The 70750-nt window shown below is 47.7% G+C and overlaps 1 protein-coding gene and 3 long non-coding RNA genes across 5 annotated transcripts; 3 read left to right on the top strand and 1 right to left on the bottom strand.

Annotated features, from left to right (window-relative positions):
* Window positions 1-5290: 5290 nt before the first annotated feature.
* Window positions 5291-11484, top strand: LOC135309402 (uncharacterized). Of its 2 annotated transcripts, XR_010369672.1 has the most exons (4): window positions 5291-5397; window positions 6729-6888; window positions 9547-11098; window positions 11205-11484. It is a non-coding gene; the product is annotated as an uncharacterized LOC135309402 (long non-coding RNA). The 2 variants fall into 2 exon arrangements; XR_010369671.1 differs by lacking the exon at window positions 5291-5397 and having other exon boundaries at window positions 6168-6888.
* Window positions 11485-23290: 11806 nt separating this feature from the next.
* LOC135308509 (uncharacterized) lies at window positions 23291-32024 on the bottom strand. Its single transcript, XR_010368923.1, has 4 exons — window positions 31939-32024; window positions 31652-31807; window positions 26985-31044; window positions 23291-26691 (listed from the first exon to the last, which is right to left on the bottom strand). It is a non-coding gene; the product is annotated as an uncharacterized LOC135308509 (long non-coding RNA).
* Window positions 32025-39072: 7048 nt separating this feature from the next.
* LOC135309361 (uncharacterized) lies at window positions 39073-43903 on the top strand. Its single transcript, XM_064435512.1, has 14 exons — window positions 39073-39430; window positions 39684-39748; window positions 39855-40004; window positions 40353-40501; window positions 40759-40906; window positions 41115-41305; window positions 41388-41525; window positions 41807-41921; window positions 42093-42230; window positions 42462-42638; window positions 42764-42919; window positions 43078-43179; window positions 43542-43644; window positions 43896-43903. The coding sequence occupies exons 1-14, from the start codon at window positions 39313-39315 to the stop codon at window positions 43901-43903; spliced, it is 1758 nt and encodes a 585-aa protein (XP_064291582.1). The 5' UTR covers window positions 39073-39312.
* An 11-nt stretch (window positions 43904-43914) lies between these two features.
* Window positions 43915-44743, top strand: LOC135309422 (uncharacterized). The gene is made up of 2 exons (XR_010369696.1): window positions 43915-43978; window positions 44252-44743. It is a non-coding gene; the product is annotated as an uncharacterized LOC135309422 (long non-coding RNA).
* Window positions 44744-70750: the final 26007 nt, after the last annotated feature.

A 70750-nucleotide genomic window follows, 5' to 3' on the forward strand; every position in this document is an offset into this window, starting at 1 on the left:
GGCTGCTGGCCTGGGGCCAATACAGCCTGTGTAGGTGCCAGTTGATTTGGAGATTATTGCAAAGTGGCTGAGCACTATTTGCTAGGAAACATGGCCTTCGATCAGAGGAGATGTCTAAAGGCACTCTGGACCAGGGCATTAGGTTGTTTAACCAAATGTTGACAACTTCTTTAGCTTTATTTGTTTGGGTTGGGAATGCTTCAGGTGACGCTGAGAAGGAATCAGTGAAAGGTAAAAGGTATTTATCGCCCCCTTTCCTTGGCAATTGAGAAAAGTCAACTTGCCAGTACTGTCCAGGATATTGTCCCTTGTCTACTGTGCCAAGCTCAACTCTAGTCCTAGTTTGTGGATTGGTTCTAAGGCATTATTTCACACCCTTGGTTTACCAGCTTTACACTAGTGTACAGGTTGCATCTTTCTGTTGTCCCTCTCAAATAATTATGTAAGGCATCCCCTTCCCAGTGTATACAATCATGTTCGTCTGTAATTAATTTTCACAATGCTCTTTCAGGCATAACTGTCTATCCCTGAGGAGTTGCAAAAACATGATGTTTTTGTTCTGCTCACAAATTCTTTGCTAATTCTAGATCTTTCTGATTATATGACATACATCACTGTCATATTGTCCCTTACCTTTGGGAATTAGTGAATCTCAGCCATGCTAACTCTCAGCATGGCTTTTTTTCTGCTGTTATTTTTGGAACCTGTTACCCCTTTTGAGGTCTGTTTCTCCTTTCTGATGTCCTTTGCAGTGCATCATTACAACCTCTTGAGGTACTAGTACTGCCTCCAGCAATTTTAAGATTTCTTCTGAATGCTTAATCTGCTTGCCTTGAGTTGTCAATAGTCCTTTTCTTTCCAAACTGCTTCATGGCATGTATTCCTCTGAAGGCATACTTGGAATCTGTTCATGTATTGATCCTTTTTCCTCAGGCTGGTCAGAGGCTACGGGTTTAAGTGATTATCTCTGCCTTCTGAGCTGACTTGTCTAGGGCTTCCATTCCATAGTGCTAATTGTATATCCCGATTTTCACTGATCTGCTCTTACAAAGCCACTCCCATCTGTGTACTGAGATTCTGCTCCTGGAATTGGGCTTTCTTTAAGATCTGGGCAGCTGGAATAAAGTGCATGTCATGGTTTTGATACAGTCATGCTACAAAGGTTCCCTGCCTGTCTGGTGAGTGGCCAGGAATGCTGCTGGATCAACTAGAGAAGTGATTAGTTTGGTAATACCACATTGTTCCACCAAAACTGCCTGATGTTTCAGCAGTCTGGAGGGTGACACCCAACACCCACCCTTTTGCTCATGAGTTGCTGCTACTGAATGTGAGAGAAACACAATTATTTGTTGACCTAGACTGAATGCCCAGGCTTCTTGGACATTTGAAACAAGAGCAGCAATTGCTCACAGTCAGGCTGTCCCCTACTTACTTCATCCAGTTGTTTTGAAAAGTAGGCTACTGCTCTCTTCTATGGGCCAATTGTTTGAGCCACTGCACCTAATGCCATCCCTTGCCCCTCACAAGAGAAAAGCTGCAACGGTTCCATGACATCTGGCAAGCCCTGAGCAGGTGCTCTTTTCAATTCCTCCTTCCACTTTGAAAGGCTTTCTCACTTGTGGATGCCCATTTCATGTCTCTGGGATTGTCTTCTAACAGCTGTTACAGTGCCTTAACCAGCAGTCCACAGTTAACACCGTAATTAATAGAGCATCCAGTCATTCCTAAAAAGGTTCTCAGTTCCCCGCCACTAGTAGGGAGGGGGTTCGGTGCATGGTCCCTCTGCATTCCTGTCTTAGTTCCTGCTGTGCTTGGGATATTTCGTATCCTAGGTAAATGATTTCTTGTTTGATTCTTTGAGCTTGATTTCTGGATTCCTTGTGTCCGCTTAGTCCCAGGTCATTTCATAAGCTTCCTCTCCATTCCAGTCTTTTTTTGTTTCCATGGCTATAAGTAGATTATCTACCAATTGTAGCACAATTCCATTTATGGAAGACCTTACCCAACTTTCAAGATCCTCAGTAAACTATTTTCTAAATATGGTTGGACTATTCTTGAATCCTTGTGGTCCTACAGTCCAGGTAAATTGACTTCTCCTTCCAGTCTCTGGGTTTCCCCATTCAAAGGCAAACAGGTTTAGGCTGCCAGGGTCCAAGGGTATACAGAAGAAAGCATCCTTGAGATCTGAAATGGTAAACCATCCAGATTCATCTTTTTGTTTGCTTAGCAAAGCATATGGATTTGCAACCACTGGGTGGAGATCTCCAGCTATTTTGTTAATAGCCTGTAGCTATTGAACCAGAGTGTAGTTCAAGCCATCAGGCTTTTGTATGGGTAAGATGGGGGTATTCTATTCCGAGTCACATTCCAGTAACAACCCAAAGTTTAGAAAATTGTCTATGATAGGCTTAACAATTTTTATGTTTTCCACCTGAAGTGGATATTGTTTAATTCTTATTGGGGGTGTTCCAGGTTTATTGTCTTATTGGAGGTGTTCCAGGTTTAAGTTCAATGATTACAGGTTGTGCTGCTTTGGCCTTACCAGGGGTCCCATCTACTCAGACATTAAGACAAACCTGACTAAGAATAACTTCTGTGTCTCTTCTCTATTGGACAATTCTGTAATGACAGCTAGACTAAGAACATGATTATTTGTTCATCATTGACTTTGATCTGAACTCCTCCAGGGGTAAACTACATCTCAGCCTGTCATTTTTCTAACAAATCCCTTCCTAGGAGGCGTTTTCGGGGGCGTAGGCATATATAGGAACTGATGCATTCCTACTGCTTTTCCCAGTTTATGAGGTTGTGGTTTTAAAAAGGATACCTTCTGCTGTTGACTTTTGTATCCTACAACCTTCACAACTTTACCAGGATCAATATCTTCCAACTTTATATTTAATACAGAATGTGTTGCACCCGCAGTCACCAGACATTTCATTTTCCCCATCTTTTTCCCCAGTTCTCCTTTGACCAGAGGGTTTTCTGGGGGGATGCCCTCCAGCCAGCCCTTGCATTGATTCAGTTCTGCAACCACCTTGGGTTTGAGTTGCAGCCAGTCTCTCTTCCAATGCCTTTCTTTCTCACAATAGGCACATTGAGTGGTCCAGAGTTCAGGGAGAGGTCTCTGCCCACCCCAGCCATGTCTTTGTCCTGAGGAGGGGCCTTTGCGTGGTGCAGCCCCTCTAAGGGCTGCAATAGTCGTGTTAGTCATTCCATTCTCCAATTGCTCATGCTCTACCTGACTACGATTTATATGAACTCTCCATGTTCCTTCTTGCAGATTTTCCATACCCGGTCTTCTGTTTTAAATTTCTCATTTCTGCCTAATATCATTAGAGGATTGGCCCAGGAAAAGGGAAATGAGTTGGTTTTTGCCATATTCATCAGATGGGTGTGGAGCAGTGTATTTATGCATGGCTTCCTGAAATGGTTCAAAAATTCAGTCGGGGTTTTGAGAGGCCTTTGTTTTACTTCCTGTAGTGCACTCCAAATGACAGCCTTAAGGATACCATTTTCCAAAAGTGACCCATTCCCAATACCTCTGCAGGAGTTGATAGTGACCAGAATTATTACAGTCCCAGGGAGGTTTGGTGAGAGGGCATGTTTCTTCTCTATTGCCTCCTGCCCATGGTATGGCTCTTCCATAATTCCGTGCAGTTTTTACTAGCAGCTCTTTCCTTGTGTCTGCTAAAGCATCTAGCATAGGATCTATATCCTCCCAGTCTGGGTCCAGGGCTTTAACAAATGCCCTGAATCTTTTAGCTGTTCCTGATGGATCATGCCAGTATTGTCTACCCAGAAATTTCCAGGTTCATAAATCAACTAATGAAAGGGGTACCTTGATTTTCATCAGACTCAAAGGTCCCCTTGCCTCCCATAAGAGTGACTGAACGATCACCTCCTGAAAAGATGGTGATCTTCCTCCCAGCCCTTGCAAACAAGTCCAAGGGGGGCTGTTGTGGTGTGTTTTCTCTTCAGTGGTTTGTTCTGTTATCCCCTATGTTAATGGCTCTGTCTGTACCTTCCTATCTTAGCTGTCTGTCTTGCCTTAAGCCTGCTCCTTCATCTGGAATGTTCCCTCATCCTCTTCCCATTCAGCTGTCAATCCCACTTTGTACCAACCCTTTAGTCTAGAAACTTCCCTGTCAATTCCCTATGGTTGTGTTTGAGGGTGCCAGGACATGGGAAGAGATGAGAATCTTGACTCCTTGATTCAGAAGGCTGATTTATTTTATTAGGGTATATATTATATTAAAAATGCTATACTAAAACTATAATAAATATATACTAAAAAACTATAATAAATATATACTAAATACTATCATAAATACTAGAGAAAAAAGGATCCATCAGAAGGCTAGAATGGGCAGGAATGAAAACAAAAGCTCGTGACTCTCAGAGTCCATGCAGCTGCATCTTTGATTGGTTATTAAGTAGAAACAAGTCACATGCACCAATCACAGATGCACCTGTTGGTAAACAATGTCCAGACCACATTCCACAGCCTTCAGATAGTAAATTGTTTACATTTCTTTTCTGAGACTTCTCAGCTAGGATAGGAGAAAAATCCTAGCAAAGGATTTTTCATAAAATATCGTGGCTACAATTCCCTGTTCCTTGAAGCCCTATTGGTGTATGTCAACCCTCCCCCTGTTCCTCCTCATTGGTTCAAACATTGTAACACCCGCCTTGTGCTCCTCCCCAGTCCTTCTCCTATTGGTTGATAATTTGTACCCGCCCCTGAGCCCTCCCATATAAAAGTCCCCGCACTCCTGTTTTCTGTGTGTTTTGGCCCTGGACTGTCCATGGAATAAGGCTTTCCTTGGAACCCATACAGAAGGCCTCCTCCTCGTCCGTATCTCCACCGTGCGCCTGACCACCGGCTGGTGCCGTAGAGCGTTTGCTCTGAGCCTCACCTGGGATCATCCTGCTTCTGAGCTGTGTCCCACACTCGGCGTGGTGCCGGTTGTTCCTCTTCCACCAGTTAACTTCCCATCGACTGACCAATCCATTGTCTCCTAAGAGTCAAATTCCCCCGAGTTCAACCATAAGGTTTCCTTCACTGTCTGTTCTTCATTATCTTGCTGACATGCACAACAGCAGATCAAATGTGGCAGGGCCTCAGACACGACTTCACTCCTGACACCCAGGCTCCTTGTGCCACTGCTGGCCTTCCGTGTGCTCAGCAAGATCTGTAACCGCACAGGGTTGTGGAACTGCAGCTTCAGCACAGGGACCGTGCCAGCCTGACCTGCCCTCGTTCCTGTGCACAAAACACGGCGTGGCAGAGAACGGCAGCAGGGGCCTGTGTGTCCCAGGGCCCCGGATTTGCGGGGCTTCAGCTCCACAGGGATGCAGGCAAAGTGAAGAAGCCAAACCGTTTATTAATGGCAGGTGAAGCAAAGGCGTGAGATGGGAAGGAGAAAGTGGGGATGGGCAGGGTCTGAGGGCAGGAGGGTTGGAGCCGTCAACATGGAGGGAGAAGGCAGAAGCTATGGGAGCTTCTCACAGGCTCAGCTGTGCCAATCATCGGCTGTGCCTGGAGCTCCGGCTGGTCTCCTCTGGTCTCTCCAGGTGGTCTCCTCTTCTATGGTGTTTTTAGGATTTTTAGGAACAATGGTTCTTCTGAGCCACCAGACGAACGTAGTTCTGCAGATCTCTCAGTGATTCTCTGCTGAACTACTATGTTAATTTGGGAAGGGCTGTCATCACTTCTCAGGCCTTGCAGGACTGGGGAGGGTGGGACAGGGTGGGGCTGGGTGTGGCAGGGTGGGGCAGGATGTGGCAGGGTGGAGTGGGGTGGGCCAAAGGTGGGTGGAGCTGGGCAGGGAGGAGCATGATGGGGTTGGACATGGCAGGAGGGGGCCAAGTCAATTGGGGTGGGGTGGGGTAAAGGGGGCGTGACATAGTGGGGAAGGGTGTGGTGAGACAGCGCTGGGTTGGGCGAAGCAGGAGAGGGTACAGCATGATGGGGTTGGGCAGGGTAGGGCAGGGCAAATATGGGCGGGGCAGGCTGGGGTGGGGTAGGGCAGGGAGGGGTGGAGCAGGGTCGGGCAGGGTGTGGTAGGGCGGGGCCAGGTTGGGTGAAGCAGTACAGAGCAGAGCACATATATGTTAGGCAGGGCAGAGAGAGTAATGGCAGGGTGGGGCAGGGTGGGGCTGGGCTCGGCAAAGAAGGACAGGGCAGAGCATAAAAGGTATGCCTATTGAAACAATGGAAGAAGATAAGAGAGGCCCCAGGGGGGCACAGAGACTAAGAAAACCCTCAATAAATATTGTGAACAATACTGGCCACTTTATATATTTGAAGACAAGGAGAAACCAGTACTTGGAACCCTGAGTTATTCTACCTTGTTCTGGTTACTATTATTCTTGTGAAGAGAAAGAAAATGAAATGAGGCTGTGTAGCTGAATATGCTTTGTTTGTCTGAAGGATCACCCTGGATTGAAGCACAATGTGGTTTAAATTTGGCCCCAAGGGATCCTTCTGTGTTGGCTACAAAAAAATATTGCAAAATGAAAGGAAAGGGAGGACTGAGAACATGTTGTTCTGCATGTTCCCTAGAAAGAAGAAAGGTGTTTAAAATAGAAAGTGAATGAGGAAAAGATGGAGGGTGTGGTTGCTCCTTTTGAGTCATGAGAAGTGGGAGGACAGGGAATGCAGTTGAAATCCCTGGTAAATACTGCTGAGAAAACTTTGCCTTTGAGCCTCCCTTCCTCTCTAGAGCTTGAAAAAGGAAAAACTCACAGTACAGAACCAAAGGCAGAAAGGAAGCTGTGGCATTGTCACCATTCAGCATCCCCCGACGCAGTGCTGGAATTCCGCTAGCTGCCCCCGGCACCACGCCGAGTGTGGGACACAGCTCAGAAGCAGGATGATCCCAGGTGAGGCTCAGAGCAAACGCTCTACGGCACCAGCCGGTGGTCAGGCGCACGGTGGAGATACGGACGAGGAGGAGGCCTTCTGTATGGGTTCCAAGGAAAGCCTTATTCCATGGACAGTCCAGGGCCAAAACACACAGAAAACAGGAGTGCGGGGACTTTTATATGGGAGGGCTCAGGGGCGGGTACAAATTATCAACCAATAGGAGAAGGACTGGGGAGGAGCACAAGGCGGGTGTTACAATGTTTGAACCAATGAGGAGGAACAGGGGGAGGGTTGACATACACCAATAGGGCTTCCAGGAACAGGGAATTGTAGCCATGATATTTTATGAAAAATCCGTTGCTAGGATTTTTCTCCTATTCTAGCAGAGAAGTCTCAGAAAAGAAATGTAAACAATTTACTGTCTGAAGGCTGTGGAATGTGCTCTGGACATTGTTTACCAACAGGTGCATCTGTAATTGTCCATGTGACTTGTTTCTACTTAATAACCAATCAAAGATGCAGCTGCATGGGACTCTGAGAGTCACGAGATTTTGTTCCCATTCCTACTCCTTCTAGCCCTCTGATGGATCCTTTTCTCTCTGTTATTTATTATAGTTTTAGTATAGCATTTTTAATATAATATATATCATAATAAAATAAATTAGCCTTCTGAAACAAGGAGTCAAGTTTCTCGTCTCTTCCCATGTCCTGGCACCCTCAAACACAACCAGAGGGAATTGACAGGGAAGTTTCTAGACTAAAGGGTTGGTACAAAGTGGGATTGACAGCTGAATGGGAGGAGAATGAGGGAACATTCCAGATGAAGGAGCAGGCTTAAGGCAAGACAGACAGCTAAGATAGGAAGGTACAGACAGAGCCATTAACATAGGGGATAACAGAACAAACCACTGAAGAGAAAACACACCACAACAGCCCCCCTTGGACTTGTTTGCAAGGGCTGGGAGGAAGATCACCATCTTTTCAGGAGGTGATCATTCAGTCACTCTTATGGGAGGCAAGGGGACCTTTGAGTCTGATGAAAATCAAGGTACCCCTTTCATTAGTTGATTTATGAACCTGGAAATTTCTGGCTAGACAACACTGGCATGATCCATCAGGAATAGCTAAAAGATTCAGGGCATTTGTTAAAGCCCTGGACCCAGACTGGGAAGATATAGATTCTATGCTAGATGCTTTAGCAGACACAAGGAAAGAGCTGCTATTAAAAATTGCATGGAATTATGGAAGACTCGGGCAATGGGCAGGAGACAATAGAGAAGAAACATGCCCTCTCACCAAACCTCCCTGGGACTGTAATAATTCTGGTCACTATCAACTCCTGCAGAGGTATTGGGAATGGGTCAGTTTTGGAAAATGGTATCCCTAAGGCTGTCATTTGGAGTGCACCACAGGAAGTAAAACAAAGGTCTTTCAAAACCCCAACAGAATTTTTGAACCATTTCAGGAAGCCGTGCATAAATACACTGATTTACCCATCTGATGAATATGGCAAAAACCAACTCATTTCCCTTTTCCTGGGCCAATCCTCTAATGATATTAGGCAGAAATGAGAAATTTAAAACAGAAGACCGGGTATGGAAAATCTGCAAGAAGGAACATGGAGAGTTCATATAAATCGTAGTCAGGTAGAGCATAAGCAACTGGAGAAAGGAATGACTAACACGACTATTGCAGCCCTTAGAGGGGCTGCACCATGCAAAGGCCCCTCCTCAGGACAAAGAAATGGCTGGGGTGGGCAGAGAGCTCTCCCTAAACTCTGGACCACTCAATGTGCCTATTGTGAGAAAGAAAGGCATTGGAAGAGAGACTACCTGCAACTCAAACCCAAGGTGGTTGCAGAACTGAATCAATGCAAGGGCTGGCTGGAGGGCATCCCCCCAGAAAACCCTCTGGTCAAAGGAGAACTGGGGAAAAAGATGAGGAAAATGAAATGTCTGGTGAATGTGGGTGCAACACATTCTGTATTAAATATAAAGTTGGAAGATATTGATCCTGGTAAAGTTGTGAAGGTTGTAGGATACAAAAGTCAACAGCAGAAGGTATCCTTTTTAAAACCATGAACTCATAAACTGGGAAAAGCAGTAGGAATGCATCAGTTCCTATATATGCCTACGCCCCCGAAAACGCCTCCTAGGAAGGGATTTGTTGGAAAAATGACAGGCTGAAATGTAGTTTACCCCTGGAGGAGTTCAGATCAAAGTCAATGATGCACAAATAATCATGTTCTTAGTCTAGCTATCATTACAGAATTGTCCAAAACAGAAGGGACACAAAAGTTGTCCTTAGTCAGGTTTGTCTTGAAGTCAGGGTGGATGGGAACCCTGGTAAGGCCAAAGCAGCACAACCTGTAATCATTGAACTTAAACCTGGAACACCACCAATAAGAATTAAACAATATCTACTTCAGGTGGAAAACATAAAAAGTATTAAGCCTATCATAGACAATTTTCTAAACTTTGGGTTGTTACTGGAATGTGACTCGGAATAGAATACCCCCATCTTACCCATACAAAAGCCTGATGGCTTGAACTACGCTCTGGTTCAATAGCTACAGGCTATTAACAAAATAGCTGGAGATCTCCACCCAGTGGTTGCAAATCCATATGCTTTGCTAAGCAAACAAAAAGATGAATCTGGATGGTTTACCATTTCAGACCTCAAGGATGCTTTCTTCTGTATACCCTTGGACCCTGGCAGCCTAAACCTGTTTGCCTTTGAATGGGGAAACCCAGAGACTGGAAGGAGAAGTCAATTTACCTGGACTGTAGGACCACAAGAATTCAAGAATAGTCCAACCATATTTGGAAAACAGTTTACTGAGGATCTTGAAAGTTGGGTAAGCTGATCCACAGATGGAATTGTGCTACAATAAGTAGATTATCTACTTATAGCCACAGAAACAAAAAAGACTGGAATGGAGAGGAAGCTTATGAAATGACCTGGGACTAAGCGGATACAAGGAATCCAGAAATCAAGCTCAAATAATCAAACAAGAAATCATTTACCTAGGATACAAAATATCCCAAGCACAGCAGGAACTAAGACAGGAATGCAGAGGGACCATGCACCGAACCCCACTCCCTACTAATGCTGGAGAAATGAGAACCTTTCTAGGAATGACTGGATGCTCTATTAACTACGGTGTTAACTGTGGACTGCTGGTTAAGCCACTGTAACAGCTGTTAGAAGGCAATCCCAGAGACCTGAAATGGACATCCACAAGTGAGAAAGCCTTTCAAAGCGGAAGGAGGAATTGAAAAGAGTACCTGCTCAGGGCTTGCCAGATGTCTTGGAACCGTTGCAGCTTTTCTCTTGTGAGGGGCAAGGGATGGCATTAGGTGCAGTGGCTCAAACAATTGGCCCATAGAAGAGAGCAGTAGCCTACTTTTCAAAACAACTGGATGAAGTAAGTAGGGGACAGCCTCACTGTGAGCAGTTGCTGATCTTGCTTCCAAACGTCCAAGAAGCCTGGGCATTCAGTCTAGGTCAACAAATAATTGTGTTTATCTCACATTCAGTAGGAGGAACTCTTGAGCAAAAGGGTGGGCATTGGCTGTCAACCTCCATATTCCTTAAACATCAGGCAATTTTGGTGGAACAATGTGGTATTACCAAACTAATCTCTTCTCTAGTTGATCCAGCAGCATTCCTGGCCACTCACCAGACAGACAAGGAACCTTTGTAGCATGACTGTATCAAAACCATGACATGCACTTTATTCCAGCTGCCCAGATCTTAAAGAAAGCCCAATTCCAGGAGCAGAATCTCAGTACACAGATGGGAGTGGCTTTGTAAGAGCAGATCAGTGAAAATCGGGATATACAATTAGCACTATGGAATAGAAGCCCTAGACAAGTCAGCTCAGAAGGCAGAGATAATCATTTTAACCCGTAGCCTCTGACCAGCCTGAGGAAAAAGGATCAATATATGAACAGATTCCAAGTATGCCTTCAGAGGAATACATGCCATGAAGCAGTTTGGAAAGAAAAGGACTATTGACAACTCAAGGCAAGCAGATTAAGCATTCAGAAGAAATCTTAAAATTGCTGGAGGCAGTACTAGTACCTCAAGAGGTTGCAATGATGCACTGCAAAGGACATCAGAAAGGAGAAAAAGACCTCAAAAGAGGTAACAGGTTCCAAAAATAACAGCAGAAAAAAAGCCATGCTGAGATTTAGCATGGCTGAGATGCACTAATTCCTGAAGGTAAGGAAGAATATGACAGTCATGTATGTCATATATTCAGAATGATCTAGAATTATCAAAGAATTTGTGAACAGAACAAAAACATCATGTTTTTGCAGCTCCTCAGGGATAGACAGTTATGCCTGAAAGAGCATTGTGAAAATTAATTACAGACGAACATAATTGTATACACTGGGAAGGGGATGCCTTACATAATTATTTGAGAGGGACAACAGAAAGATTCAACCTGTACACTAGTGTAAAGCAGGTAAGCCAAGGGTGTGAAATAATGCCTTAGAACCAATCCACAAACTAGGACTAGAGTTGAGCTTGGCACAGTAGACAAGGGACAATATCCTGGACAGTACTGGCAAGTTGACTTTTCTCAATTGCCAAGGAAAGGGGGCTATAAATGCCTTTTACCTTTCACTGATTCCTTCTCAGCGTCACCTGAAGCATTCCCAACCCAAACAAATAAATCTAAAGAAGTTGTCAATATTTTGTTAAACAGCCTAATGCCCTGGTTAAGAGTGCCTTTAGACATCTCCTCTGATCGAAGGCCATGTTTCCTAGCAAATAGTGCTCAGCCACTTTGCAATAATCTCCAAATCAACTGGCACCTACACAGGCTGTATTGGCCCCAGGCCAGCAGCCAGGTGGAAAAGAGGAATTATTTGCTAAAACAACAACTAGTCAAAAGTGGACAAGAGGTCAACATACTGTGGCCCCAGGCACTCCCTTTGGCCTTATTACAGATTTGAGAAGGTCAAAAACAAAAGAAAATTTGAATCCCTTTGAATCACTGTACAGAAGACCATATGAGCACAACTATCAAGGGGAAGATACTGTACAGGTTGGGGAGGGGTAACTGCAGAACCATGTTGTGCAACTGACACAACAGCTGCAGAAAATAAATCAACACATTTTGAGCACGTGAGCAAGAGGATGCTCCTCTCCACAAATCCAGCCTGGGGACCAGGTATATGTCAAATCCCCTGGGGGAAAGCCTCTTATCACAAAATGGAAAGGACTCTAATTAGTACTTTTAATCACTTATACAGCCTTTAAAGCTTGAAGAGTTAACCTCTTGGCTACACTATTCCAGAATTAAAAGACTTCTGCAAAAGGCAAGTGGAGTCCCCAACTGGACCTCAGAAAGAACAGGAGAAACCAAGATGTGTTTTACACCATCAATATCTTCCTGATATTTCTGATTGGAATCCAAGCCACAGTAGATGACTGTCACTACCATCATGATCTCCTTGGCCTGCAAGATCCTGGCAGATGGAACACTCAAAAATATTCAGGACCTAAATGGCTAAAAGGCATTACAAAGTTAAAACAGTATACGCCATTTTAAGGATTAATGACCGAGCAGTTGAAGATTGAGGAAAACCTGACTCCATGCCTGTCTTTCTTGTCCCACCTGAAAGCAGGATCTCTATGGCTTGTAAATTTGAAACTCACAAACCTGTTTAACCTATTTTAGATGAGATTATTACAGTGACCATGTGCATCCCTGACCTTTCTAACAAGCAGCGTGTGAATCCATTTTCATGAGATTCCTATCAGGGATTTTTGCGCTATACAAATTAAAAGGGCAGACTATATCCTAGTACAAGATAATTCCCTTTTTCTGTGGCACACAGGTGGGGTGGGAGTACCATCATCACACAGAGATACAGGAATTGAGCCCACCAGGAATGCGACCTGTTAAAAATAAAAAATCCAAATTAGCCAATTTTAATACAAATATGAAAAATAAAATTTATTTTGCGACCGTAAAAACAGTCTTGACAGCCACCACCAAAACCGACAGCGCATCACCCCCAGTTGGTGATACGGGTGAACGTGAGGAAAGGACCCGCTGGTGCCTGACCTCCCCGTCCACATCAACTGCTTCAAGGTAGCAGTTCTTATACAGTTTATTTGGCCCGTGGCAGAAAGTCTTTGTTTCCTTCTGAGTTCCTCATATTCAAGTTGGTTTCTTTCTCTGGACAAAGCCTCCTCCGGGGGTAGAATGATCCATTTCCCTGGTTCCCGGAATCTGGCATTCAGATTCGGCGTTGGTGCTGATGACTGCTCCTCTCCTTTGATGCAAATGCCCTGATGTCCATCTGCCACGGTTTCGAGGTCTCCTGATTTCGTCATCCTGTTGGATTTCTCAACCTGAAGGAAACGAAGGGATTTCTCCCCCCTCTCTTTCTCTCCTCGGTTTACTCTGTTCACATATATATTTATACGCTGTTTATCTCCATGAATTACTACCTATATTTCTAACACAACCCAACACATATTGTTTCCAGCAGGCAGCTCTTGTGCCACTAGAATAATAAATCGTCCTGCTCATAGGCTTAGTACATGGAACAGGTCTCATAGAGGATCTGTTTTTGAGAATTGAATTTCATTCTTGGCATATTTCAGGCCATCAGAAATAGTAACCAAACAAGTTGGAGGGGAAGCTGGGAGCACAATCATCCTCTTAGGGTATATCAGGCAGGCAATGTATCTGAAGAATCCAGTTACCATGCCTTGGGTACTCGACAGGGAGTGAACATGGGTCACACAACAGGCATTGAAAATTAAAATCAAAACAAACAACTCTACATTAGCAAACAACTGCATAGCATGGGAGCCATATGTGAAATAATATAGTCTTTCACTCTGTGGTAGGACAAACAAATGAACAACTGTTGCTTCTAAATCCACAGTACTCTCTGAAAAAGCTGAAAAAGATACAGGCAAATATTTCCAAAATTAAACAGCAATACTACCCACTCATACAGCAAAGCCTAAAAGGCTGGGAGTCATGGATACATTCCCGGACACCAAATCATAGGTCTAAAAAAGGCTTAAGGGGTTGGTTTGGGTCTGAACTGGGAATATGAAATTCTATTGATCAAGAAATCTTAGCCCATAAATGACGCACTGTGAGTTCTTATATTGGACAGACACAAACTCCTCTCAGATCAGCCCTGCTAACACTTGCCCAAACCCAAAGCCTGGCAGCTAATCTATTAACCACCCTGACCAACAATATACAACAGGATTGTTTCCTGTAGTTGTTTGCTTTATGGGAAAACTAGAGGGTAATATTTCTTTATCATTTCAATGTAGACACGCTCAGCTGTGGCTACCGTTTGTAATCTCAGGAGAACTTGAAAAAAGGAGAGGTGGGGAAATGGCCATGAGAATTAACTAAATCATGCCTAAAAATGAAACCACCAAGCAATTTGAAAAAAGACTTCCACACTTGGTGGCAATTGGTCAGTTTCACAAAGAATGAACAGAACCCTGCAGGCTTTGGTATTAACCATTAAGAGTGAAACAAAATACTGTGTAATTCCAATTTTGGCCCTTGGAGTTATAAGAACTCACGTAACTGTCACACCCATTCAGCATAATGTCTGGACCACTTCCAACAAGAAAACTAGAAACTGGCAAACTCTTAGTATCAAAGCATGTGTGCCAAGGGATGCACTGAATTTTGTGTGCAAAAATGCAGGGCTTGACAGAGAGGATCGGTGTCTGCACACTGAGGGCAGCCTTTGTATTTGTGAAATGAGCCCAGTAACCCATGCACAGTCACAGGTATGTTGTGTGGGAAGGGGATGTGCCTGGCTGAGATCTGCTTGCACAACTATTACAACAGATTCTTTAAATGAACCTACTCATGGTACTAACATCTCTATTTATAATTTCACAACCAAAAGTGGATGTGACTTGAGCTGCACCACACAAGAACTTCTCTTGAGATTATGCAGAATGCGTATGATGTGTATCACGAAGCGCCCAAATTCCAAACTGGAAGGGACATTGATGTTGTAAAGCAAATGCTGTACCAGCCTAATATAGAATGGCCAGTGGCAGAAGTCAAAAATGCATCTCACAGAGCCTTATGGACACTCAGATCTGCTATCAAAGAAATTCCCGAAATCATCACCAAAATAGAGAAAGAAAGAGAAAATCATGAGTCAGGTGTCTTCTTGTGATGGACAAATCTGGAATCACCAACAGCTCCTCAGATTTTTAGCTTCCTCAGAAAACCAGTTCTAATTTTAAAAAAATTAATCCTCCTCTTAACCATCCTGAACCTATGGATGTGGTAGAAAATTAAAACAGCAGCATAACAGTACATATGTACTGGGGACTGTCCAGAGGATCTTGCAAAAGAATTTGCCTCAGGATAAAGAGGAGAATGAAAGAAGGCCTTTGTTTGACATAAGCACAAGCAATTCACATAAGCAAACAAGTACTTAGCACAGACACAGGTAAGTACCCAGCACCAGTTAGCATGAGAAAAACCTGGTGGGCCTAACTTGACAGGAGAGGGACTTGAAAAAAGCTTTAGACACATTCTAGCAGAAGAGCAAAGGGCACCTAGGGAATGAGCCCTGTGTAGGGAAGCCATGAGGAAGAAGTGCTGCTTTAGGGCATGCAGAGCGCTCTGGCCACCGTCTGCATATCACCTTCAAGTACAGGAATCTGACAGAATGTATTTCTAACCCCCTGCCTATGGAATAACCTCAAGAGGTTAATGATGGATGGTATTTTTTATCAAATTTCTGCATCAACCCTCTGAAATTTATACATGGTGAAAAAACATTTCGGTAGGGTGCAGACCCCTGCCCTCCTGCCAGCACAATAAAAGGGCTTTTAGCAGACAATGCATTTATCTGAGGATTTCTTTGAATTAGGGAGACCCCTCAGGACGGCTGTATCCTGAGGGATCACCACTGGCCTTGACCTGTTTGTAGCTGCAAAAGCTTCAAATCATGTGCCTCAGCTTCCAGGGCCTCTCTTGGCCAGCATCCTGACGTGGATGCAGGACTGCTGCGAGGCACTGCTGGCACCCAGCGGGACAGGACCGGCTGTCTCGTGTCCACGTAGCAGCCCTCACACAGCCAGGGCCATCCCGAACCCAGACAAAGGCAGACGTGTCAGCAGAGAGGAGCAAGGAGCACTGGGCTCCTCTCAGGGGATCTCAGCTGGGCTTGCTCCACAACACGCCCCCATTTTAAGGCCTGCTGATGCCCAGCTGCCAGAAATGCCTACCGTGTTCTCTGCAAGATGCACAGGGAGGCCCAATGAGCAGGACACCTTGGGAGGCAAACCTTGCAAGCCTTTTCTGAGGCCAGGGACACACCCAGATCAGCCCAGATACTCCACCCTGCCTGGCCCACCCAGCCCAGCTCTGTGCTGACCCTGGGCCACAGCAGCTCCCACCAAGCAGGAGGCAAATGCCTATTGCCAAGAGTTGAAACACAGCAGATGGGGAAGATGTGACAAGTGTGTGTGTAAAGGCCTTTTAATTCACAGCTCTCACAGAGAGCTTTGGGGCTCATGGCTGGACAGAGATGCTCCTGCTCACGCCTCTGTGCAAAGGGGGTAACACATCCTGCTGCAGCTGCTTGGGTTGGTGTCTGCAGGTCCAGGCAGATGCCAAACCTGTTCTCCACTGCCTTCTCCCTTCCTCTGCCCCTCTGCCAAGTGTAATGGGCCTCAAGGACTGAAAGGGGTACAGAGAGCCAAAGGGGAACACTTGCACCTATCTCACTGGGCGCTCCCTGGGGAGCACTTTCCTTGAGAAGCAAGCCCCTTTCCTCCAAAGGCGTTTCCCCACATGTGCAGCTTTCCTGGGGAACACCAACATATCTCTGTTGAGTCAGAGATGACACAGGCTCCAAAAGGTATCAGAAGACTAACCACTTTAGTACAAAATCCATGTATTTATATAGTCAAGTTTGCTATAGGTAGACCCGAATAGTTCTTTAATCAAAACACCATCACCATTGCCTAAATAGGAAACCACCCTTTGGTGCACATATTTCCATAACATTCCACATGTTCATAACACCAGGAGGAGCAACTTAAGATAAGAAATGTTTATAATACTTTTCTTGTAGCTTTTCATAGCCTTTTCCAGAGCAATGCCTGGGAAAGTTGGCTGTTTCTTTCTGTGACCAGAGAGCTGCCACCACACCAACACACCCTTTAGTAATGCTGGCAAGGCTGAATGACTTCAGGTCCTTTCAGGACAGGCACTCCAGCTCTAGCTGGCATTGCCCCAAGTGTGTTCCCAGGTTCAGATGTGCCGCCCCAGGCCCTCTACAAACACAAGCTGCCCGCTGCCTCTTCCCCTGCCTCAACTCCTGCCTGTGCTCTCGGCACCAAAACCAGGCTGTTCCCGGCCAGGGACCAGAGCCCTGTTCCTGCAGGACACGCTTGCCAGCACCTTCCAGGACTCTCTGCTGTGCACAAAGCGCTTTTCATGCCCGCTCCCAAGGGGCTTTGGAACGCAGAGCACAAGCTGGCTGGCTCTGCCACCAGCACACCCCAAACACAGGCGGAGGAAGAAGCAGCAGGGGCTGTTTTGGGACCATGGCCAAGAGAGACTGGGAGGGTGCCCTCCCTCTGCTCTCACCTGGTTGGCTTTCTGCCTGGGGTTGAGCCTGGGGCTGCCATTCCTCACCTGTGGGGACCAGAACCACAGCCGGGATCCCGGCACTGCCTGGCAGCGCTCCGGGCACCGGCACGGTCGCGTGTCCGAGTCTCGGGCACCGTGCTGCTTCTTCATTTGCTCTTAGGCACACCCAAAGCTGCCTGTTAAGCCTGGATGGTCTCTGGTTCTGCCCTCTTCCTGATCCTGCTGTGCACGGATGGAGCACTGCCGTGCTTTCAGGATGCTATTCTTGAAAACTTCCAGCATTCCCAGCCCCTGTGCTCTCCATGGATGCCTGCCATGGAATCCCTCTCAGCTGGGTTCAGATTCCCATGCAAAAAGGCTTAATTGCACTTGTGACTGGAAATCCAGTTTTGTTTGGTCAGCTGCTCTTGCAAAGAATATGTACCAACCCCTGGAATGGTGAAAAGCCACTGAGCAGGAGCAGGAGATGGAGCAAGGTGCTTCATTGGGAGGGGCAGGCAGGCCATCCACATTCAGGGCATCCCCTCCATCAGAAGGACATGCATGTTGTCCCTCTTATCCCTCCACACCAGAACCAGGCCTGACATCTCCTCCTCTGGAGCGGAGTTTTTCCTGTTATAACGTCATCTCATGCTTGGTCAGCGCGTGAGAAGAGGCTGCAATGGCTTGTGATGCCACCTCCATGTCAAACACAGCTCCATTGGGTGTTGTTCCTCTTTCACAGGTTAACTTCCCATCGATTGACCAATCCATTGTCTCTCTTAAGGGTCACATTCCCACCAGTTCACCCATAAGGCTTCCTTCACTGCCTGTTCTTCATTATCTTGCTGACATGCACAACAGCGGATCAAATGTGGCAGGGCCTTAGACACGACTTCACTCCTGACACCCAGGCTCCTTGTGCCACTGCTGGCCTTCCGTGTGCTCAGCAAGATCTGTAACTGCACAGGGTTGTGGAACTGCAGCTTCAGCACAGGGACCGTGCCAGCCTGACCTGCCCTCGTTCCTGTGCACAAAACACGGCATGGAAGAGAACGGCAGCAGGGGCCTGTGTGTCCCAGGGCACCGGATTTGCGGCGCTTCAGCTCCACAGGGATGCAGCAAAGTGAAGAAGCCAAACCGTTTATTAATGAAAGCTAAAAACAAGGGGTGATATGGGAGGGGAAGAGGGAATGGGCAGTGTCTGAGGGCTGGAGGGAGGGAGGTATCTACAGGCAGGGAGAGGCCAGAAGCCATGTGAGCTTCCCACAGGCTCAGCTGTACCAATCATCAGCTGTGCCTGGAGCTCCAGTGGCAATGGGAGATGGTGTCCTGTTCAGTGTCTCCTGGTGCTGTTTTTGGGACACTGGTTCACCGCATCCTGAAGATGGACCTAATTCTTCAGCTCTTCTGGCAAACCGGGCGTGAATATTCAGGTTTCAGTGGGACAGACTAGTGTCTTTCCTTGGGACTGAAATGGCTGGAACAAAGAAGAGAGCCACAGTCAGCACCCACATCTGCATGAATGCTAGGAGACCCTCCTGCCAAGGTGTGCTGCTTTGTGCACCCCAGACATGATGTTTTGGGAGAAGCTGCTGGCAGCTTCCTCCGTGTCTGCTAGGAAACCAATCAATGGCTGCCGTTGGGAATTGATAATCTGGAAAGCTGTAGACAAAAGCCTCTGTGAAAAACACATCTTAAAAACAAAAGAAACTCGGGGAACTTTCTCTTTTCCCTTCTGGCCGACAAGGAGGTAACACTGCTGGCCCAGCCAAGGCCTGGCTGAGGTCCGTGAAGAAGAAGTCAAGTCCTAGACGGGAAAGATGAGGAGATGCCTTTAGGTTTAAGCCAAAATTCCCTTTTAATTCTCTTGTATATGGAGAATGATACTTTTTTCCCTATAACGCATGAAGGTATGGGGAGATGAAAGTGTTCAAATGGTAGGTATTGAGCAAAGACCTCCATGCTAAAGCCAGCAGATGTTAAAGCAGCTGTGATTCTTGGAGAAGTTTCAACAGAGACGGAGAGAAGAGTGATGAAGATCCTGTGTCCCCAGGAACAGAAGATCTCTCTTGCTAGAGATGAAGACGATTTTAGAGAACAAGAACTTTGCTTTTGAACAGCTCATCCTTAAAACAGTACCCCATCAGCTGACATGCCACATAAACCCAGCTGTGGGAAAAGCTTGTGGAAAATGGGAGTGATTTCAGCATTGCACATTTCCCTGGGTGGCTGCTATTCATGGAAATGGAGAGCCACGAGAGAACTGTTTTCTTACGGAAAAGTCTCCATAACATTAATAAGACGGACTTCTCTCCTTAAGCAAAGAGACAAAAGACTATTGCAGAGGTAGTAAACTGACTCAAAATTTTGGTTTGGTCCCTTTACATTGTCAGTGGGAAAGAAAAGGTTGTAGGGGGAGGAGAAGTGTTGAGAAGGTTTTGTTCTGACTCTTATTACTCTTTCTTTTAGTTACTCTTAATAAATTGTTCTTCATACCCTTTTAAAGGCTCGAGGCTGCTTTGGCTTTCTCTTAATCCTATCTCAAAGGGGAAATGAGTAAATACATTCTGGTGAGCCAACTGCTGATTAACCAGCACTGAACCCACCACAGCAATTGGCACATTGGCCAGGAAATCCTAAATTGGCAAAGCAAAACCACTACATCAAGGGTGTCCCACTCAGCTCTTCTATCGGCCAGAAGAGAGGAGGGGCCCACAGGATCAGCCACAAGATGCTGGCCACGAATCCCCCCAGCAGTGTCCCTGCAATCGCTCTGTGTGCTCTGGCCACGCCATCCCTCATGCACACAGGGAGCGAAGCCCACCGCAGCCGGGACAGGGATGGCAGCTCCCTGCCCGGGCATGGCAGCTCTCCCTGGCAGCCCGGCTGCCAGCCCACTGCCCTCACTCACCCTGACTGTGGAACTGGAGCTCTTCCCTCTTCCTCGACAGGTAGCGCGCGGCCATCCCTGTGAAGGCAGAGCCTGTGACGGCGGCAGCGGCACAGCTCCCTGCAAGCGGCGCTGCCAGCGCTGCGGCCACACGCCCTGCTGGCCCGGCAGGGCTCAGCCCGGGCCCTTGCCGCACGCTGCCGCCCAAGGGCACGGCTGCCAGAGGGCGGCAGCAGCGCCCGGGCCAGGCGGGGCTCCACGGCGCCGGGCCCGGATGGCGCTGCCGGGGCAGCGGGCGGGGCTGGGGCCGAGCTGCGGCGGGCCGGGGAGGGAGCCCGGCCTCGTGGCCCACCCATGATCCTGAAGGCCACCTCTCGCAGGGACTCCTGTAGGCTCTCCAGGTAGCGCAGGGCCCGGCGCTGGTGCACGGCCGTTCGGCCCGTGTCCTCTGCCAGCTGCAGAGAGCGGCAGCAGGGAAGGCTTGGTGCGGGCTCAGCCCCTGTGGCGGGCGCTCCCTGCCCCCAGCCCCGGCCTCCCCTGCCCGCACAGCCCTGAGGCGCGGCCAGCAGCCGCTGGCGCCGGGCTCCGCAGGGGGCAGAGGGCCGGCTGCTGCCTGGGGAGCCGCGAGGCCGCCCCTCAGCCCCGCCGCGCCGGGGCTCCATGGGCACCCGGCTTGGGCCCACAGCAGCCTGGAGAAGAGCCCGCGCGGCCTCTGGCTGCAGCAGCGGGCAGGGGCACAGCTGCCAGCCCCGCACACTGAGCCCCGCGCTCAGGGGCCTTCTCCAGGCTGAGCCTGGGGCTTCCAGGCGCTCCTTACCAGGCACTCATCAATTTTCAATGTCTGCTCTGTCTTCAGAACCCTCTTGTAATGGACAATCCTATAAGTTAAGGCCATTGAAAGTGTTACTGTTAAATGTGAAGTTTCAATAGGTTAAGTGTGTTAATTATGTTGTTGTTAAGATGTAAAACCTCTAATGTTACTGTTGATTTGAAGTTGTAATAAGCAGAGTTGTTGTTACAAGGTTGAACCTGTTAGTCCCTGCAGTTCACACCCACCCTTGTTACCTCCGTCAAGTGCTGCCTCCACTGCTCTCTAAAATGGCGCCGAGGAAACCTGCCTGGGAAATATGCAAATCAAGAGGAAGTCAAGGGAATCTAACTAAAGACCCTGAAACCAACAAACTAAACCAAAATTTAAGAAACTAAGTGAATGGTTCTGCTGGCAAAAGGTACTCCTATTCAATTAGTGAGGTTTTAGAACTCACTGTAATTTCAACAGAACAGAGTTGAAGTGAGGACCCTAGACTTCGAGCCAGACAGTTGACTTCCTAGGCACGCTCGTGAGGACGGAAGCCCCAGTTCTGCTGTGCAGCAAAACTGCGTCACCTCCTCCTCTGCGTCGCTACTGGGAGCAGTGGCAGTGTGCGCGACCCCTCGGGCCCCCACCCAGAGCTCAACCTTTAATAAAGGCATTAAAAGGAGAAAGATCTCCTGCCCAATTTATATCAGTTGGGGACTCGTCCGGGATAGCCACGCCTGAAGAGGACACCAGGAACGGGACGGCCGCCCGCCTGGACCTCCAGGACAGCTGGCTACTTGGACCCAAGAGATCAGCCTGGGACCAGCGACGTCAAGGAGCGCCGGAGTAAGTAATCCCGGTGGCGGGCGTAGGAGGCGTGCGATTGGTGTGTGAGTGTGACGAGGGCCGGCAGCTCGGACCCTCGAAGCGAGTGAGGACCCCCTAGTACCGCGGTTCCGGACTCCCGCGAGGGGGCCGGCCGGGAACGGGGGGAAGCAAGCGGTACTGTTGAGTGAGGCGTCTCCTGGGGATAGTGTGGTCCCCCTCCTGGGCGTGCAGGAGATAGCTAGGTGTGAGTGGCACGCATCAGGGCCTGGTCTCCCTTGGTAAGACCATTGCAGTCTAGGTAGGTCCGGGCGTGTGGAGTGCCTAGATATTGAGTGAGTCACATGCATCACAGGGTGCCCCCAGGCACTGCCAGTACCAGGTGCCCACGAGGGTCCTTGCTTCCCAGGACCGGGCCGGACGTACTGTAGGTGGTGTGCTGCCGCGATTTCAGGGAGGAAATCGTGAACCCACGGCCCAAGAGCACTGGGGTGGGGAGTCTTTAGATTAAGGCAAGGACAGGCACCACACATTCTTGCACACATCCCTTTCGCCTAGGCTATTCTGCTGGGGAGGGATAGCCAAGCCGGATGGTGGATGGCAAAGGGGTCGGGCCCCGCTTGGGTTGATCCCAGATTCTGGGAAGGGATACCCCCGGGTAACCCCACGGAGTCTCCTGGAACCTTCCTACCTCCGTTCAAAAAAGTGAGGAAGGCAGATACGGTATTAGAACAGGACAGTCTAGTCCGGGGTTAGGACTTGAGGTCCAGCTTGGCAGGTGGCTAGACAAGGGAAGGTCCTGGTGCCCAGGGAGGGGATTCTAATACCAGGGACCCTGGCTGCGTCAAAAAGGGTGCTCAAGAGTCTCTAGGGTAGAGGCAAGGCGCGGGGGTACATTTAGGTGGTGTGAATGCAGTTAGTTTACCCGGGTAGAAAGAGAGAGAGAGTGAGAGGGAGAGTGATTGAGAAAGGGTATAAGTTATAAAAAGGGGGGAAGAAAGGCTTAAGTTAAAGTTATTTATTCAGTTGAAAAAAAGACGAAAAATACTTGATTTACTTGTAGATTTGTGTTGCCCGTCAGTAAATTTCCGTTTGGGTAGGGGCACATTTGGGATCTTAGTTTATTTATTAAGGATGGGTCAGTGTGTTAGTAAAACAGGGATCCCTTTCAAAGGAAAAAAGAAGATAAAGAGTATTCCATTAGATAGTCCAATTGGACAGTTATTAGACCATTGGGATTCTCAAGAAGCCACTAAAACCCTTGACCAAGTTAGAATGATTTATTATTGTACAGAGATTTGGCCAAAGCTGAAATTACAAGGAAGGTGGCCATGGTATGGAACTCATGACCCATGGATGTGTTCCCAACTGAACCAGTTTTTGCGAACTCAGGAGAATCCCGATATAGAACAACTAACATATGCCGCCTGTTGGCAAGGTGGGGTTGTGAGTGAAGGGAGCGTGAAGATCTGTAAATTAAAGAAAAAAGAAGAAGATAAGGAGGAAAGTGGAGGGGAACAAAGAGTCACTAAGACCTGGGATCCCCTAGATCACCTACCACCTCCTCATCCAATTTACCCAGTCCTAAACCCCAATTCTATACCTGCTCCCCCAACAGTAATTCCACTGCCACCTCCTCCTAATGCCCCTATGCAGGACCCCCTACCTGTTCCTCCAACAATGATTCCACTGCCACCTCCTCCTAACGCTTCTAGGCCAGATCCCAATCCGGTACCTATTCTTCCAGCAGCAAATTTAGTCCCTCCTACAGTCTATCCCTCATCCTCAACCGCTCCTTTAACTTCACCTCCTTCCAACATTCCTAACCCTAGACTTGAGCCCTCATCTGTCGCTATGGTTACTCTTTCATCCTCCCCCAGTCATGATACATGTATGCCACCCTCTGTACATCCTCCATTATTATCCCCAAATATAGCTCCTGACGTTAATACCATGAATTTACCTCCTTCCCCCACACCCATATCTATTCCTTTACCACCCGCCAATTGGAAACTGAGTGCGTCCCCTTTGTCCAGTAACGAACAAGACTCCGTTTCCCAGGTGACCACCCAAACTGACCATAGTATTGAAGGCCCTTGGTGTAACACTAGGTCAAAGACATCGAAACCTGAAAAAATGATGCCTCTCAGGGAAGTCCCAATGGGTGGGATGATAGGAGGGGTAGGATTTGTAAATGCACCACTCACAGCTTCGGAAGTCCGAGGTTTCAAGAAGGAGTTAGGAAATTTAGTAGAAGACCCAGTGGGCATTTCAAACCAAGTGGACCAGTTCCTTGGACCCAATATTTACACCTGGGGAGAACTCAATTCTATACTCAATATCTTGTTTTGTCCTGAGGAGGTTAGGATGATCAGAGCAGCGGGAATAAGGATTTGGGAAAAGGAGAATAGAGTTGGACCCCCTGGAGACCTTAAGATGCCTTTGGTAGATCCAGGATGGGATCCAAATCGAGAGAAGGGCAGGAGGAATATGAGAGATTACAGGTCTCTGATAATTAAAGGTATAAAGGAGTCTGTCCCTCGTAGTAGTAACACTAAATTGGCTTTTGAGGGTACCCAAGAGAAAGATGAGACTCCAGCGAGTTGGCTTACTAGACTGAGGAGGAATTTTCAGCTATACTCTAATATAGATCCCGATAGTCCAGAAGGACAAGTACTTTTAAAAGTGCAGTTCGTTACCAAATCTTGGCCCGACATTAGAAGAAAGTGGGAAAAAATTGAGGATTGGCAAGACAAATGTATAAATGACTTGCTAAAAGAGGCTCTGAAGGTTTACTTAAGAAGGGAAGAGGAGAAGGCCAAGGCAAAAGCTAAAATAATGGTAGCTGTGGCTCGGGAAAGCATCGGGGCGGATAGTAATTCACCGGTACGGTCCCCGGGAATAGAGCAAAACAAGCCACCTCCATCGGTGGGACGATATTGGGAAAAGCCAGGATTTAGAAAGGATGGAGAAAGACCAAGGAAGATAGAAGGAGTACCCAGTGATAGGACCTGCTATTATTGCGGGGAGGTTGGACACTTTAGGAGATATTGCAAGAAATTGCGACTAGATGAAGCAATTGTGCAAGAACGGGAAGCATTAGAACGGGTTTTGAGGGGTGATGACTAGGGGTGTCAGGGGCTTTATCTATTAGGGGATCCAATAAGACACCAAGAAGAGCCCCTGGTAAATTTTAATGTGGGTCCCCAAGATGAAGACTTTGAATTCCTTGTGGATACAGGAGCTGATAGATCAAGTATTAATAGACTGCCAATGGGGATGAGTCCTGGAAATAAGATCTGTGAAATATTAGGAGCAGAAGGGAAACCGTTTTTAGCACCAGTTGTTGAAAATGTAGAAATAAAAGGAAATGCGAGACAATGTACAGTAGATATTATCTATTTGCCAAAACTAGAAACCAATTTGTTGGGAAGAGATTTACAAGTCCTGTTGGGAGTGGGGATTGTACCAGATAACGGGAAGATGGTCGTTAGACTCATGAGGTTAACTCAAAAGGACTTAGAGGAGATTCACCCCGAGGTGTGGGCTGAAGAGGGAAAATATGGATATTTAAACATTCCACCGATAAAGGTAGAAATGCAAAAAGACATTCCTCCCATAGGGGTAAAGCAATACCCCATATCATCAGATGGAAGGAAGGGACTGGCACCAGTGGTTGAACATCTATTAAAGGAAGGCATCCTCGAACCCTGCATGTCCCCCCATAATACCCCCATACTAGCCATTAAAAAGACCGAAGGAAAATACAGGTTAGTCCAAGATCTGAGAGAGGTAAATAAGAAGACTATTGCAAGATACCCCGTAGTGCCTAATCCTTACACGTTGCTAAGTCAAATCCCGAGAGAACATGCTTGGTTTACTATCATAGACCTGAAGGATGCTTTTTGGTCTTGTCCCTTGGCAGAGGATTGCCGGGATTGGTTTGCATTTGAGTGGGAACATCCAGATAGAAACCGGAAAATGCAGTTAAGGTGGACGCGCTTACCACAGGGATTTACTGAGTCCCCTAACCTGTTTGGGCAGGCACTAGAAGAGCTATTAAATCAATTCCATCCTAACGGAGAAATAAAATTGTTGCAATATGTAGATGATCTATTAATCTCTGGGGAACAGGAAAGCGAAGTCAGAACTGCCAGTATACAACTATTAAATTTTCTAGGGGAAAAGGGGCTGAAGGTATCGCGAGATAAGTTGCAATTTGTAGAATCGGAAGTCACCTATTTAGGACATGTGATTGGAAGGGGGTATAAGAAATTAAGTTCTGAAAGAATTACAGGAATTCTTTCCATCCCAGCTCCAAAAACTAAGAGAGATGTGAGAAAACTCCTGGGATTATTTGGGTACTGTAAATTGTGGATAGATAATTACACACAGAGAGTAAAGTTTTTGTATAATAAATTGGTAGATCAAGAACCAATCAAATGGACAATAGATGATGACCGGCAATTACAAGACCTAAAGAATAAATTATCTTCAGCCCCTGTACTAAGTTTGCCCGATCTTAGTAAGGAATTTGATCTATTTGTAAGTGCAGAAGAAGGAATCGCCTATGGGGTACTTACCCAAGAATGGGGAGGATCATGAAAACCTGTAGCATTTCTGTCCAAATTACTAGATCCTGTAGCCCGGGGGTGGCCAACTTGCCTGCAAGCGATTGCAGCTGCAGCAGTCTTGATTGAAGAGGCCCAGAAATTAACATTACAAGGAAAAATTAAAGTGCATACACCGCATGATCTCAGAACTGTTCTTAGCCAAAGGGCCCAACAGTGGCTCACGGATTCTAGGATTTTAAAATATGAGATCATCCTGATAGATACTAAGAATCTGGACCTTGCTACCTCTAAGTGCCTTAATCCTGCCCAATTTCTTTTGGGAGAACCCGTGAACAACCTAGAGCATGATTGCCTAGAGTTAATACACATGCAAACAAAGGTGAGAGAAGATCTTGGGGATGTACCCTTACCTTATGGGAGAGTCTTGTTCACAGATGGATCCTCTAGAGTAGTCTCTGGGAAAAGAGCTTCTGGGTATGCGATAATAGATGGTAAAAATATGGAAGTTGTAGAAAAGGGGAAGCTGTCTTCGAATTGGTCAGCACAGTGCTGCGAAGTATTTGCATTAAAAAGGGGACTAGATCTGTTAGAAAAAGATAGCGGCACTATATATACTGACTCGCAATATGCATTTGGCATCGTACACACCTTTGGCAAAATCTGGGAAGAGCGTGGATATTTAAATTCTAAAGGGAAAAATCTAGTACATACAGAACTAATAAAGTTAGTATTAAAATCTTTACAAAAGCCAACAGAAATAGCAATAGTGCACATAAAAGGACACCAGAAAGGAGATAATTTTGAGATAAAAGGAAACAAACTTGCTGACCAAAAGGCTAAGGAGGCAGCCTTAGAAATAGGAGAACCAATTAAGATCTTCAAGCTAGAAAGGAAAGCCAGACAACAAGAAGACGAAGTAAGGCCAATCTTTAGTGAGAAGGAACGAAAAGCGATAGAGGAATTGAAATTACACCAAGGGGAACGTGGTGAATGGTTAACTCAAGATGGGAGGAGGTTTCTAAACCAGGCATTAGCACGGAAGATATTAACAGAAATCCACGAATTAACACATTGGGGAACCCAGGGACTATGCGACCACTTCTTGAGAGAAAACATATGCATTGGAGTGTATGAATTAGCTAGGACAATAACCAAAGGGGGTGTAATCTGTCAAAAAGTTAATCAAAAAGTAATGAGAAGAATAGAACCTGGTGGAAGAGAATTGGCTCTAAGACCATTCCAAAATATACAGATAGATTTCACTGAAATGCCCCTAGCACAGGGATATAAGCATCTATTGGTAATAGTAGATCACCTCACCCATTGGGTGGAAGCTTTCCCCACCAAAAAGGAAACTGCAGAGGTGGTCGCAAAGATAATCCTGGAAGAAATCATTCCCCGGTATGGTTTAGTAAACACGATTGATTCTGATAGAGGGCCTCACTTTGCTGCTCAGGCCTTACAACGAATAATTGAAGCCTTGGGGATGAAATGGAGACTACACACTCCATGGCATCCCCAGAGCTCGGGCAGAGTTGAAAGGATGAATAAAACACTTAAAAATGTGTTGACAAAGTTAATATCTGAGACCAAATTAAATTGGCTAAAGTGCTTGCCCTTAGCCTTATTACGTATTAGAACAAGACCTCGAGCAGACATAGGGGTTTCCCCCTCTGAGATGATGTTTGGGCTTCCCTTCTTATTGTCCCCCTACAGCACTGGAAATTATCTAGATGGAGAAGAAGCTACACGGAAGTATTTAGGAGCAATTGGGAAAACGTTAGAGGCCCTCAGAAAAAAGGGATATATACCTCAAACCTCTCCTCATGATACAAATGTTCATGATATTCATCCTGGGGATTGGGTACTAATTAAATCATGGAACAATACGCCTCTAATGCCTAAGTTTGAAGGTCCCTTTCAGGTGTTGCTGACCACTCACACGGCGGTATTGACTCAAGAAAAGGGTTGGACACATATTACTAGAGTTAAGGGGCCGGTAACACCTCCCAACGAAAGATCCAACTCCCTTGATCCGTCTACCGGACCAGTAGAAGGAACCTCATCTACCAGTTCGCGGGAATGGACTGTAATCCAGAACCCAACAGATCTAAAGATAACTCTTAAGAGAAACCCGAGGACTGACAAAGACTGAAAGTGAAATCAGAGAGTTATGTCTATAAAAGTTCAGAAATTTGTTGTAATGTTGTTAGTGTTCTAAGAGTTAAGAAGTTAAAATTATTCCCTCTGGAAAATTAATGAAAATTAAATTCTCCTACTGAGCTTTCCTAAAAAGGGGCAGTGAAAATTAGTAATTAGAGAGTGAAACAGCTAGTGTAAAAGGACTCTTATCAGACCTCTAAGAAGACCTTAGATCCAAGAGGCAAGACCGGAGGGAGCAAACAGGGGAGAAATGGCCCCTACCGGACTCTTGGGGAAACTGGTACTGGTGCTAGTGATGAGTGCTGCTCTTAGCAGAGACGATGACCCTTGCACCAAATGTTATCATCCTATCTATGATGGGGAAGACCTGAGGTCCTTCTTTAGAGTCCATACCAACATAAACCCGAGCTGTTTTAATCACTCTCAGTTAATTACCTGTCGAGAAGATGGGAAAGTATATTGGACTACCAGGAATACAGCCACTTATAGGCAACGCCTGCTTGGGGAGTGCCCAGTAGGAGAATCCTGGTTTTGTTTTGAACATGAAGGATTGAAAGACTTGGTAAAGGAAAAACAGCTGATAAGGGAGAGAGAGATCCCGGATGCTCCCTCAGAGAGAAATTTATTTATAGATCTGGTGGAGAAGATAAGCAAAGAGTTAAACTTAACTGAATGCTGGGTTTGCGGAAGTACTCAAATGACAGAAATTTGGCCATGGGAGGGAATTAGCCTAAGCCCACTAGAAATTCTAAGATGGAAACAAACAAAATTAGATTATGAATCTTTGACATCCCGTGGAAAAGAAAAATGGAATTTAAAATCACAAGTAGTAGGTGAAGAATGTATACTGAGAATAGGAAAAAGATACAACACCCCTGTAGGAAAAATGGCATGTAAAAGGTATATAATGATAAGGGAACAAGATTCCAAATGGGTCCCAAAGGAACCCAATACATATTGGGCTGTTGGAAAAACTGAGACAGGATGTATATATCATGAAGGATATAAGCTCCATAAATGTACAGGAAAAAGAATAAATCCCTTCTGGGGGATTAGGGAACTATCAAACTTCTGGGAATTCCCAGGTGAAACTGGGGATGAGTTCTGGCAAGCCCCAGAATATTTGTTCTGGATCTGTGGAAACACCGCTTACACCAGGTTACCTGGAGATTGGATGGGGAGTTGCACCATAGGGGTCATTAAACCAGCCTTTTTCCTATTGCCTAAGAAATCAGGAGCACACTTAGGAGTCCCGGTATATGATGACTTACGGAAGGATAATAGAAAGAAAAGAGATGTAATTGACATGGGAGGTACACAAGTATGGAGAAGTAAAGTATGGACTCCAGAAGAAATTATTCAAACATATGGGCCAGCCACATGGGCTCAGGATGGATCCTGGGGCTACCGTACCCCTATCTATATGTTAAATAGGATAATCAGGCTCCAAGCAGTACTGGAAAAAGTTTCAAATCGAACAGCGCTAGCATTCGAACATATAAGTGACCAATTGTCCCAAACGAGAACAGTAATTTATCAAATTAGGTTGGCAGTAGACTACTTATTGGCAGATGAAGGAGGAATATGTGGAAAATTCAACTCATCTGAGTGCTGCTTGGAGATTGATGATAAAAGTACAGTAATAAAAAATATATCTAAGGAAATCCGCAAACTGGCCTATGTTGGAAATCAGGAATGGACACCTCTAATAAATAGTAACTGGTGGGATGAGTTCTGGTCCTTTAAAGGAACACGGTGGAAAAAGGCTGCGTTTATAACCATCTGTTCAATAACCGGTTTGGTGTTTTTACCTTGTCTGTTCCCTTGTCTAGTCAAAATACTAACTTCCACAGTCCAGGCAAGTATTCGACGTCTTGGAGTAAATACTCAAAAACAGGCAAAAATAATGTTGATGGAAAGCCAGAAGCCAAACCACGAGACGGCAAAAGAGATATATAATAAATATCAAAAACTCAGGAAATTTTATTTCCAAGAGCAAGAAACAGCAAATTGATGCGGGCATCAGCCCGATCAAAGGAATAGAGGGGGGAGTTGTAATGGACAATCCTATAAGTTAAGGCCATTGAAAGTGTTACTGTTAAATGTGAAGTTTCAGTAAGTTAAGTGTGTTAATTATGTTGTTGTTAAGATGTAAAACCTCTAATGTTACTGTTGATTTGAAGTTGTAATAAGCAGAGTTGTTGTTACAAGGTTGAACCTGTTAGTCCCTGCAGTTCACACCCACCCTTGTTACCTCCGTCAAGTGCTGCCTCCACTGCTCTCTAAAATGGCGCCGAGGAAACCTGCCTGGGAAATATGCAAATCAAGAGGAAGTCAAGGGAATCTAACTAAAGACCCTGAAACCAACAAACTAAACCAAAATTTAAGAAACTAAGTGAATGGTTCTGCTGGCAAAAGGTACTCCTATTCAATTAGTGAGGTTTTAGAACTCACTGTAATTTCAACAGAACAGAGTTGAAGTGAGGACCCTAGACTTCGAGCCAGACAGTTGACTTCCTAGGCACGCTCGTGAGGACGGAAGCCCCAGTTCTGCTGTGCAGCAAAACTGCGTCACCTCCTCCTCTGCGTCGCTACTGGGAGCAGTGGCGGTGTGCGCGACCCCTCGGGCCCCCACCCAGAGCTCAACCTTTAATAAAGGCATTAAAAGGAGAAAGATCTCCTGCCCAATTTATATCACTCTGGAGATCCGTCTTCTCCAAGAAGCCAGCCACACAATACAGCGTTTTCATAGAGGCCTGGAGAGCAGCAGAGAGCCAGAGATGGCCCCACAGCCCAGGGCACCGGACTCACATCCCTGTGCCAGGGCCTGGAGGAGGCTGCAGCCCACCAGGCACCGGGCAGGAGGCAGCCGATCCCCCTCCCAGAGATCCACCAGCATCACATGAAACCTTACCTCTGCCACGTCCCAGTTCTCATCATGACAGTGCAAGAAGAGTGGGAGCAGGCTCCAGCTCACAATTCTCTTCAGGGGCTTTTTACCCTCTTCCACTACCAATTCCATCACCTTGCAGAAGAGGGAAATGGAGAGCAGCTGCAGATGGCTGTTGTCCTGGAGGAAAGAAGGAGAAAAAGGCCTAAGCATCACATATCCAGTACTCCTGAGCAAAGGCCTGAATATCCAGAGAGCACAAAATTTCTGGTCAGCGGCCAGTGCCCATGGCTGGGGGCACAGAGCCTTACACAGTCAAAGAGTGGCAGGAGTGCCTCAGCTAGCTTTGGGGCAGAAGTGCTGGATATCATGAGATGTTTTTTATGGAGCATCTTCTTCAACAGAGAGAGAGACGTGCTGACCACCTGTCCATCTGCATCACCCAGCAGCTCCAGAAGGCTTCGAGACACGCTGCATATAGGTCTGGCCTGTGTGGAACACAAGGCTGAGCTGGGAGGCCATGGACGGCTGCAGCGCCAACAGCGCCCGGGCACTGCAACCCCACCCTGCTGCTGCAGGGCCCACAGGCCAAAGGCCTGCCCCAAAGCACTGGGGCCGGTGAGGCAGGAGAGCTGGGAGCAGCTGCCTCAGCTGCCTCAGCCCTGCCAGCCCATGGGGCTGCTTTCCCCAGCGCAGCTTCAGCCGCTGCCCCCTTCTCACCATCGAGGGATCCTTGCTGAGCACCACGAGGCCTCTGAGCGCCAGGCGACGCTGCACCCTGCATTTGCTGTGCAGGCAACTTGACATGATCTTCAGGACAGTGTGAGCACATTTATTCCAGTCCAGGCACTCAAGGACCTGAAAGGCACAGGGCAGTGATGGGGGACCCGGCCAGCAGCAGCCCGGAACTGCACAGGGCTGGGCCCAGGCAGCAGCACAGGGCACGGGCACCGTCCCAGGCAGCTGCGGCTACCAGAGGACAGAGAGCTGGGAGGCAGCTCAGCGAGGCAGTGCTGGCCAGCAGGCTCACCTCCACAAGGAATGCCAGGAAGGGCAGATCCCACCTTGGCTTTTCATAGCTGAGCACAAGGAGAAGGCGGTATGCGACATGAGAAAACATGGAGGTCAAGACATGGCACATATCCCTGGAAGGGAGAAAAGGGCGCCAAGACCCTTAGGTGGGGGGACCAAACCTCTGCCAGGACGGACTCACAGAGGTCTGGTCTTTCCCCAGTCTCCCTGGAGGGGATGTGAGCATTGTGGGAGGTGGCCCCTTCTGGGCACCCTCCTCTCCCAGCCTTTTCCAGTCTCTTTGGCCGTCCCTCAGTGACTAGACCCTCTGGCTCCTGACCACAGGGACTGTGTGGGGCACCCGGGCACAGGGCACAAATGCTGAGGGCAGACTGGAGGAGAAGGGGGTCTCACCTGGCCAGCAGACCCACGGCATAGTGCTGGGTGTGAGCACACAGCAGCATGTCCCAGCCACGCTTGCGCTCCATAGCCATCACCTCATTGTCACACTGCAGTCGGTAGAGCAGAGCCTTCATGGTCTGCACTGCAAACCTGTGTGCAGAGCAAAGCCCAGGTCACACTGGGAGCACTGGCACTGGCCACAAGGGCATGGGAAGGACAGGAGGACTGGGACCTGCTGGGGTTGATGGTAAGGCGATGTTCTTTGCGACATGCTTTCCAGAAGTGCCCAGCTTCTGCTGGTGGCATCCTCTTTGCTGTGATGACAATATGGAAGAGCAGAGCCACAAACAGGCGGGAAGAATGAGGGAGTATGCCCTCGTGGCACTCGGGCACCTGGACAATCATCCAGATCACCAGAGTTGCCTGCAAAAGAAGCAGCCCCAAATGGCGCTGAGTGCCGAGGTGTCCTTGGGTCAGGGCCCAGGGGCAGATGCAGAGGGAGCAGTGGGCCTGGTGGCCCCTGAGCCTGGCCCTAGCCCAGGTTTCAGCCCAGTGACTGGGGCAGGGAGAGGATGGAGAGCTGCTGGAGAGGCAGCCGGGGACTGAGAAGAGACCAGTTCCAGCAACTCACAGCCAGGGCAAAGACATCTGTGTCATCCCCATCGGAGGTGGATGCGCTGTGCACAGGCCAGTCCTCCATCACACACAGCAGTGTTGGCAGCACTTTCTTCACTGCTGGTCCCAATGACCCTATGGTTTTCCACATGATTGCAGCAGCTCTGTGGGATCAGGGCTCTGTGTCAGGGGTGTCTCAGTCACAGTACCATGCCCTGTGCAGCTGTGGGGGCACAGGTGACAGAGCCCCGGTGCCCTGAGGGGCAGGGAGGGAGCATTGGCAGCAGGCTGGGCAAAGAGAGGGGCCCGAGGGTCCTGGATCTCTCTGCCTGTCTGGCAGAGCCCATTGGACAGGCTGTGATGGGCCACGGGCCCTAAAGGCTGGTGAGCCCTGAGCTCTCAAGGCATGTGGGCCCCGTACCTGTCACACGTTGGGGCACAGCGCAGGAGGGTCAGCACCACGTCAGGAGGGTGCTCTTCAGCCAGCCTCACAATGTCAATTTTCAGCCTGTCATCCACAGTGTCATGGGACAGCAGCCTCTGGTGGATGTTCCTTACAATGGCTGGCACCTGGAGGAGGTATGGGGGAGACTTCGAGCGCTGTCCAGCGGGTGCAATTTCCCCAGCTTCCCCCAAGAAGTGCTTCCCTTCCTGCCACGCTGTGCTGGCCTCAAAGGCTGAGGGGCCCCAGTGACAATGGCTTGAGGGGACACACGCTCCTGGGAGGCCTCCAGGCCTGACCCCGGGCTGCTTACCTGCTGCTGAGAAGGAACACCACTCTCCTCAAAAAATTCCATAGGGGCAGCATGAATAACTGTGGGAGTGGGCATGGTGCAAGTATTTGTGGTGGCTTCAGTCCCTCTGGATTTGGCATTTGTGATGGCCACAACCTGTGCCAGTGCCTCGTCTCCGTTTTCTCCGTCCTCATAAATTGTTGTGTCCAAGTCTTGTGAGAGCTCAGCTGAATCCAGGCTGACATCAGGCTCTGCCTGGAGCTCGGTCAGCCCCGAGTCAGGCTCGGCGGGGCCCTCAGCTGCACTGCTCCCGGTCTCTCTGCGCTGAACACGCAGAAACTTCCAGAACATCTGCCGGAGAACAACGGACAGGGATGCTCCATGGTCCCAGGGTAACTTTATTTGATGGTAAACTTCCCCTTCTTCTGCCTCCCGGGACCCCGATCCGGGGGAAAAAGGAGCTTATATTTGGGGGCAGGTCTCAGGGGAGGGTGCAATCTTTAACAAATCAGGAGAATTGGGAGTAAAAAACAAGGCGGGAACCACAATGTATGAACCAATAAAAAATCCCAGGGGAGGAGAACAGTTTCAGTGTACTGATAGAGTTTGGAGAAATAGAAACTAGCAAGCAACAACAAGAAAAGTGACAAAAATTCTGGGAAAAGGCGGGAACGAAATGGGAACAGTATAAAGAAACAATCAACTTACAAATCAAGAAAAAACACACTACAACATATCCAGATTTTCTATTACAAAAAGAAGGGCATTGAAGTTTAACTAAAATAACAAAGGGTATTAGTGTAATAAATCATAAAATTTTACAGATACAAAATAAAACAAATTTAAAAATTTAAAAATTTTAAAAACCCCTCAATTTTTAATATGTCTAATTTAGCTTATACTTGTCTTGTTTTTTACTGATTATATTTTCTTTCTATAATTTTATTAATTTCTTCAATTAACTGCGAAATAATATCTTGACTTTGAATAATTAATTTATAAACATTGGCCTTAAAAGATAGATAAAAATTATTCTTAAATTGTCAAGCGAGAACTTAAAAGTAACAAGCTCAAAAAGGATTTAACATTTCATAAAAGAGCTTAACATTACATCAAAGGATATTTCATACAAAGGGTGTTCCATAGAAGGATGTTTCATAGTCTCCAGGAGTTAAAGGTATAAAACAAACAAATTTATTTCATGTTAATCAAATATAAATTTTCTTTTAATTTTAACTCAAACTTATGATTTAAAACTCGGAGGTATAGTCTTAAACTGATTAAAAACCAACTGGCTCCTGGTTACTACTCTTTTGACAATTTAACTTTTCTTTTATTAATACAACTACAAATGATTTCATAATACAAAGCAAAGCAAGGAGATGTTCTTCACATCAATTTGGCTGATCTTCCTTGGCTGATTTTCTGGACAATTATTAAAAACTTCAGTTATCTTGTTCTTCTCTTGGAAAACTCAAGTTTGAAGGGTTTTTTTTCTCTTCAAGGAAATTCTGTTCAGTAAATGGTCATGATCGAATGTAGCATAGTCGACTTTGGTGTAGTTACAATATTCTTTCTGTAATATACAACTCAACAACGGGGTTAATTTTCAAAATTACTTCAAATATAACAAAGAGTGATTTTAAAAAACAATACAAAGACATACATTTGAAATAAAAAGGGCAAATTAATCAATAATTAAAATCAAAGCTAATAAAGCATTTGGTATTTTTGGTTTTGGGGTTAAAAAACACATAGTTCTTCAAAATTGAAAACCTGAATAAGAATTAATCTTTTTATACATTTAATTGAATTAATAATCTTTACTTTTGTAAAAACACACTGTTTAAAAATTTCAAAAAGGTATTTTGCATTCTCAAATCAAATCAACAACTCTTCAAATTAACAAATCAAATATTATCATTAAAAATTAGTTGTTACAAAACTTATATTTAATTTAAATTAAAAACCTTAAGTTCACCCTTTAATATCATCACTGTGATTATGGCCTTTTGCAGGCCCCTTTCCAAATATGCAATATCCGGAGTTTAAAGGATAATTCTATAATTTATTTTTTTTAAACTTAATTTGTGCTTTTGCCAATTTATAATAATATATTATTAAAAGGAACATTGGTTAAGGTTTGACTAGGAAACTGGACAGGGAAACTCCAGCAGCACTTCTTACAGTTAAAAATTAAAACATTTTAATTAATAAAAACATATAAAAATTGTTAAAAAACAACAAAACATGTTCCAAATTGTTCCTTTAGTTCTCTCTTTTTATTTCTTGCAATTGCTAAAATTCACAAATTGGTAGTTTAAAAAATTTCTACAAGGGTTTTTTAAAACATCTAAATTATCTGAAAAGCCTTTTATAAAAATCAAATGCTAATTAAATCTGAATTTTACAGGGAATGTTGCAAAACAATTGCTGACTGCTGCGAGTAATTAAGGGCTAGGTGAGGGAATGGATCCAGGCCTCGCCGCCCTGCGGGGGAGAAAACAAGAGGGCAATTACCAGATTGGGTTTCCAATTCTCCCTCTTCCCCGCAGGGCCCCTCACCCCTCCCAAATTCCCAACGAAATGACAGCATTCGGGGCATTTGGAATTTAGAATCCCTCAGCTCCCCTCCCAAATTGCCATCAAATTCCCATGGATTTCTCAGCCTTGTGTGCTGTTGCTAGTATGAATCCAGAAATGGTATCAACAGAAACATGGACATATTTAAAAGCCCAAAAGCTCAAAATGTGTGTTAAATCTGTTTGCCAGATGTCATTAGGTTTCAACACCTGTGGCTTTGTACCTAACATTTGTGGCAAAGAACGAGTCTGCTGACACTGTGAGCAAGTATTCACGACATCCCGTGCTTGTGGCAAAGTCAGATTGAATTGTTTTCCCAGTGCTCAGGCATTTTGATGGCAGAAATCATGAGAAAGTTTGGCCTGCCCTAACTTTTCTGGAATAGTGACTGTCATGGCGAGGGCATCTGCCTTCACAGTGCCTTCCACTACGGGTCCAGGCAGAGTGGTGTGTGACCCAAAGTGCAGAATGTAGTATTCGTGAGACTGTGAAGTGAACATTTGTACAGAGTGGTTAATAACAGAAGAAGAACTTTGTTAGAGACTTCCTTCAGGAATGAGCGCTCAATTCTCTCAATGATTCCTGTATCATAAAGAGAATCATGAACAATGTTAATAGGTTCCTGTGAAAAAAGGCAAAATGCTTCTACCGCAGCTGCCAGTTTCACTAGCTGGGTAGGTCCAGGTGGAGAGGTTATCGAATGTTCCCACTGTCCCTTATCATTTCTCCACAGGGTCACAGCTTTGTGTGCCTTTCCCGATCCATCAGTGAAAACAGTTTTTGCACCAGGGATTGGAGTTTTCTTTTCAAGTCATCCTTGTTGAAAGGGGAGTCCCTTGAAGGATTGTAGCAGGGCATGACGAGGCATTGTGTGAAAAAATTGTGCATTATAGTCCTCAAGAGCAATTTGAAATGACAGTGAATCCCTGAACAGATGCTCTAATTCTGTTGCAGGAATAAGAAGATGTTTTACTGCTGGATCATATCCTGCCAGGCTCTGGCACTGGAGTCGTCCCATCGACAGCATCTGAATAAGCATCTCAAGTGGAACGGTTAGAGTTTTTGAAAAGATGTGTGGCAGAAAAACCCACTCCTATTAAGCAGAGAGGATGTTCCTGCACATCACACTGACCAATAAGAGGGTTGGAAAGATTGCAGAATCACAAGCAGTCACAAAGGAAAATCTGAATTTTGACGTGTGGCAAAGAAGTTACTGATGTTATCACTTACAATCTGTAAAGCCATTTGGGAAGTTTTTGTCAAGTGCCATGGGGAAGGGAGATCTGGGTCTCATTTTACAGCTGAAATAAGGGGGATAATTTCTTCATGGTGATTCCCTCTAAAGCTTGGATCCAATTAAGAGTGCCTAACAACTTTCCAAAGCATTCAGTGTGTGTATATGGGTTTTATGGTCACTGGCTGTGGGGTGACCGTTGTCTCCAATAATTGGAAACCCAGGTATTTCCAGGGAGGTTCAGTTTGGATTTTTTCTGTGGCTATGCAGAAGCCTGTGCTGTCAAGCATTACCTTTAAAGCAGCAAGACAGTCACCCAGTAATGGAGAACTGCCGGAAGGATTTAAAATTTTCTCCATGTAGTGATACATCAAAAGAGATGGTTATTTGTGCCGTTCTGGTTGTATCCCTGAATGAATGACAAAGTGACCGATAACAGGATTGTTCTTCATGGGCTGGGGCAGCACAACCCAGCGATATCGTTTCATGGGGGGCTCAAGAGTGACAGAAGGTAAAGAAAAAGGACCATTTAGGTGCATCAGGACACAAAGGAATTATAAAAATGCAGACTTTAAAGTCAATTATCAGTAACTCCAGGAGCAGGGCAACATTTGCTGATGGGCTGAGCCCTTCTTAAAGATCCTGTCGGGCTGACTTAGACACTTGGGACCAGGGATTCCTTCCAACCGGGGCCACTTTGGGTGGGCTGGGGGCGGCCCCAGGGCAGGTGGCAGTGTGTGCAAGGGCCCTTTGTGACACGCTGCAGCACGGTCACCCTGGCATGGAATGGAAGAGCGTGTCCTTTGTGACACGTGGTGACATAGGAGCTGGCAGAGACAGGAGCACGGCACAGCGCTCGGAGCAGGCGTCGGGACAGGACGGGACAGAGCGGTGCTGTGAGGAGCCCCCGCACAGCGCACTCGTTCGTGTCCGACCCGGAGCTTTTCTGAGGCGTTGTTCCTACAGGTGACCTTGCGGCAAGACTGCGGGACTTGGTGGCCCGTGGCCTTCCCGAGGTTTCTCTTTTGCAGGTGCCCTTGAGGACTTGTGGACTTGGAGTTTTCCCAAGCCATCTCCAGAAGGTGCCCTTGAGGCAAGATTCTGGAATGGCGGGCAGGTTACTTAACCTCTTCAAGGTCTTCAGACCAAAAAAAAAGAAAGGCCCTGAAGCTGGCCCAGCACAACAGCCTGAAGAACCAGAGCAGTTCCAGACATGGCAGGATGGTGAGTGCCAGAGCTGGGCCACAGGGCTGATGGCTGCAGCCAGCTTGGTCCCATGGCATCCCATCCCATCCCATTCCCTGGGGACATGCGCATGGACAGGAGGGAAGCGGGGCGGGGCAGACACCCCGCAGTGGCCGTGCTCCGTCCCCCTGGGGCATCCCGGGGCTGTCCCTGCCTGGGAGCACAGGGCTGGGCTGTGTTCTCCGGCCTCTCCCGCAGCCCCTCAGCTCTGGCTGCGCTCGCTCTTTGCCAGATGCATCCCTGGACGGGACACAAGTGCAGAAACCCGGCCGTGGCCGCTTCCACAGAACCCTGAAGGTACCTGCAGCCATCCCAGCCACGGGCTGGGCCTGCTGTCCCTGCTCAGCCGAGCACTACGCTTGGAGCATGCCATGGAGTCTCCCTGTCCGTTGTTCTCCGGCAGATGTTCCGGAAGTTTCTGCGTGTTCAGCGCAGAGAGACCGGGAGCAGTGCAGCTGAGGGCCCCGCCGAGCCTGACTCGGGGCTGACCGAGCTCCAGGAAGAGCCTGATGTCAGCCTGGATTCAGCTGAGCACTCACAAGACTCTGATGCTGTAAGGAATGAGGACACAGCAAACGGAGACAAGGCAGTGACTGACGACATGGCCATCACAAATGCCAACACCAGAGAGACTGAGGCCAACACAAATACTGACACCAAGCCCACTCCGACTCTGATTCAAAAATTAATACCAGACTATTTCAAGGACCCTTGTGCTTCTTCTCAGGAGCACATAAGCAGGCTGGGATCACTCCTGGAGGCCTCCCAGGACTTTGTGCCCCATCAAGCCTTGGCCAATTGGCCTCCTCAGCCTTTGAGGCCAGCACAGTGGGGTGGGAAGGGAAGCTGGGGAAGTTGCTCCCTTGGAGAGGGCTCCAAGTCTCCCCCATGCCTCCTCCAGGTGCCAGCCATTGTAAGGAACATCCACCAGAGGCTGGTGTCCCATGACACTGTGGATGCCAGGCTGCAAACTGACATTGTGAGGCTGGCTGAAGAACACCCCGCAGATGTGGTGCTGACCCTCCTGCGCTGTGCCCCAACGTGTGACAGGTACGGGGCCCACATGCCTTGAGAGCTCAGGGCTCACCAGCCTTTAGGGCCCGTGGCCCATCACAGCCTGTCCAATGGGCTCTGCCAGACAGGCAGAGAGCTCCAGGACCCTCGGGCCCCTCTCTTTGCCCAGCCTGCTGCCAATGCTCCCTCCCTGCCCCTCAGGGCACCGGGGCTCTGTCACCTGTGCCCCCACAGCTGCACAGGGCATGGTACTGTGACTGAGACACCCCTGACACAGAGCCTTCATCCCACAGAGCTGCTGAGATGATGTGGAAAACCATAGGATCAGTGGGACCAGCAGTGGAGAAAGTGCTGCCAACACTGCTGTGTGTGATGGAGGACTGGCCTGTGCACAGCGCATCCACCTCTGATGGGGATGACACAGATGTTTCTGCCCTGGCTGTGAGTTTCTGGAACTGGTCTCTTCTCAGCCCCCGGCTGCCTCTCCAGCAGCTCTCCATCCTCTCCCTGCCTCAGTCACTGGGCTGAAACCTGGGCTAGGGCCAGGCTCAGGGGCCACCAGGCCCACTGCTCCCCCTGCATCTGCCCCTGGGCCCTGCCCCAAGGACACCTCGGCACTGAGCGCCGTTTTGGGCTGCTTCTTTTGCAGGCAACTCTGGTGATCTGGGTGATTGTCCAGGTGCCTGAGTGCCAGGAGGCCATGATCCTTTATTCCTCCCGCCTGTTTGTGGCTTTGCTCTTCCATATTGTCATCACCACACAGCAGATGCCACCAGTGGAAGCTGGGCACTTCTGGAAAGCATGTCGCAAAGAACATCGCCTTACCATCAACCCCAGCAGGTCGCAGTCCTCCTGTCCTTCCCATGCCCTTGTGGTCAGTGCCAGTGCTCCCACTGTGACCTGGGCTTTGCTCTGCACACAGGTTTGCAGTGCAGACCATGAAGGCTCTGCTCTACCGACTGCAGTGTGACAAGGAGGTGATGGCTATGGAGCGCAAGCGTGGCTGGGACACGCTGCTGCGTGCTCACACCCAGCACTATGCCGTGGGTCTGCTGGCCAGGTGAGACCCCCTTCTCCTCAACACTGCCCCCAGCATTTGTGCCCTGTGCCCGGGTGCCCCCACACAGTCCCTGTGGTCATGGGGCAGAGGGCCTTGAAACCGAGGGACGGCCAAGGAGACTGGAAAAGGCTGGGAGAGGAGGGTGCCCCGAAGGGGCCACCTCCCACAGCGCTCACATCCTCTCCAGGGATGCTGGGGAAAGACCAGACCTCTGTGAGTCCGTCCTGGCAGAGGTTTGGTCCCCCCACCTCAGGGTCTTGGTGCCTTTTTCTCCCTTCCAGAGAGATGCGCCGTAACTTGGTCCCTTTGTGTTCTCGCATCGCACTCCACTTGCTCCGGCGTCTCACTAAGCAGGACCCATACTGGAATCTGACCTTCCTGGCATTCCTTGTGGAGGTGAGCCTGCTGGCCAGCACTGCCTCGCTGAGCTGCCTCCCAGCTCTCTGTCCTCTGGTAGCCGCAGCTGCCTGGGACGGTGCCCGTGCCCTGTGCTGCTGCCTGGGCCCGGCCCTGTGTGGTTCCGGGCTCCTGCTGGCCGGGTGCCCAGTCACTGCCTGTGCCTTTCAGGTCCTCGAGTGCCTGGACTTGAGGGAATGTGGTGACAGTGTGCTGAAGGTCTTGTCGAGGTTCCTGCACAGCAAGTGCAGGGTGCAGCGTCGCCTGGTACTCAAAGGCCTCGTGGTGCTCAGCAAGGATCCCTCAATGGTGAGAAGGGGCAGCGGCTGAAGCTGCACTGGGGAAAGCATCCCCATGAGCTGGCAGGGCTGAGGCAGCTGAGGCAGCTGCTCCCATCTCTCCTGCCTCACCGGCCCCAGTGCTTTGGGGCAGGCCTTTGGCCTGTGGGCCCTGCAGCAGCAGGGTGGGGTTGCAGTGCCCGGGCGCTGTTGGCGCTGCAGCCGTCCATGGCCTCCCAGCTCAGCCTTGTGTTCCACACAGGCCAGAAGAATGGGCAGTCTGTCTCCAAGGCTTCTGGAGCTGCTGGATGATGCAGATGGAGAGGTGGTCAGCATGACCCTCCGTGTTTTCACGAATGTTCTCCAGCACAAAGATATCCTGGTATCCAGCACCACTGCCCCAAAGCTGGCTGAGGCACTCCTGCTGCTCTTTGACCATGTAAATTTCTGCATCCTGAGCCACAGGCATCGGGTGCTTCCCAGGAACTTTATGCCCTGTGGATTGTCAGGCCTTTGCCCAGGTGGGCCTGGAGTAGTTGATGTAGGTCTTTTCCTTTCCTCTAGGACAACAGCCATATCCAATTGCTCTCCATTCAACTCTTCCGTAAAGTGATGGAACTGGTAGTGGATGAGGGAAAAAAGCCCCTGAAGACAATTGTGAACAAGAGCCTCTACACACTTTTAATTTACTGTCATGATGAGAACTGGGACGTGGCGGAGGTGAGGGTTTGTGTGATGCTGGTGGATCTCTGGGAGGGGGCTCGGCTGCCTCCTGCCCAGTGCCTGGTGGGCTGCAGCCTCCTCCAGGCCCTGGCACAGGGATGTGAGTCCGGTGCCCTGGGCTGTGGGGCCATCTCTGGCTCTCTGCTGTTCTCCAGGCCTCTCGGGAAACACTGCTTCGAGTGGCCGAGTTCCTGAAGAGAAGGGATGTCAAACAGTTCCTGAAGAAGCAGCCGCCCTTGAAAGTCAATGAGGGCCCGGTAAGGAGCGCCTGGAAGCCACAGGCTCAGCCTGGAGAAGGCCCCTGAGCGCGGGGCTCAGTGTGCGGGGCTGGCAGCTGTGCCCCTGCCCGCTGCTGCAGCCAGAGGCCGCGCGGGCTCTTCTCCAGGCTGCTGTGGGCCCGAGCCGGGTGCCCATGGAGCCCCGGCGCGGCGGGGCTGCGGGGCGGCCCCGCGGCTCCCCGGGCAGCAGCCGGCCCTCTGCCCCCTGCGGAGCCCGGCGCCAGCGGCTGCTGGCCGCGCCTCAGGGCTGTGCGGGCAGGGGAGGCCGGGGCTGGGCGCAGGGAGCGCCCGCCACAGGGGCTGAGCCCGCGCCAAGCCTTCCCTGCTGCCGCTCTCTGCAGCTGGCAGAGGACACGAGCCGTGCGGCCGAGCACCAGCGCCGGGTCCAGCGCTGCCTGCAGAGCCTACAGGAGTCCCTGCGAGAGGCAGCCATCAGGTTCATGGGTGAGCCACGAGGCCGGGCTCCCTCCCCGGCCCGCCGCAGCTCGGCCCCAGCCCCGCCCGCTGCCCCAGCAGCGCCATCCGGGCCTGGCGCCGTGGAGCCCCGCCTGGCCCGGGCGCTGCTGCCGCCCTCAGGCAGCCGTGCCCTTGGGCGGCAGCGTGCGGCAAGGGCCCGGGCTGAGCCCTGCCGGGCCAGCAGGGCGTGTGGCCGCAGCGCTGGCAGCGCCGCTGGCAGGGAGCTGTGCCGCTGGCAGCGCCGTGACAGGCTCTGCCTTCACAGGGATGCCCGGGCAGCGCCTGAGGAGGCAGCAGGAAGAGCTCCAGCTCATCTGGAATGGTGAGTGTGGGCAGCGGGCTGGCAGCGGCGACTGGCGGGGAGAGCTGCAAGCCCTGCCCGGCCTTTGAGGGCTCTGCTCCCTGTGTGGACCAGAGGTGGTGTGGGCTGAGCACAGAGGGGTTTCAGGCACACATGGGGGAGTCATGGCAAGTACCTCCTAGCTGATTGCAATGTCTCCTACTCCCTTCTGTGTGGGATGGCCCTGTTCAGAAGGTCTTTGAGGATTCCCACAGATCCGGGCTGTTGCCATGGCTCTGTTCCTCTCCCTTTCAGCCCTTCAAGCCCGGAGGCAAGGTGCCAGCCCATCATCCTCTAGCCTGGAAAACCAAGCCCGATTTCCCCAACCAGCTGGAGAAGTAGGGACATCTTCTGGATCCAGTGAACCAGTGTCCCAAGAACAGCACCAGGAGACACTGAAGAGGACATCACCTCTCAGCACAGCTGGAGCTCCAGGCACAGCCGACGCTGGGCAAAGATCTCCTGGCTTCAGCCCTCTCCCTGCCTGTAGCTAGCTCCCTCCCTCCCTGCCTCCTTCCCTCCAGCCTTCATACATTGCCCATCCCCATTTTTCTCTCCACTATTCCTTCCTTTTGTCAGCTCTGCCCCACCAGCCCTCTAGCTATCCATGTCCTTTTCTTCCCTTCACTCTCCCTCCCTGTTGATGGCTCTGTCCCTCCAGCCCTCAGACACTGCCCATCCCCACTTTCTCCCTCCCAGCTCATCCCTTTGCTTCGCCTGCCATTAATAAACAGTTTGGCTTCTTCACTTTGCCTGCATCCCTGTGGAGCTGAAGCGCCGCAAATGCGGGGCCCTGGGACACACAGGCCCCTGCTGCCATTCTCATCCACGCCCTGCTTTCTGCACAGGAACGAGGGCAGGTCAGGCTGGCACGGTCCCTGTGCTGAAGCTGCAGTTCCACAACACTGTGCAGTTACAGATCCTGCTGAGCACCCTGGAGTCCCTGGATTTTGGAAGAGCCATCCTGAGGATGCTCTGAACCCAGCTGAGAGGGATTCCATGGCAAGCATCCATGGAGAGCACAGGGGCTGGGAATGCTGGAAGTTTTCAAGAATAGCATCCTGAAAGCACGGCAGTGCTCCATCCGTGCACAGCAGGATCAGGAAGAGGGCAGAACCAGAGATCATCCAGGCTTAACAGGCAGCTTTGGGTGTGCCCAAGAGCAAATGAAGCAGCGGCACGGTGCCCGAGACTCGGACACGCGACCGTGCCGGTGCCCGGAGCGCTGCCAGGCAGTGCCGGGATCCCGGCTGTGGTTCTGGTCCCCACAAGTGAGGAATGGCAGCCCCAGGCTCAACCCCAGCCAGAAAGCCAAGCAGGTGAGAGCAGAGGGAGGGCAACCTCCCAGTCTCTCTTGGCCATGGCCGCAAAACAGCCCCTGCTGCTTCTTCCTCCGCCTGTGTTTGGGGTGTGCTGGTGGCAGAGCCAGCCAGCTTGTGCTCTGCGTTCCAAAGCCCCTTGGGAGCGGGCATGAGAAGTGCTTTGTGCACAGCAGAGAGTACTGGAAGGTGCTGGCAAGAGCGTCCTGCGGGAACAGGGCTCTGCTCCCTGGCCAGGAACAGCCTGGTTTTGGTGCCGAGAGCACAGGCAGGAGTTGAGGCAGGGGAAGGGGCAGCGGGCAGCTTGTGTTTGTAGAGGGCCTGGGGCTGCACATCTGAACCTGGGAACACATTTGGGGCCGTGCCAGCTAGAGCTGGAGTGCCTGTCGTGAAGGGACCTGAAGTCATTCAGCCTTGCCAGCGTTGCTTAAGGGTGTGTTGGTGTTCCCAAGGAAAGCTGCACATGTGGGGAAACGCCTTTGGAGGAAAGGGGCTTGCTTCTCAAGGAAAGTGCTTCCCACGGAGCGCCCAGTGAGATAGGTGCAAGTGTTCCCCTTTGGCTCTCTGTACCCCTTTCAGTCCTTGAGGCCCATTGCACTTGGCAGAGGGGCAGAGGAAGGGAGAAGGCAGTGAAGAGCAGGTTTGGCATCTGCCTGGTCCTGCAGACACCAACCCAAGCACCTGCAGCAGGATGTGTTACCCCCTTTGCACAGAGGCGTGAGCAGGAGCATCTCTGTCCAGCCATGAGCCCCAAAGCTCTCTGTGAGAGCTGTGAATTAAAAGGCCTTTACACACACACTTGTCACATCTTCCCCATCTGCTGTGTTTCAACTCTTGGCAATAGGCATTTGCCTCCTGCTTGGTGGGAGCTGCTGTGGCCCAGGGCCAGCACAGAGCTGGGCTGGGTGGGCCAGGCAGCGTGGAGTATCTGGGCTGATCTGGGTGTGTCCCTGGCCTCAGAAAAGGCTTGCAAGGTTTGCCTCCCAAGGTGTCCTGCTCATTGGGCCTCCCTGTGCATCTTGCAGAGAAGACGGTAGGCATTTCTGGCAGCTGGGCATCAGCAGGCCTTAAAATGGGGGTGTGTTGTGGAGCAAGCCCGGCTGAGATCCCCTGAGAGGAGCCCAGTGCTCCTTGCTCCTCTCTGCTGACACGTCAGCCTTTGTCTGGGTTCGGGATGGCCCTGGCTGTGTGAGGGCTGCTACGTGGACATGAGACAGCAGGTCCTGTCCCGCTGCGTGCCAGCAGTGCCTCGCAGCAGTCCTGCATCCATGTCAGGATGCTGGCCAAGAGAGGCCCTGGAAGCTGAGGCACATGATTTGAAGCTTTTGCAAATATACACAGGGGATGGCCAATGGTGTTCCCTCAGGATACAGCAGTCCTGAGGGGTCTCCCTAATTCAAAGAAACCCTCAGATAAATGCATGGTCTGCTAAAAGCCCTTTTATTGTTCTGGCAGGAGGGCAGGTGTCTGCACCCTACCATAATGTTTTTTGGCCACGTATAAATTTCAGTGGGTTGATGCAGAAATTTGATAAAAAATACCATCCATCATTAACCTCTTGAGGTTATTCCATAGGCAGGGGGTTAGAAATACATTCTGTCAGATTCCTGTACTTGAAGCTGATGTGCAGACGCTGGCCAGAGCGGTCTCCATGCCCTAAAGCAGCACTTCTTCCTCATGGCTTCCCTACACAGGGCTCATTCCCTAGGTGCCCTTTGCTCTTCTGCTAGAATGTGTCTAAAGCTTTTTTCAAGTCCCTCTCCTGTCAAGTTAGGCCCACCAGGTTTTTCTCATGCTAACTGGTGCTGGGTACTTACCTGTGTCTGTGCTAAGTACTTGTTTGCTTATGTGAATTGCTTGTGCTTATGTCAAACAAAGGCCTTCTTTCATTCTCCTCTTCTCTTTATCCTGAGGCAAATTCTTTTGCAAGATCCTCTGGACAGTCCACAGTACATATGTGCTGTTATGCTGCTGTTTTAATTTTCTACCACATCCATAGGTTCAGGATGGTTAAGAGGAGGATTAATTTTTTTAAAATTAGAACTGGTTTTCTGAGGAAGCTAAAAATCTGAGGAGCTGTTGGTGATTCCAGATTTGTCCATCACAAGAAGACACCTGACTCATGATTTTCTCTTTCTTTCTCTATTTTGGTGATGATTTCGGGAATTTCTTTGATAGCACATCTGAGTGTCCATAAGGCTCTGTGAGATGCATTTTTGACTTCTGCCACTGGCCATTCTATATTAGGCTGGTACAGCATTTCTTTTAGAACGTTAATATCCCTTCCAGTTTGGAATTTGGGCGCTTCGTGATACACATCGTACGCATTCTGCATAATGTCAAGAGAAGTTCTTGTGTGGTGCAGCTGAAGTCACATCCACTTTTGGTTGTGAAATTACAAAAATAGAGAAGTTAGTACCATGAGTCGGTTCATTTAAAGAATCTGTTGTAATAGTTGTGCAAGCAGATCTCACCCAGGCACATCCCCTTCCCACATAACATACCTGTGACTGTGCATGGCTTACTGGGCTCATTTCACAAATACAAGGGCTGCCCTCAGTGTGCAGACACCGATCCCCTCTGTCAAGCCCTGCATTTTTGCACACAAAATTCAGTGCATCACTTGGCACACATGCTTTGATACTAAGAGTTTGCCAGTTTCTAGTCTTATTGTTGGAAGTGGTCCAGACATTATGCTGAATGGGACTGAGAGTTACATGAGTCCTTATAACTCCAAGGGCCAAAATTGGAATTACACAGTATTTTGTTTCACTCTTAATGGTTAATACCAAAGCCTGCAGGGTTCTGTTCATTCTATGTGAAACTGACCAATTGCCACCAAGTGTGGAAGTCTTTTTTCAAATTGCTTGGTGGTTTCATTTTTAGGCATGATTTAGTTAATTCTCATGGCAATTTCCCCACCTCTCCTTTTTTCAAGTTCTCCTGAGATTACTGACCATAGTCACAAGCTGAGCTTGTATACATTGAAATGCTAAAGAAATGTTACCCTGTAGTTTTCCCATAAAGCCAACAACTACTGGAAACAATCCTGCTGTGTATTGTTGGCCAGGGTGGTTAATAGATTAGCTGCCAGGCTTTGGGTTTGGGCAAGTGTTAGCAGGGCTGATCTGAGAGGAGTTTGTGTCTGTCCAATATAAGAACTCACAGTGCTTCATCTATTGGCTAAGACTTCTTGATCAATAGAATTTCATATTCCCAGTTCAGACACAAACCATCCCCTTAAGCCTTTTTTAGACCTATGATTTGGTGTCTGGGAATGTATCCATGACTCCCAGCCTTTTAGGCTTTGCTGTATGAGTGGGTAGTATTGCTGTTTAATTTTGGAAATATTTGCCTGTATCTTTTTCAGCTTTTTCAGAGAGTACTGTGGATTTAGAAGCAACAGTTGTTCATTTGTTTGTCCTACCACAGAGTGAAAGACTATATTATTTCACATATGGCTCCCATGCTATGCAGTTGTTTGCTAATGTAGAGTTGTTTGTTTTGATTTTAATTTTCAATGCCTGTTGTGTGACCCATGTTCACTCCTTGTCGAGTACCCAAGGCATGTTAACTGGATTCTTCAGATACATTGCCTGCCTGATATACCCTAAGAGGATGATTGTGCTCCCAGCTTCCCCTCCAACTTGTTTGGTTACTATTTCTGATGGCCTGAAATATGCCAAGAATGAAATTCAATTCTCAAAAACAGATCCTCTATGAGACCTGTTCCATGTACTAAGCCTATGAGCAGGACGATTTATTATTCTAGTGGCACAAGAGCTGCCTGCTGGAAACAATATGTGTTGGGTTGTGTTAGAAATATAGGTAGTAATTCGTGGAGATAAACAGCGTATAAATATATACGTGAACAGAGTAAACCAAGGAGAGAAAGAGAGGGGGGAGAAATCCCTTCGTTTCCTTCAGGTTGAGAAATCCAACAGGATGACGAAATCACGAGACCTCGAAACCACGAAACCGCGGCAGATGGACATCACGGCATTTGCATCCAAGGAGAGGAGCAGTCATCAGCACCAACGCCAGAAGACGCCAGGTGCTGATGGCCCAGACAAGATGCCTATCTGTGGGGACCAGAACCATCAACACCTCGAATCTGAATGTCAGATTCCGGGAACCAGGGAAATAGATCATTCTACCCCCGGAGGAGGCTTTGTCCAGAGAAAGAAACCAACTTGAATATGAGGAACTCAGAAGGAAACAAAGACTTTCTGCCACGGGCCAAATAAACTGTATAAGAACTGCTACCTTGAAGCAGTTGATGTGGATGGAGAGGTCAGGCACTTGTGGGTCCTTTCCTCACGTTCACCCGTATCACCGTCCGGGGGTGATATGCTGTCCGTTTTGGTGGTGGCTGTCAAGACTGTTTTTACGGTCGCAAAATAAATTTTATTTTTCATATTTTTATTAAAATTGGCTAATTTGGATTTTTTATTTTTAACAGGTCGCATTCCTGGTGGGCTCAATTCCTGTATCTCTGTGTGATGATGGTCCTCCCACCCCACCTGTGCGCCACAGAAAAAGGGAATTATCTTGTACTAGGTTATAGTCTCCCCTTTTAATTTGTATAGCGCAAAAATCCCTGATAGGAATCACATGAAAATGGATTCACACCCTGCTTGTTAGAAAGGTCAGGGATGCACATGGTCACTGTAATAATCTCATCTAAAATACGTTAAACAGGTTTGTGAGTTTCAAATTTACAAGCTATAGAGATCCTGCTTTCAGGTGGGACAAGAAAGACAGGCATGGAGTCAGGTTTTCCTCAGTCTTCAACTGCTCGGTCATTAATCCTTAAAATGTCGTATACTTTTTCAAATTTTTAATGCCTTTTAGCCAATTAGGTCCTGAATATTTTTGAGTGTTCCATCTGCCAGGATCTTGCAGGCCAAGGAGATATTGATGGTAGTGACAGTCACCTACTGTGGCTTGGATTCCGATCAGAAATACCGGGAAGATGATGATGGTGTGAAGCACATCTTGGTTTCTCCTGTTCTTTCTGAGGTCCAGTTGTGGACTCCACTTGCCTTTGCAGAAGTCTTTTAATTCTGGAATAGTGTAACCAAGAGGTTAACGCTTCAAGCTTTAAAGGCTGTATAAGTGATTAAAAGTACTAATTAGAGTCCTTTCCATTTTGGGATAAGAGGCTTTCCCTCAGGGGATTTGACATATACCTGGTCCCCAGGCTGGATTTGTGGAGAGGAGCATCCTCTTGCTCACGTGCTCAAAATGTGTTGATTTATTTTCTGCAGCTGTTGTGTCAGTTGGACAACATGGTTCTGCAGTTACCCCTCCCCAACCTGTACAGTATCTTCCCCTTGATAGTTATGCTTATATGGTCTTCTGTACAGTGATTCAAAGGGATTCAAATTTTCTTTTATTTTTGACCTTCCAAAATCTGTAATAAAGCCAAAGGGAGGGCCTGGGGCCACGGTATGTTGGCCTCTTGTCCAGTTTGACTAGTTGTTGTTTTAGCAGATAATTCCTCTTTTCCACCTGGCCTCTGGCCTGTGGCCCATACAGCCTGTGTAGGTGCCAGTTGATTTGGAGATTATTGCAAAGTGTCTAAAGGCACTCTGAACCAGAGTATTATGTTGTTTAACAAAATCGTGACAACTTCTTCAGCTTTATTTGTTTGGGTCGGGAACGCCTTAGGTCACGCTGAGAAGGCATCAGTGAAAGGTAAAAGGTATTTATAGCCCCTTTTTCTTGACAGTTCAGAAACGTCAACTTGCCAGTGCTGTCCAGGATATTGTCCCTTGTCTACTGTGCCAAGCTCAACTCTAGTCCTAGTTTGAGAATTGGTTTTAAGGCATTCTTTCACACTCTTGGGTTACCAGCTTTACACTAGAGTACAGGTTGTATCTTACTCTTGTCCTTCTCAAATAATTATGTAAGGCATCCCCTTCCCAGTGTATACAATTATCTTCATCTGTAATTAATTTTCACAATGCTCTTTCAGGCATAACTGTCTATCCCTGAGGAGTTGTAAAAACATGATGTTTTCGTTCTGCTCACTAATTCTTTGCTAATTCTAAATCTTTCTGATTATATGCCATACATCACTTTCATATTGTTCCTTACCTTCAGGAATTAGTGAATCTCAGCCATGCCAAATCTCAGCATGGCTTTTTTTAGCTGTTGTTTTTGGGACCTGTTACCTCATTTGACTTCTTATTTCATTATTTGAGCTTGATTTCTGGATTCCTTGTATCCGCTTAGTCCCAGGTCATTTCATAAGCTTCCTCTCCATTCCAGTCTTTTTTGTCTCCGTGGCTATAAGTAGATAATCAACCAATTGTAGCACAATTCCATTTGTGGATCAGGTTACCCAACTTTCAAAATCCTCAGTAAACTGTTTTCCAAATATGGTTGGACTATTCTTGAATCCTTGTGGTCCTACAGTCCAGGTAAATTGACTTCTCCTTCCAGTCTCTGGGTTTCCCCATTCAAAGGCAAACAGGTTTAGGCTGCCAGGGTCCAAGGGTATACAGAAGAAAGCATCCTTGAGATCTGAAATGGTAAACCATCCAGATTCATCTTTTTGTTTGCTTAGCAAAGCATATGCATTTGCAACCACTGGGTGGAGATCTCCAGCTATTTTGTTAATAGCCTGTAGCTATTGAACCAGAGTGTAGTTCAAGCCACCAGGCTTTTGTATGGGTAAGATGGGGGTATTCTATTCCGAGTCACATTCCAGTAACAACCCAAAGTTTAGAAAATTGTCTATGATAGGCTTAACACTTCTTATGTTTTCCACCTGAAGTGGATATTGTTTAATTCTTATTGGTGGTGTTCCAGGTTTATTGTCTTATTGGTGGTGTTCCAGGTTTAAGTTTAATGATTACACGTTGTGCTGCTTTGGCCTTACCAGGGTTCCCATCCACTCAGACATTAAGACAAACCTGACTAAGAACAACTTTTGTGTCTCTTCTGTTTTGGACAATTTTGTAATGACAGCTAGACATAGAACATAATCATTTGTTCATCATTGACTTTGATCTGAACTCCTCCAGGGGTAAACTACATTTCAGCCTGTCATTTTTCCAACAAATCCCTTCCTAGGAGGCATTTTGGGGGGCGTAGGCATATATAGGAACTGAAGCATTGCTACTGCTTTTCCCAGTTTAGAAGGTCGTGGTTTTAAAAAGGATAGCTTCTGTGATTGACTTGTGTATCCTACAACCTTCACAACTTTACCAGGATCAATTTCTCCCAACTTTATATTTAATACAGAATGTGTTGCACCCGCATTCACCAGATATTTCATTTTCCGCATCTTTTTCCCCAGTTCTCCTTTGACCAGAGGGTTTTCTGAGGGGATGCCCTCCAGCCAGCCTTTGCATTGATTCAGTTCTGCAACCACCTTGGGTTTGAGTTGCAGCCAGTCTCTCTTCCAATGCCTTTCTTTCTCACAATAGGCACATTGAGTGGTCCAGAGTTTAGGGAGAGCTCGCTGCCCACCCCAGCCATTTCTTTGTCCTGAGGAGGGGCCTTTGTGTGGTGCAGCCCCTCTAAGGGCTGCAATAGTCGTGTTAGTCATTCCTTTCTCCAGTTGCTTATGCTCTACCCAACTACGATTTATATGACCTCTCCATGCTGCTTCTTGCAGTTTTTCTATACCCGGTCTTCTGTTTTAAATTTCTCATTTCTGCCTAATATCATTAGAGGATTGGCCCAGGAAAAGGGAACCGAGTTGGTTTTTGCCATATTCATCAGATGGGTAAATCAGTGTATTTATGCACGGCTTCCTGAAATGGTTCAAAAATTCTGCTGGGGTTTTGAAAGACCTTTGTTTTACTTCCTGTGGTGCACTCCAAATGACAGCCTTAGGGATACCATTTTCCAAAACTGACCCATTCCCAATACCTCTGCAGGAGTTGATAGTGACCAGAATTATTACAGTCCCAGGGAGGTTTGGTGAGAGGGCATGTTTCTTCTCTATTGTCTCCTGCCCATAGCCTGGCTCTTCCATAATTCAGTGCAGTTTTTACTAGCAGCTCTTTCCTTGTGTCTGCTAAAGCATCTAGCATAGGATCTATATCCTCCCAGTCTGGGTCCAGGGCTTTAACAAATGCCCTGAATCTTTTAGCTGTTCCTGATGGATCCTGCCAGTATTGTCTAGCCAGAAATTTCCAGGTTCCTAAATCAGCTAACAAAAGGGATACCTTGATTTTCATCAGATTCAAAGGTCCCCTTGCCTCCCATAAGAGTGACTGAATGATCACCTCCTGAAAAGATGGTGATCTTCCTCCCAATCCTTGCAAACAAGTCCAAGGGGGCTGTTGTGGTGTGTTTTCTCTGTAGTGGTTTGTTCTGTTATCCCCTATGTTAATGGCTCAGTCTAAGTTGTACCCTCCTATCTTAGCTGTCTGTCTTGCCTTAAGCCTGCTCCTTGATCTGGAATGTTCCCTGATCCTCTTCCCATTCAGCTGTCAATCCCACTTTGTACCAACCCTTTAGTCTAGAAACTTCCCTGTCAATTCCCTATGGTTGTGTTTGAGGGTGCCAGGACATGGGAAGAGACGAGTAACTTGACTCCTTGTTTCAGAAGGCCGATTTATTATATTAGGATATATATTATATTAAAAATTAAATACTAAAACTATACTAAAAGAATAGAGAGAAAAGGATCCATCAGAAGGCTAGAAGGAGTAGGAATGGAAACAAAAGCTTGTGACTCTCAGAGTCCATGCAGCTGCAAATTTGATTGATTATTAAGTAGAAACAAGTCACATGGACAATTACAGATGCACCTGTTGGTAAACAATGTCCAGACCACATTACACAGCCTTCAGATAGTTAATTGTTTACATTTCTTTTCTGAGACTTCTCTGCTAGAATAGGAAAAAATCCTAGCAAAGGATTTTTCATAAAATATCATGGCTACAATTCCCTGTTCCTTGAAGCCCTATTGGTGCATGTCAACCCTTCCCCTGTTCCTCCTCATTGGTTCAAACACTGTAAGACCCGCCTTGTGCTCCTCCCCAGTCCTTCTCCTATTGGTTGATAATTTGTACCTGCCCCTGAGCCCTCCCATATAAAAGTCCCTGCACTCCTGTTTTCTGTGTGTTTTGGCCCTGGACTGTCCATGGAATAAGGCTTTCTTTGGAACCCATACAGAAGGCCTCCTCCTCGTCCGTATCTCCACCGTGCGCCTGACCACCGGCTGGTGCAGTAGAGCGTTTGCTCTGAGCCTCACCTGGGATCATCCTGCTTCTGAGCTGTGTCCCACACTCGGTGTGGTGCCGGGGGCAGCTAGCGGAATTCCAGCACCGTGTCAGGGGATGCTGAATGGTGACAATGCCACAGCTTCCTTTCTGCCTTTGGTTCTGTACTGTGAGTTCTTCCTCTTTCAAGCTCTAGAGAGGAAAGGAGGCTCAAAGGCAAAGTTTTCTCAGCAGTATTTACCAGGGATTTCAACTGCATTCCCTGTCCTCCCACTTCTTATGACTCAAAAGGAGCAACCACACCCTCCATCCTTTCCTCATTCACTTTATATTTTAAACACCTTTATTCTATGGAATATGCAGAACAACACCTTCTTAGTCCTCCTTTTCCCTTTTGCAATCTTTTACCATCATGAACACAGAGGGATCCCTTGGGGCCAAATTTAAACCCACATTGTGCTGCAATTGAGGGTGATCCTTCAGATAAACAAAACATATTCAGCTACACAGCCTCATCTCATTTTCTTTCTCTTCACAAAAATAATAGTAACCAGAAGAAGGCATAATAACTCACGGTTCCATGTACTGGCTTCTTCTCCTTGTCTTCAAATATATAAAGGTGCCACTATTGATCAAAACATTTATTGAGGGTTTTCTTAGTCTCTGTGGCCCCTAGAGCCTCTCTTATCCTCTTCCATTGTTTCAATAGGCATCCCTTTTATGCTCTGCCCTGTCCTTCTTCGCCCCAACCCACTCTGCCCCACCTCTCCCTGCCCTGGCTTGCCCAATACTCCTTGCAGCAATACTCCTGCTCTACCCAACCTGGCCCCAGCCTACCCCACCCTGCCTGAATCTGCCCCATCCCTCCGTGCCCCACTCCACCCCACCCTGTCCCGCCCATATTTGCCCTGCCCTACCCTGCCCAACCCCATCATGCTGTACCCTCTCCTGCTTCGCCCAACCCAGCGCTGTCTCACCACACCCTTCCCCACTATGTCACGCCCCCTTTACCCCACCCCACCCCAATTGACTTGGCCCCCTCCTGCCATGTCCAACCCCATCATGCTCCTCCCTGCCCAGCTCCACCCACCTTTGGCCCACCCCACTCCACCCTGCCACATCCTGCCCCGCCCTACCACACCCAGCCCCACCCTGTCCCACCCTCCCCATCCCGCCGCAGCTCGGCCCCATCCCCTGGCAGGGAGCTGTGCCCCTGGTGCCGTGACAGGCTCTGTGTTCACAGGGATGGCCGGGCAGCACCTGAGGGGCAGCCAGGAGAGCTCCGGCACATCAGCCAGGCTGAGAGGGGGCAGGGGCTGCCAGCTCTGGCTCCCCGGGGAGCTGCAATCTCTGTCCCGTTGCTTCCTGTGCACACGAGGGCTGCTGTGGCCAGAGCAAACAGAGAGATTTTCAGGGCAAGTTGGGCAATGGTGTGCATTAGCTTCAGGTTGATCTCCTTGGTCTCTGCTCCCTCCTGGCCAAGGCCAGAGGCGGCTGGCTGGCCCTGCCATGGGGGTCTCCTCTGGGCCCCGCAGATCCGGGAGCTGACCATGGCTGTGTTCCTCTCTCTTGCAGCCCTTGAAGACAAGGCAGAGAATGTCAGCCTTGCCACCAGAAGCCTGGCCATCGAAACAGCCTTTGTCCTCAGGACTGTGGAGAGAGCGCCGGGCTCCATCTGCAGTAGCTGCAAGATCAGTTTCCCAGGGCATACAAGAAGTGGCCTGGTCTGTGGGGCCGTGGCTGCCTGTTCTGCTGGAGCTCTGAGCAGAGCTGATTTGAGAAGCTCTCTGTCTGCTGGAGCTACCTGAGCCAAGGGAGATTTTTCTTTTCTTCAAGATTGATTTTCCTTCTTTTTCATTTTTCCTTAGGGTGTAAATATAGAATGTGTTCTAACACCTCTTGCCAGCCAAGGCTCTATGTACAAATCACCAACGGGACGGGACTGCTGGGGAACGCGTCTCGAGCTGTTCATTTTCCAGAATCAGTCTCATTACATGGTTATGACAATGGGAAGATCCCAGCAGCTCGCATGCCTGGCAGCAGACAAAGAATTCAATGTTACAACTCACTTAAAAGGTTTTTTGACCAATCACACAAAGCAGAAGCATATTGACAGTGCATTTTATCCAACCACTATAATCACATGTGCCCTGGTTAAAACAATGCTTGCTCATTTCAAATGCAATACCAGCTTGTAAACATTAAAATGCAGGGTACACAGCTCCATTATTAAGCCTAGAACGTCCTAATACCTTGCTAGATATACTTTTTTCTCTCTTAGGTATTATATTTTCCTCCTCGAGCCAGGTCTTGTAAGCTCTCGGAGGAATGTAATACTCCCAAGACAGCTCAGGTATTTTTGGGGGCATAAAATAAGCAGGACGGCTTCTGCTGCAGTGTTGGAAACAAAAAGGTTTAATAAAAGGCAAAATAACAAACAGGAAAAAACGAGCCAGGTACAAGGGATGTGCTCCTAGTAAAACACCTCCTGAAAGCCGTTAGTTCCTTTGTTCTTTTCTTTTTCTACCCAATTGTTCAGGTGGGACTTTTTGGCTTCTATCCAATTAGCTGCCCTTAAGTTTGAGGTGAAGTCCCCTAGGCCTATGAGATGCCTTTTCACCTAATTGATGAGAGAAACATCCTGGCTTCTTTTCTTTTTAGGGGGACAAAGGATGGTTTTGTCACTCTGTCAACAGGGGCCACACTCCTACACTTAGGGAGTCATTCTAGCCAAGCACTCACACACAGACCATTGTTCTATTTGTCCTTACTTTCTACTTCTCATACAAGTTCTCTGCTGACAAATCTTATGGCTGCTGCTTAGCTCTGATCACAGTTCTGCTGTCTCTGAGGCCTGCCTTTTGCAGCTTTCCCACAACCCTCTGATTTTAAGGATTCCCACAATTCCCCCTCTCGGTACAACTAAAAAGAAACCTGCATAACCGTGTCGTTTATTAACTACCTTGCGTTTCATAGCCTTACTGCAGTATATCTGCCTATTACTTGCTTAAAGTGTCTTTTTGCTTGCATTAAGTGTTGCCATGTTACAACACCGCAATTTTAATGCTGTGGAAATCCAGCCTGTTCAAAGGGTATAAGTCATGTCTGATAGCAATTGCAATTCATTGTTCGAAAAAGTTGTGCCTGTTCCAAGGTCTTAACTCAAAACCTTCCTCCATGTCCATACCTTCATGCACCATCTCTGGGAGATTTTGAGAACTCTGTGAATCCGTTTCCTACCTCTCTCTCATATAATAAAAACTCCTTTGATAGTTTTGTCCATCATTTGTTGCACACACCGAAGTATGCAAGGTACTACTACTAGTATCAGCACTAAAACAGCCAACACACATAAACCCATTTTACAAAGCTCCCTTAGCCAAGGTGCAAAGCTCCATCCTTTGAACAAATCATCTAACCAGGACCCACCATCTGCTTTCATTTGAGCTGTTAAACCTTGCAGCTTTTGTATGCTTTTGTGGATGGATACAGAATGATCAAATTCATACAACACAAGCCTTCAAATTCCTCACAACTGCTGTTGCTTCAGTTTATGCATTTTATGTATTAGATTATGCAACATATATATATATATGAAAAAAAGCTTAATGATAAACCAAGAGATTACAAAATACAGGATAAATTCAGAGTGTTCAAGGGAGCTGGGGACAATCCAATAAGTGACTTTACTTGTGTTGTTACCAGTCCGTGTAGCTGAGCATGTTCCCCACACCTTGAGTCCTAAAATCGTAGGAGGCTGAGATGCAAATCAGGAAAAAAGAAGAGGTTGTGGAGGTAGTTTCTCTGTTCTAGGGATTGGAGGAGTATAACAGATGGTCAGTGCCTCTTTTCCATTCACGCTTCTTAGTCTAGTGTTCTTCTTCAGTGAAGTTCAGTATTTCACAGATTCTTGTTTAAAATAGCAAGTCAGACAATTTTACAGTCATATAACAAATATATTTATGTGTTCTAGAACAGTCTGGTTGTCTCAGTGGAATCAAAGATGTAATGAAACTCAGTTGTTTCTACCTGCTTAGGCTTCAACTGGGAATTTTATGTCTTGTTTTGAAGAGGCAGGAAGAGATGAACAAACTCATCCTTATAATCATATGGAAATTCAAGTTACATTTAAGGAGAAGTTTTTTCTACCCACTGTGACAGTCAGAGGGAAGACACAAGTATTCCTGAAGCAATACTTGCAGAAAACAACAGAACATACACAAATGTTAATCAAAGCAATTAGAACTATCAACACATTTGGTATTTCAGTAGTATTAATTAAGATTTAATGTAAACAAGTTGAAGTAGAATAGTTATTCGTCCTTTTGATACCTTTTGACAGAAAATGGTTATTGTCAGGTTTACACATCTTGTTCAATGCAATTTTGCAAATTTGTAATAGAATCCACGCACCGAACATTAATGTCAGAACTACGATTATTACACCAATCAGTTATCATATGGCCACATTTAAATTTGGAATTTATCAGGTTATTCCATTAAGTATATTTTCGCCTTGGTTCTTTTGCATTTCCTGAAAGATTGTGGTGTTCCTTCTAATGTATTTTGGGTCACTCTGTATTCTCACAGTCTGACCTACATATACGCAGCAACCGGTGCAGGTAACTATGGAAGACAAAAGTAAATCCAAAGTTTTTTTCTTTTGTTCATTACTTTTGAAAGGTTGGTAAATTCTTGTTTCAAGGCACTGATTGTAGCCTCAAGCTTTGTTCATTTATGGAGATTTGGGTAGTCTCTCCTTCTAGAAGGAGCATCACTCCAGCTGGAGGAAGACTTTTAGAGAATATGTTTGGTTTGGAGTTCTCTCCATTTAAATACTGTAATGAAATGCTCTTTCAAGGGTCAGGTACAATTCTTGTATGTCTGTTTAGGAAAAACAAAATGGTTAGTTTTGTTGGGATGGCTGATGAGCCATGCTGCGTTACTGCAAATGTCGGCTTGTAAGCATGAACATGTAAACAATCCCATAATTGTCAATATTTGGTTACAGCAGATTGACTAGTTAGTGTGCAATGCAGTATGGTTTCTCTGTGCCCATCAGTGTCTTAGGCTGGAAATGGAAGATGTGGCTCGGGGTGTGTATTCTATTGCCATCTGTAGGAGGTGGGGCACTTCTCTTCTCTTCTCTTAATTGGGCCACCTGGTAAAACCAGGTGGGGCAGTTTTCTTTATCTCTTCCACAACAAATCCTCCCTGCAGGAGGTATCTTCTGTTCATGGCCACTGAGTGTCCTGCATGGCTGATAAAATTCCTCAAGCCATTGGGAGATGCTGCACCCAGGGGGAGGAACCAAGCATTCCTTCCTGGACAGAATCTGACACTGGGAACACCACAGCAGCCTTTCCCCACTGCATTCCCAGAGGGGCAGCTTTCTTCTGCTCTGCATTCCCAGAGGAAGACCAAGCCCATCTACACCACCACTGGACCCTCAGAGGAAAACTCCACCTTCTACAGGATCCCTGCTCCACCAGAACCACAGCTGGCACTGCAGGAGGGCTGCAGCCACCACTTAATGGGACTGCCAGCACCACCCTCACCCACAGGGTGTCAGGTTGTATTCTCTGTCAGTGTTGTCCTCTATCACTGCATTGTTTATTTCATTTTTATTTTCTTCCCTAGTAAAGAACTGTTATTCCTATTCCCATACCTTTGCCTGAGAGCCCCTTAATTTCAAAATTATAATAACTCAGGGGGAGGGGGTTTGCCTTTCCCGTTTCAAGGGAGGCTCCTGCCTTCCTTAGCAGACACCTGTCTTTTCAAACCGAGACAATCAGTTGGTTTGATTTGCTTCTAGGGCTCCAGCAGCAGTAGCAGCTTTCACAGCCGTGCAGGTTGTGAACCGTCCTGCTCAGTGCTGCTTGAGCCTCACGTCCGAGCACACACCTAGTCTTTTGTCTAGTGAGGGTACACCTAAGCACTGAAGGTCATGAGAGAAACCAAAACAGCAGAAGTTAAGCAATAATGGAGATGTTTTTCCCGCAGAGTTACGGCAGTGGTTCCCCGTGGCCTCTAGTTGCAAACACGGCGCTATTCTCAGAGCTGCAGACGGGGCAGCGTAGGAGCGGCTTGCGAGGCCTCGCTGGAACTGCTTCTGTCTGGGGGACACCAGACTCGTACAGACAGGAGTGTCACCCTACACAGAGTTTGGGACTGGAGGCTGCAAAACCGGTCACCGAGTCCTGAAACAGTAGTTTTTGCATCAGCACGTCTCCTTTGAGTGGCAGCTATCAGTTCAGATACCATCTCCACCTGTCAGCATGTACTTGTAACCATTCGATGTTTTCAGAGGTCCCATATCATTTACCTACCCAGCTGACCAGAGTGTTTTGTTACTTTTGATATGTAGGGGTCGTGTCAGCTCTGGATGGTTTTTTCTTAAACCCTCAGCTGGCACTGGGAACACTGTGTGAGAATACCGCTCCCCATCTTTGAGGGCAATTGCCAGCCTCAGCTTTGTGCTGCAAAAAACAATTTCCAGTATGCTCTAATTTACAATGTAACCATTTATCAAATTGTGTGTTGTGGATCAATTTTTATCATTCTGACTTTTGTCAGCTGATCCTCTTTATCATTTCAATATCTTTGTCAATCTGGTCGTCCACCTGGGTTTTAACCCATCCTATATGGATTTGTTAGGACTGAGTCTGTAAAAACAACCATTCAAATCCTCCCTTTGCCAAACCTCTTTTCCAATCACTTGCCGATGAACATTGCCACTGACAAAATCACCCTATGGCACCAGCCCAGACTGCATAGCAATTAACATACACCATCCTTGCTTTCTCTTTTAGTACCAATAAGAGCCTTCTAACTCTCTTACCCGTGTACCTCTTCATCCCTTCTACTATTTCCATCCCTGTTTTAGGAGTAACAGCTCTCTACTTTTACCATCAATGTTTTTGGCTGAGACATCTCCAGGTTCTGAGTTTGCAGTAAATGCAGGGTTATTTATTATAGGGTTAGCTTTTGTGACGTTAACATGTCTGGAGTGGGGAGAAGGATGAGCGTGTGCTCTTCCCCACCCCTCCCAAACAAGTGTTTGTTGTTTCCCACAGCTGTTCAGTGGGGTTTCCTCCAATAGCTTGTTCAGCAGAGGGGGTGACACTGCTTTTAAAATGCTTTTCAAGAGCTGCAGTCTATGAATTAGGCATTTGAGTTGATTTAATTTCAGGGTTTTAGCAGGCTTTTGCTTTTCACCCTGGAGCAGTTCACCTTAGCAGTTTGCTCTTTTTATTGGTTTCATGCCTGAAACCTGCCAATTCTGGCTTTTCACAACAAAACACACAAAAAGCACAGCGACTGAGTCTCCTCCAAACAGCAACTTTTCAGCTCTGCACAAAACCCCACGTAGACAAAGGAATTCAATCCCTAAACCCATTTACCACAATATCCACACTTCTTTCAGAGAAAAATGCTCTCAGAGACTTCTAAGCCTACAGAGTAGACTACAATTCCCACAACCCCGTGAACAATTGAAGATCTTTTTGACAATTCCCCCACCTTAGGGATAAAATTTAAGGTGAATGGAGAGGCCCCTGTGTTTACTAGGAAATATAGCTCCTCTCAATCTGAACCCACCTTAAAAGTTAACAGGGGCTCCAGTGTGGTGTCTGCCTGCTACAAAGGGAGTCCCTTGACACCTTGTTATAGTTTGACGCTGGTGCAATGGCAGTGCACTCATGAAAATATAATTTCCTCAAATGAGTGCTGTGAGATGCGACCAGAAACTGAGCAGAGCAGGCTTAAGCTTAGAAATTAAGGAAAAGAAACTTTATTAACCTACAACTATAATAAAAGGAACACACAGAATTCAAAATTAAAACATTCCCAAACATTCCTTCTCCCCTACCCAGTTTCTACCCAAGCACAGGGAGACAAATTTTACATTCTCAGTTAAGTTACCACCCCTCAGATAATCAATTCTCAGTTCATCACCACCCCTCAGACAATCAATTCTCAGTTTGTCAAGGGAGAGAGGAGTCTTTCTTGTACCATAGTCTTCTTCAGGAAACACAGTTGAAACCTCTTGTGTTTCCATGTCTCACGTGGCACCGCCTGGAGAAAATCTGCCATGGTGACATCCTCCTTCCATGATACAGTGCTCTCACCACTGTCCATGGACCAAAGCAGCTTATAGGGTTCCCTTTTAAGGATGCTTCGCTAAGTACTAAAGAATAACCATCTCTCATCTGGGAACAACAGTCTCCCAGCCATTTTCACTTCCCCTGGGGCTAAGGGTTTAGAGAACAGAGATCTTCCCTGAAGACAGAGGACACCACCACACCCTCCTCATCTTCTTCTGTTCACTTCACTCCTGCACTTGGCAGTCACTACAGCAGCTCACTCTCTTGGCTCAAGCCATTGCATCTCCTTAAATGCAGTCTCTGTGTTACAGGAAAAACTGGTTCAATCTATGGCTATGCAAGAAAAGTCCAGCCAAAGGCCACTCCATCATCTCCCCTCATCTAGGATTCTTCTACATCTTCTTCGGACAACTTTCACTTGCTCAGACTTTCACCACACTTGCCCAATTCTTTCTATTTCATGTCTGTCTCTCTTCTAGGAGGGTTCATGTTCCACCAAGTTTTCATTGTCCAAGAAAAGGGTTAAAATCTCGGGCTCTGCCTGCCCAGAACTCCCACAGTGGCCGGGCACCTTCTCGCCGCACGCCCCATCCTTCTCCTTCTGGGCCGGCCCTGCTGCCAGCACATGGTATCAGATTTCAAGGTGGCAGACTCTCTCTCTGGGGGCTGCCCAGGACATCTCAGTGGTTCTCCACCCCTCCATCCTGCAAGGGCCTTCACTCCCATTCTCTGTCCAAGGCTCTGGCCTACCTCAGCCGAGGCCGCATGGCTTCCCCTCCTTCACCCAGCCTGTGGCTGGGCAGGGGAGATCCAATCTCTTCAGCCCAGCAGAAACAAAGAGAGAGTTCTCCTGGGAGTTCTCTGCTTTTTAACCACGTGTGCTCAGAGGAGTGTCCCTGTCTCCCGTGGCCACACCAGATGCCCATATTCAAATCTGACCACTGATTGGTTTGAACACAACTTCCCAAAAAACTCACTTCCTTGTCAACCCAGGACACACCTCTAACAATCCATCTCCATTATCCTCTGGACTTCTTCCTTGTGAGGGTCCAGCTGTTTATGTGAACATTCCCCCTTTCCAGTGTCCCTCTGCCCAGCACATAGCACACTGATTCTTTCCCAGCTGCTGTTTGGGTTGGCTCTCCCCTGCTGAGGAGGGAAATGCTTCTGCCACTTCCTTGTAGCCACCCAGTCCCTTCTATTATGGGGGACCACTTGAGTCCTGGGGCCCTCTGGGGCTGTAAAAATTCTGCCATCACCTCTCTGTCTTTGCTTTCTCCTTTTCAGCATCCCTTTTTACATACACTTGCTATGTCTTTCTAACCAGTTCATCCAGGGACATATTCTGCCCTTCCTCTAGTCCTCCCTGATACTGCCTGTGGGTACTCATTTTCTGCAGCTCAAAGCCATTTGTCTTTCCAGTGAGCCAAACCAAATCTGTAAAAGAAAATCCTAATCTCTCCACCAACAATCTGCATTTCCTGATCTTCTTTCCTCCTTGTTCTCGCTCTCTTTATTACATACCTTACACCAGAGCCGGTCCCCGTCCTGCCAGAGTGTCCAAATGTGGCCCCCAGGTCCTGATTCTCCTGCAGGGAACAAGAGGGGAGAGCTGTACGTTATTGGCCGCTTAGATATCTCTGCCAGGGAGAGGACTGGCCTTTTTGCAATCTACTCATTTGTTCAGGTTCCTTTTGTAACACTGATTGGACATTCATTCCATGAGGGCTTTTATTCCTTTAGAATGATGATATTATCATTCCTTCACAGAAAAACATTTGCAAACCAATGGATGGCCACTTTTTTGCCTCTGTGTTACGTTTTCTAAAGTGATTCTCAGTGGTTGACATTAAGGCAAATGAGTTGCTGCTTTGAGTTGGAAGCAAACTTGAAAATCTTTGAAGTTCTTATAAATGAGTAATGCGATAAGTGGCTCTCAAAATTAAGAGATGAATATTGTGAGTATGTTAAGAGAAGTTTTATAGATGTATAGTTATGTTATTTTTGCATGCTCTCTCCATAGTACTCTTTCCCTCCCCCCTGTATTGCTGTCTCTAGTGGGGCATTAAGGGGAGGGAGAGCTTGTTACCAGGAGGCAGAGCATGGCAACACCCGACCTCCAATCAAGATGTAAGAAAGTGATCTCCACCATCGGATGGCAGAGAAACAGTTGATTAACAAAACTTTGGGAAGGGTTAAGGGTATAAAAGGCAGAGCACCCATTTTATAGAACAGCACGTGGCTTTTGGTCACAGAGACTCTCAGCCCTGGAATATTTCCTTATTCAGTCTTTGTTGCATTTCTGTTAAGGTTTAATCAACTGTTGAAATTTTAAAAGTGAGCCTTGTTTCTCAAAAAATTCTTAGGGCATCTCAATTTATTTGGGAAGTTTGCAGCTTTTATGAACTACTTGAGTTGATCAATGGGAAGCAAAGCTTTCCTGAAGTGAGGATTCTTTAATGCCTGGTTCTTCTGTGTCTTCAGTGTAAAGATGTTTTTATGCTGCAGGAAATGACTTCAATGAGAAAATAATTCCAGCATGGAGTATGAGCTTCTGACAGATGCCAGGTGTTGCCGGCAGTTGCTCCAGGTGCTCCTGCCAACAGCCCCTGCAGGGAGGAGCACAGCCCCCAGTGCACGTGGGCTTTGGCTCCCTGTGGCACGGAAGCCCCCCGGGGCACAGGTCTCTGGGGCAGGAGAGGGGCAGCAGCGCTGCCAGGGCTCGGGGGGTGGCAGCTCTGCTTGGGCGGGGACTCTGCCACACCTGCTGATGGCAGCGCTGCCCGGGCCCCAGGGCTCAGAGCAGCATTGGTGCCCTGGCCCACACGTTCCCTGTGCCTGTCACACCGCGGGTTTAGGATGGCCAGCAGCCGGGACGTGTCCCAAGGAGGCCGTGCCAGCTTCCATGGAAGGCCCCGTGCCCTTGCCAGCGCGGCTGCCTCGGCAGCCCTGGGGGCTCCTTCTGCTGCCCTGAGCCTGCAGAGCAGGACAGCGTTTGCTGATGGGCTGAGCCCTTGCTAAAGATCCTCTCGGGCTGCCTTGGACACTTGGGGCCAGGGATTCCTTCCAACCGGGGCCACTTTGGGTGGGCTGGGCATGGCCCCAGGGCAGGTGGCAGTGTGTGCAAAGGCCCTTTGTGACACGCTGCAGCACGGTCACCCTGGCATGGAATGGAAGAGTGTGTCCTTTGTGACACGTGGTGACATAGGAGCTGGCAGTGACAGGAGCACGGCACAGCGCTCGGAGCAGGCGTCGGGACAGGACGGGACAGAGCGGTGCTGTGAGGAGCCCCCACACAGCGCACTCGTTCGTGTCCGACCCGGAGCTTTTCTGAGGAATTACTTGTAGACGTGACCTCAGGGCCAGACTGCAGGACTTGGCATTTGTCTTGCAATTTTCCATTATTTCAATCTTTGACATGGAGCAGAGATCCCCAAGACTGCCCAAGCTGCCCTGGGTGGAGAAGGAGGAAAAATACCCTGAACCTGACCCAGAGGTGGAGACCGAGGACATTGAGCCAATCCTGCTGCAGGAGGGTGAGTGCTAGAGCTGGGCCACAAGGCTGGTGCCTGCCGCCAGATTGGCCCCATCCTGCCCCATCCCATCCCATCCCATCCCATCCCATCCCATCCCATCCCATCCCATCCCATCCCATCCCATCCATCTCCTAGGGACATTCCCATGGACAGAACCGAAGGGGGATGGCAAGTTCATTGAGCAGAGACCCCCAAGAGTTCCCAAGCTGGCCTGGGTGGAGAAGGAGGAAGAAGAGCCTGAGCCTATACCTGACCCAGAAGTGGAGACTGAGGAGGTTGTGCCGATCCAGCTGCTGCAGGATGGTGAGTGTCAGAGCTGGGCCACAGGGCTGGTGCCTGAGCCGGCTTGGCCCCATCCCATCCCATCCCATCCCATCCCATCCCATCCCATCCCATCCCATCCCATCCCAAGGTTGAATTTGATAGTCAGAATTGGACTTGAAGGTCCAAGGTTGAATTTAGTGGTGAACCGTTGGATTTATTGGTCACAAGTTAGATTTGATGGTCCAGGGCTGCATTTGGTGGGCAACACTGGGATACCATGGAATAACGGCATTCTAGGGGTTGGGAGTTTAGAATCATCTGATTCCCCTCACAACTTCCCATCAACACTGGCAATCCATGGAATAACAGCATTCCGGGCATCGGGAATTTCAAATCCTCCAGTTCCCCTCAGAAATTCCCATGGAATCCTGTCATTCTGGGCATCGGGAATTTGTAACAATGGCACATTTGGTGCTCCAAAATAGACACGTGTGTGACGGCATCGGATACTACTGGTGGGAAGGAAAACTGGGAATGGCTCCGGCGGCTCCGCAATCTCCACCAAGCTCAGCATCCTGTCTGGAGAGCTCTACAACTCAGGACTACACAAAAACACATGGAAAAATCAAGGAACTCAGGCGCACAATGGAAACAAAGTGTAACTGTTCTTTTTTTGGTTGCTTTTTATATTTTTAAGAGATTTTCCCCTTGTTTTTTTTTTTTGTTTTCCAACTTTTCCACCCTTTTATTCTTTCTCCCTACCTTTTTTTTTTTTTTTCCAATCATTAGCCCCTTTTATTTTTCAACTGGAAAAATTCCCAGCAACTCTGGGGAAAAAAACCCAAACAACCCAAGACACCAAAGCAGGTTTAATCTCCAGGATAACACATGGCAAGATAACATCTTTTAAATAGTAAAATAAAACACTAAACTTTTACTCCCCAAAAAATCTACAAAGAAGAAATATTCAGCATCTTGACACCTTATTCATTACAATTATTATTACTAGTTTTGTTAATATTAACATTATTAATATTGTTATTCATATTATTAATATTCCTCCTTTTTAACAACCCCTTTTCTGTTTTTTATTTTGTCATTTTTAATTCAGGAATGAAGATGGGCAAAACCAGCAAAGCATGAACAGGAGGAGACTTCCAGCCCATTCAGAAAGGAAAAGTAGGATTCTCTTTGAAAAAAATTCCAGTAGCATTTAAAAAAAAACCTAAAATCTTCCTAAATAAAACCAAAATTTTGGGCCCTCCCAGGCCCTGGTAGCCTGTTGTGTTGGAATTTCTCCTATTGCGCCTCCAGGTTATCCTTTACCAGTGGATTCATTTGGAATTTTATCCTTATTTTCCCCTGTTATCCCTTCTTAAAAATTCTTTTTTCCCCAGTTCCTTTGTGCTTGTTTTCACTGAGCTCTGCTCATTTCCAGTGCTATATGGGATTTTTCTGGATCTGGATTGTGTCCTGCTCTCTCCCCTGGTCCCAGGCCCCAAAATCCCAAAAGAATGTCCCAAAAAACCTCAGAAGACTGAATCACCACATCAGCATTGTCATTAGAGTTTTCCTAGACACATAGGCAGAAAATTTGGGATGAACATTCCCTACCCAGCAGACCCATGAATTCCTGCAGCGTGGAGGTGGAAAAGCTGCTAGAATTGGGATCTTGCCTTGCCAGGAGCATTTTTGGACCTGATTTCATTCATTATCTTGTTGATGTGCACAACAGCAGATCAAATGTGGCAGGGCCTCAGACACGACTTCGCTCCTGACACACAGGCTCCTTGTGCCACTGCTGGCCTTCCGTGTGCTCAGCAAGATCTGTAACTGCACAGGGTTGTGGAACTGCACCTTCAGCACAGGGACCATGCCAGCCTGACCTGCCCTCGTTCCTGTGCACAAAACACGGCGTGGAAGAGAACGGCAGCAGGGACCTGTGTGTCCCAGGGCCCCAGATTTGCGGCGCTTCAGCTCCACAGGGATGCAGGCAAAGTGAAGAAGCCAAACCGTTTATTAATGGCAGGTGAAGCAAAGGCGTGAGGTGGGAGGGAGAAAGTGGGGATGGGCAGGGTCTGAGGGCAGGAGGGTTGGAGCCGTCAACAGGGAGGGAGAAGGCAGAAGCTATGGGAGCTTCCCACGGGCTCAGCTGTGCCAATCATTGGCTGTGCCTGGAGCTCCAGCTGGTCTCCTCTGGTCTCTCCAGGTGGTCTCCTCTTCTATGGTGTTTTTAGGACTTTTAGGAACAATGGTTCTTCTGAGCCACCAGACAAACGTAGTTCTGCAGATCTCTCAGTGATTCTCTGCTGAATTACTATGTTAATTTGGGAAGGGCTGTCATCTCTTCTCAGGCCTTGCAGGACTGGGGAGGGTGGGACAGGGTGGGGCTGGGTGTGGTAGGGTGGGGCAGGATGTGGCAGGGTGGAGTGGGGTGGGCCAAAGGTGGGTGGAGCTGGGCAGGGAGGAGCATGATGGGGTTGGACATGGCAGGAGGGGGCCAAGTCAATTGGGGTGGGGTGGGGTAAAGGGGGCGTGACATAGTGGGGAAGGGTGTGGTGAGACAGCGCTGGGTTGGGCGAAGCAGGAGAGGGTACAGCATGATGGGGTTGGGCAGGGTAGGGCAGGGCAAATATGGGCGGGGCAGGCTGGGGTGGGGTAGGGCAGGGAGGGGTGGAGCAGGGTCGGGCAGGGTGTGGTAGGGCGGGGCCAGGTTGGGTGAAGCAGTACAGGGCAGAGGACATATATGTTAGGCAGGGCAGAGAGAGTTATGGCAGGGTGGGGCAGGGTGGGGCTGGGCTTGGCAAAGAAGGACAGGGCAGAGCATAAAAGGGATGCCTATTGAAACAATGGAAGAAGATAAGAGAGGCCCCAGGGGCCACAGAGACTAAGAAAACCCTCAATAAATATTGTGAACAATAGTGGCACCTTTATATATTTGAAGACAGGGAGAAGAAGCCAGTACATGGAACCCTGAGTTATTCTACCTTGTTCTGGTTACTATTATTTTTGTGAAGAGAAATAAAATGAGATGAGGCTGTGTAGCTGAATATGTTTTGTTTATCTGAAGGATCACCCTCAATTGCAGCACAATATGGGTTGAAATTTGGCCCCAAGGGATCCCTCTGTGTTGGTGATAGTAAAAGATTGCAAAATGAAGGGAAAAGGAGGACTAAGAGGGTGTTGTTCTGCATATTCCATAGAATAAAGGTTTTTAAAATATAAAGTGAATGAGGAAAGGATGGGGGTGTGGTTGCTCCTTTTGAGTCATGAGAAGTGGGAGGACAGGGAATGCAGTTGAAATCCCTGGTAAATACTGCGGAGAAAACTTTGCCTTTGAGCCTCCCTTCCTCTCTAGAGCTTGAAAAAGGAAAAACTCACAGTACAGAACCAAAGGCAGAAAGGAAGCTGTGGCATTGTCACCATTCAGCATCCCCTGACGCGGCGCTGGAATTCCGCTAGCTGCCCCCGGCACCACGCCGAGTGTGGGACACAGCTCAGAAGCAGGATGATCGCAGGTGAGGCTCAGCGCAAACGCTCTACGGCACCAGCCAGTGGTCAGGCGTACGGTGGAGATACAGACGAGGAGGAGGCCTTCTGTATGGGTTCCAAGGAAAGCCTTATTCCATGGACAGTCCAGGGCCAAAACACACAGGAAACAGGAGTGTGGGGACTTTTATATGGGAGGGCTCAGGGGCAGGTACAAATTATCAACCAATAGGAGAAGGACTGGGGAGGAGCACAAGGCGGGTCTTACAGTGTTTGAACCAATGAGGAGGAACAGGGGAAGGGTTGACATGCACCAATAGGGCTTCCAGGAACAGGGAATTGTAGCCATGATATTTTGTGAAAAATCCTTTGCTAGGATTTTTCTCCTATCCTAGCAGAGAAGTCTCAGAAAAGAAATGTAAACAATTAACTATCTGATGGCTGTGAAATGTGGTCTGGACATTGTTTACCAACAGGTGCATCTGTGATTGGTGCATGTGACTTGTTTCTTCTTAATAATCAATCAAAGATGCATCTGCATGGGACTCTGAGAGTCACGAGATTTTGTTTCCATTCCTGCTCCTTCTAGCCTTCTGATGGATCCTTTTCTCTCTATTATTTATTATAGTTTTAGTATTGCATTTTTAATATAATATATATCCTAATATAATAAATCAGCCTTCTGAAACAAGGAATCAAGATTCTCGTCTCTTCCCACGTCCTGGCACCCTCAAACACAACCATAGGGAATTGACAGGGAAGTTTCTAGACTAAAGGGTTGGTACAAAGTGGGATTGACAGCTGAATGGGAAGAGGATCAGGGAACATTCCAGATCAAGGAGCAGGCTTAAGG

This window comes from Passer domesticus, chromosome 10 (assembly GCF_036417665.1).
Source record: "Passer domesticus isolate bPasDom1 chromosome 10, bPasDom1.hap1, whole genome shotgun sequence".
NCBI classification, from domain to species: Eukaryota; Metazoa; Chordata; class Aves; order Passeriformes; family Passeridae; genus Passer; species Passer domesticus.

Bases quoted from the DNA above. Each gene is read 5' to 3' on its own strand.
- LOC135309361 (XM_064435512.1), top strand. From the start codon at position 39,313: ATGGCGGGCAGGTTACTTAACCTCTTCAAGGTCTTCAGACCAAAAAAA. The intron at 41,526-41,806 runs GTGAGACCCCCT...TCTCCCTTCCAG, and splicing joins GCCGTGGGTCTGCTGGCCAG to AGAGATGCGCCGTAACTTGG. The intron at 41,922-42,092 runs GTGAGCCTGCTG...TGTGCCTTTCAG, and splicing joins TCCTGGCATTCCTTGTGGAG to GTCCTCGAGTGCCTGGACTT.